This window comes from Haliotis rubra, unplaced genomic scaffold (genome assembly GCF_003918875.1).
Source record: "Haliotis rubra isolate DU_JTF1 unplaced genomic scaffold, ASM391887v1 Scf1177, whole genome shotgun sequence".
Lineage (NCBI taxonomy): Eukaryota > Metazoa > Mollusca > Gastropoda > Lepetellida > Haliotidae > Haliotis > Haliotis rubra.
In genome coordinates, this window is record NW_025765089.1 from 172,033 (window position 1) to 244,121 (window position 72,089).

The following is a 72,089-nucleotide window of genomic DNA, read 5'->3' on the forward strand; positions in this document are numbered from 1 at the left end:
TTAATAACGAGTGTAAACAGGCCAGGAAGAGTAGGAAAAAAGCCGAAAAATATTTTCGACGACATCCTACAGTTCACAATTTAGATAAGGTAAAAATTTTACATGCCAAGGCTCGACGCGCATTTAAACAAAATAAGCGTCAGTCTTGGCGAAACTATGTTTCCAAAATACATTCGCGCACACCGATGTCAAAGGTGTGGAACATGATACAAAGAATAAAGGGAAAAGGTTCCAAATCCACCGTTCATCATTTGAAGGACGGTGATACTTTATTAACTGATAAAGCTGACATTGCCAATAAGCTTGGTGAAACACTCGCCAAACATTCGTCTTCATCCAACTATGTTCCTGAGTTTCAGAAACATCAAAAGCAACAAGAGAAGAAAAGAATTAATTTCAACTCAGACAATGGAGAAGACTACAATGAATTATTTTCTCTACATGAGCTACGTACCGCCCTTGATCAAGCTCATGATACAGCCACAGGGGCTGATAATATACACTATCAGCTCTTGAAGCATTTACCTGAATCATGTTTGGAAACACTTTTGAATATTTTTGATACAATATGGACTACAGGAAATTTCCCAACTTCGTGGCGTAATGCCATTGTAGTCCCCATACCAAAGCCTGGCAAGGATCATACTGATCCGTCTAATTACAGACCAATCTCTTTAACGAGTTGTGTCTGTAAAACCATGGAAAGAATGGTGAATAATAGATTAACTTGGTATCTTGAAACCAATCAACTTATAACCAATATTCAATGTGGTTTCAGGAAAAATCGTAGTACCATTGATCACTTGGTACGTTTAGAATCCTTTGTCAAAAATGCTATAGTAAATAAACAACATGCAGTATCGATATTCTTTGATCTCGAGAAAGCATACGATACCACCTGGAAGCATGGCATTTTGAAGGATTTACATGATTTTGGTTTGAGAGGCCGTTTGCCTCTTTTTATATCACAATTTTTAAAAGACAGGCAATTTCAAGTCCGAGTGGGTTCTACCCTGTCTGACCATTACAATCAGGATCAGGGTGTCCCTCAAGGCAGTATTTTGTCTGTCACTTTATTTAGTATCAAGATAAACAGTTTATCCAAGGTTTTAAATGATTCAATTGATGGATCACTTTTTGTGGATGATTTTAATATTTCTTGTCGTGGTAAAATATGCATACTATTGAACGGCAATTGCAGTTGTGTTTAAATAACATAAATAAATGGTGTCTTGAAAACGGTTTTAAATTTTCCAAATCCAAAACTAATTGTCTACACTTTTGTAGAAAATATAAACCGCATAAAGATCCAGAACTATCTTTAAATGGCACTCCCATCAAAGTTGTTAAGGAGGCCAAATTCTTGGGTCTAATTTTCGACTCCCATTTAACTTTTTTGCCACATATTAAATCCCTTAAAACTAAATGCCTGAAGGCACTTGATTTGTTGAAAGTCGTGTCTAATTCAAGGTGGGGAGGGGATCAAGCTACGCTCCTACACCTTTACAGATCACTTGTCCGCTCGAAGCTTGATTATGGCTCCATCGTATATGGTGGAGCCTGTAAAACAACTTAAAACTCTTAGATTCAGTTCACCATCAAGGTCTGAGACTTTGTCTTGGGTCTTTTAGAACTTCTCCTATTGATAGTCTCTATGTTGAGGCTGATGAGCCATCCCTTACCCAACGTCGTATCAAACTCTCTTTACAGTATATAACAAAACTCTATTCTAACGAGTCTAATCCTGCATTTAACTGTGTTTTCAATCCTTCTTATGAGGAGTTGTACAACAAAAAGCCTTCTCTTGTTCCGCCTCTTGGTTTAAGAATTAAACCATTTCTTTCTGCTGCCGGCATTGAGCTGGAAAATATAGCTCCTTCCCGTCTTCTTTCTTCTCCGCCTTGGCAATTGGTTGGAGCCACAAGTTGACCTAACATTAACAGCATTTAAAAAGCAGAAACTAATGAATTACAATATAAACAAGAATATCATCAATTAAAAAGTCAATATAATACATATAAATCCTTATTTACAGATGGATCCAAGGATGGTGGCGCGGTGGCATGTGCCACTGTCATTGGATCCAGAACAATATCTTCTCGTTTACCGGATAACAGCTCTATTTTTACAGCAGAAGCAAACGCCATCTTAACAGCTCTTAAATATATTAATAAACACCGTAAATATAAACAATATATAATCTTTTCAGATTCTCTTTCTTGTCTTCAGGCTATTAAAAATATTTCTTGCAAACATCCACTTTTATTAGAAATTATTGAATTGAATAATGAGCTTGCTACTGGCCAGTGCGACATCGTCTTTTGTTGGTTACCCAGCCACGTTGGCATTTCTGGGAATACCATGGCTGATCTTGCTGCCAAGGCAGCACTCAACAAATCTGTGACACCACTTCTTATTCCATACTCTGATTATAAAGCTGGCATTAGAACTTACATCCGTGATCTGATGCAGAAGAAGTGGGACGCCCAAGTAGGTATTAATAAATTACATGCAATAAAACCCTATATTGGTTACACCTACTTGGGTTGTCAGTCCAGATTTGAAGAGGTCATTATGCGACGATGTCGCATTGGCCATACCAGATATACTCATGAATATTTATTGAAAGGCGAAGATCCTCCGTTTTGTATCCCTTGTGATGAAAGGATCACAGTCAAGCATGTCCTGCTTGACTGCATTGAATATTCCATCACAAGGGATAAGTATTTTAATGTCAAAACATTGAAGGATCTTTTTAATAATGTTAGTTCTCATTTAGTTATTGCCTTTTTAAAAGAATTAGATTTATTAACTGATTTGTAAATAGATAAATATTTTATTATTGGTAATTTAAATTAGTCACTGAGATTGTTAGTGGCTGTACCCTCAAAGGGGGTTGACGTAGCGTAAAATTATTGTCCTCCTGAGAGGGTACGTAAGTCCCAAAACTTTCAAAGTAAAATCTAAATTATCACATTTTAAACGTAGTATTTTTGTTATTTTAACTGTTGGCTAAATTTCCCTACAATCGCCAGCGGCTGAAGGGATGGTGTAAATCCAGCTAGGATCCATGCAGGTAGCAAAAGTAATGTAAGTCCCCATGGCTCCTAGCATGGTGATCTACCTTCAGTTGGTGGCGATCTATAGCCCATTTTTATATTGTGTTGTCCCCTATAGTTAAAATGTTTTAGATTCAATTACTAGTTTTACATATATATCTGTGATTATCTAGTTATTTTACTGTCCTTCGTCGGCAGAATTTTATAATTTCACTTAAATTGTTGATATATTTATAACTTGCTTTAGTCACGATATGGCTGAAATATTGCCGATGTGACTTTAAATCTTAACTCACTCACTCACTCGTATCCCTTGTGATGAGAGAACCACGGTCAAGCATGTCCTGCTTGACTGTGTTGAATTCTCCATCATAAGGGATAAATCTTTCAAAGTAAAAACTGTTAAGGATCTTTTTAATAATGTCAATTATCATTTTATTATCGAATTGTTAAAAGAAATAGAACTGATGGATGAATTTTGATTCATGTTTTGTGTATACATACATTTTTAGTATTGGTTATTTATATGAGAAACTGAATTCATCAGTAGCTGTACCTTTGAAGGGGGTTGACATAGCCTAAAAATATTGTCCTCCTGAGAGGGTACGTAAGACCCAAAACATTTCAAGTAAATTTAAGACTACCATGTTTTTAATCGTAGTATTTTGTCATTTTAATGTATGGCCAAATCTCAGCATAAACGCCAATGGCTGAAGGATGGTGTAAATCCAGCTAGGGTTCATGCAGGTAGCAAAGGCACTGTAGGTCCACATGGTGCCTAGTATTGTGATCTACTTTCAGTTGTTGGCCATCTATAGCCCATTTTTACATTGTATTGTCAAAAATAGTTTTCTGTTTTTAAAGATATATACTAGCCAGTTTTAACTCATTTTGTGATAAACTAGTAATTTTACTGTCCTTCGTTGACAGGGATTTATATATTATATGTATGTATTATGAATTTAAAACTGGTTTTAGTCATGATATGGCTGAAATATTGCCGATGTGACGATAAATATTAACTCACTCATTTACTAATTCTGACAATCCTGAAACTTATTATCACCAAAGACGACTTTTATATTCTGCTAAACCATTTTTAATAGCTCACAACACGTACATCATGTACTACAAGAGTCTTGCCACCTGGGACAATTACTGCTGCATAAACCCGCTTATGTAACCCGAACTGTAATAACACTGCAAACACTATTTTGTGTGCGTCTGTTACAAGTTAAATCAATAACTGACAATACAAGTAGAGTAACTAGCTTTTACCCATGACGTTCAGGAGTAATTTGATTATACTATATCTGAACACGAAGAATAATTAAGGCCCACATATATATCAAATACATATATCCATTTATAATAAGACTCATGCATATGTACATTAGCTTTTCTGTATGTTAATGTCGACCTGCTCGTTATGTTTGCGTGGAAGTCACGTCACGCCCATTATCATCCTGCACGCTCTGTACGAAGCATGCTTTCAGCGAACAAGTTGGGAAGTTACTCATATATACAAACTGCCATATGATCTGACATATGACAGCTGATTTGAATTGTAAGTATGCCATGCCTTTACTGTTTTATTTTGACAGTCACGAGACATTGACTACAGTTTCATTGTAATCTTCGGGAATGACAACAGGTGTCTCTGTGTCCTACTCTACAACCACTGATAACCAAAGGGATGGCATACATCCTGCTGGGAATTCATGCAGGAAGCAAAAGCACTGTAAGCCCCCTTGATTGTAAGTGGCTGATAGCCTGGTTGTAATCGATAACAATGAATCTATTTACTATCTTTCTATCGTCAGGTTTCTAAAACTAGGATATACCTAACGATTTTGCTGTTTTTGTCGACAGATGTTTTATCATGAATACCCTTTTACATCTCTAAATGGCTGGAATATTGCTGATGCTATGTAAAATTTTAACTCTCTCACTGCCATTCTTAACACCCCACCACCTCCGTCTCCCTCTTCAACAGAATGCGTCTGCCTGATACTCTGTCAAAATGTTGTGATCAAATAGCACCTTGCCACACTTCTATTTCGCAAAGAAATATTCATTTCTTCGTAAAACGCTTTATGGAATGGCAGCACGTATATCAGATCGATGCAGGTTGTTTTTTACAATTACATATTTTATATGTCAAGTTTCGTTACAGGTGTAAACCTATGCTAACCATGGAGAGCAATCAGGAGAGTGATGTAGGAGTTCCCATGACAGAGTTAGATTGTCCAGGAGGAGATAGAAGTGAACCTACACGACAGAGAGTCTCATGGAGCAGACATCTGGACTACATGCTGACAAAGGTTGGCTACTGTGTTTCATTAGGAAACCTGCTGAGATTCCCCTATATCTGTAACAGAAACGGTGGAGGTAAGCCTCCAGTGCTATCTGTATAATATACGATGCCATCTTGTAAACGTGGTATCGGGTCCAATAAATACCTGTGTGATGTTGCATTTACCAGAAACCATTTTCTACACCCAATATATATTGATTCCATTGAGTTAAAAGATGTATCATCTAATGGAGGGTGTTATCGGTGCAATAAAGCTATCTGTAAACTTGGTATCCAAATCTGATAATCTGCAAATTACGTCAATCCACGAACTACATTTTCAAAACTCCATACATGCCGTGCGAATCCTAAAACGTTTAACATTTCATTGATGACGTTGATTTACGTTGCGTCGACGAGTTTGTAAACTGGTGATTCTGTAGAATTGATGACAGAGGTTCTGGAGTCGTTACTGAAGTAATTGCAAAACATGAAACGGAGAACTTCGTTCAACTTGAAGGTACGGATTATGAGGCACGAGCGACAGCCTATCGTCTAAGATAGGTACCAAACAAGGATTTCGATCTATCGATCACAACAACGAATCGATTCCTTCAGGTATCAGAAACTGATTTTGATAAGGTGATTACCCGCAATGAAAAAGAAACACTACCAAGAAAACCCTGCCTGATGTTGTTGTTCTTTTTAGACAGAAAGATTATATTTTAGGCACGAGTTATGTTTGCACTGTATTAGCGCCTAGTCACAACCATATGCGGCCGTCATGAACGACCTTCTCCTTGGTGTACCGCTAAGTATTCTTACGCGAATGCTCGATTCTCTTCATATATAAATTCACGTACGATTTGCTTCTTTGTTAGAGTAATTGTAAGATTGACATATGCTAAAGAGATTATTAACCTCGTGTGTTTCCGTATCATTAATATCACATATTAGGAATAAAAAATATTATGCTCGCCAAAGGAATAAAAAGTGTATACATATACATATACATAATTTTATTCCTAATATATGATATTAATGATACGGAAACACACTCAGTTAATCATCTCTATGTATCCTACACTTGTAATTATGTGATGTACAACTAAGAAATGTGTGTGTACCTGGAAAATATGAACGCAAGGCTGTATAATTGCGAAGCGCTTTTCCATATATTTTGCAAAATACTTTGTTGTATCAAGAAACGCGTTTTCCATGCATTCATTCGATACCAAAGAACGTGAATATAATAAACGTCTTGATACCCGCCCGCTATTTCAGTCGTCACGCTTTAGGCCCGTGACCATTCCCCCTCAGGACGGCATCCACCATGATATTGCTGGAACTGGCCTAATAGTGCAGTATGCGTATTATAAATGTGTGATGTGGAACTGTTGTGTTTATGTGAGATATGTGATCTATGGAACAGGCCTAAAAGTGGGGCAAACTATAACATTCCCATTCACCCACTTTGAACAGAAAAAATACGGGAACCTTAAATCACTTCGTTTGTCGTATCGATTTAAATTCTAATCGAGTTTTCTTATAATTATATTCATATACATGTTTCTTCCAGGAGCTTTCCTGATCCCATTCATCTTGCTACTGCTCATTACCGGATTTCCAAGTTTCTTCTTAGAATCGATAATCTCTCAGTTCTCGGGAAAGGGCGCCAAACAAGTTTGGAGGTTTTGTCCTTTGTTTAAAGGTCAGCGAATCTATTTTATTTATTTTATTAAAATAAATATTAAATGTAGTTCGAAAATGAAGCCCGTCATCTATAGACAGTACAATCACTAGATTATCACGTATACAATTGAAAAACATAAATCACAACTCAACAACACCACCCATAAACGGACGATAGGTAGCCAACAACTGAAAGTGTATCACCATACTATAAACCACAGGGATGTGCTACCTGAATCGCCCCTGGCTGGATTTAAACCATCCCCTCGGTAACTGCTGACAATGGATGCGTCAAGCCAAATTTTGAATAACACAAGCGTCACATTTAAACTCTGGCATGCATATGGACATTTCAAATGGTGAGACGACTAAACTGAATAATTACAATATGTATTATCTGACACATGACTCAATTGTCACCATATTATGGAAATGTCACGGTCAAGTAATGCTAACCCTGGATAAGGATATACAGTGGAAACCCGATTAGTAAGACTCGAACGGACTCGCCAAAGTGTTTACTTATCAGGTATTTTACTTATCAAAACTTATCAAAACCTGCAAATGACAACCATATGCATGTATATGTTTCCAACAGAATAACATACACCATTTGTAAGTAATATGACATGTTTTATTCCATAAAATTACATTGAGTAAAGTAATACATTTATAATACATAGCAATATCAAACATAATCAAACAAAATATTTCAGTCACAGTCTAGCTTAGAACTCCAAAAAAGCTGTCATGAGGAATTGTCTCCTGGCAAACATCATTTCTCTTCCTTTTCTGCCCCATGTTGTATCCTGTCATGACAGTATCTACATCGTCTTGCGAAATCACGTATATGTGTATATTGTTCAATCAGGGATTGGGGTCGGCGCAGTAGTAGTTGCATGTTCTTACATGCCCTACTACAACCTCTTCCTGGCCTGGCCCATCTACTACATGGTGAAGTCCTGCTCCAGCGTCCTGCCCTGGACAACGTGTAGCAACAGCTGGAACACCGACCTGTGTGTGGAAGACGTGAATACAATCTACGACAGCAACATGACAACCGTGGCAGGGAATACATCAGATAAAATGACTACAGCCAAACTGTGGGAAAATGTGACTCTGGCTCATACACCTGCAGAGGAGTTTTGGCAGTAAGATGCATCACGTCATAATTCTTTTTGTGATACAGACCAATCTTCTTTCGTCAAAACAGTTAGTGTTCCCCATATGACCATCAATTGTATTTCCATTATGACAGGTTATGGTATAGAAAATTAGTATATATCAAACCCTATATTATACACGTATATAAGACTGTACAGATGAAACCCAAACATAAGGTGTATCTGCAAGGTAATGAGGTATGTAGTAGTAACAATATCGGTAAACTATCAACACATTATATTGAAATAAACAAAAACGTGTTTTAATGAATGTGCAGAAATTATCACACTAGCCTGTCTGGACTTTGCCACACTGGGAAATTAGATAAATCGCGTTGTTTAAGAAGGGCATCAGCTCGCCAGCGTCTCGCGCTTCAATAGGCATAACCAACCGTCCATAAACTGTCTTTTTTCAAAGCACTTCATCGAGCAGAGTTTTCTTGAAGTTGCTCAAAGGGGATGTTCTACTTACATGTACTTTACTTATCTTATCATTTGAAGAAAGCCAAAAGACACAGTATACCCCATTAAACTGATCACATAACCTTCTTTGATATTTGACTTATGTTACCCGATATCCGTTTGGGGTTTGACAACCAGTCTCACTCACCATGTTTGTTTTTAGGTACAATGTACTGAGTGTCTCAACAGGCTTGGAGGATGTGGGATCTGTACAGTGGCACATAGTTGGATGTCTGTTTGTTTCATATATAATAATATTTCTATGTCTTGTACGTGGAATCAAGTCAGCTGGTAAGGTAATTCCCAAGCGAGTACCACTTGTGATTGCTAACATGCAAAATGCCACGAGTTGCCTTTCACTTTATTATGAACAATATGCCGGCAGGTCATTCTTACCATTTTTTTACCAAAGAGCATGTTTTATCGACAAACGTTTCATAAAGCATCACATTGCTTACAGAAACTCATCCATATTTGGATGATATTTCCGAAAACAACGAAAAGTGTTGTGAGCAGGGTTTTTATCACTGACATGGTGTAATTGCTTACATTTCTACGGTTCCGTGTGTAAATATGTGTAACCATTGCCACAGCTTATTATTTAGTCAGAATCCATCTTACTCCAAGTTTCAAGACCGTCATTACAAGTAATCATGTAACCAGAAGATATTTTCCCTGACCACAGGCTGTTTATGTGACTGCACTTTTGCCGTACATTCTCCTAGTCTCTATCTTCATCCCAACACTGCTGCAACCAGGTGCTGTAGATGGCTTACACTTCTATGTCATACCGGACTTCAGCAAACTGCTTGATATACAGGTGTGTTTTAAACTACAAAATTAAGCGCAGGGAATTCTAACTTCAGAACAATTCTTCAATGAGGTATCGGTAACATAACCACTTCAGAAAAGGCAATAGGAAAGACACTTCTAGAACCGAGACATTAATACTGTGATAATAACGTTTTATCTGATTATTCTTCTTGTCGGCAATATTTGAAGAGAGTAAGAGAGTTAAAGTTTAAAGCATCAGCAGTATTTCAGCAATGTCGTTACTCTGAAAAATATGTATCAATAAAGCTCAACTGTTGACAAAGGACAGTAAAAAAACAAAACCAAAAACCAAAACTACAATGTCACAGATTTACCGATTGTTTGCTAAAACTAAAATGTTATCATAAAAAATAATTTCACAATGCAGAAAGACATAATATATACACTGGCTAGAGATTGCCAGCAGCGCAAGGCAGATCACCATTCCCAATGGCCATGGGAACTTACAGTACCTTTACAATTGAAACAATGCAATACTGCGAGTGACACGGTCTCACGTACAATATCAGGGGACAATACTCTTACTGCACTTCAACCCCCTATCAAGGGCACTGCCACGAACAATCCCAGTTAATGATCATATACTACCTACATAAAGTAACATACTGGTACTTTGTACACCGACAATTATCAAGACAGTTGCCTTAAAACAATAATTTAACGAAAACTGCTGCCATTAAAAATATACTTCTTAGATGATGATTTGATAGATTGATCCCTTGTGATGGCAAACACAATGCAGTCAAGTATGACACAAGGAATGTAAACAGGAGGACCATCACCTTCAATAAATATTCTTGAGTACATCGATCTGCTCTGGCCAATGCGGCATCGGGTTTTTTCAAGCCTGGATTGAGAGTCAAAGTACTGTAACGAATAGTTTTATTGCATGTGGGCATGTATGGCAGTGTTATGTATCAGTAAGTGACGGTGATCAGTAAGTGACGTACATAGACTTCGGCTACAACCCTAAAGCATCTTCAGTGTTGTAACAACGTAGAAAGATGTAGCAAACACTACAAGGCTTGTTCCAGAATTGTCTGTTTCAATCTAGAATTTTCCAGCATGTTTGTCGCAGGTATATAATAGGAGTAAACGTTTACCTCTAATCTCACATTATATCCCAAGCCACACGAAGACCAGCATTTTACGTGATGATCATTGACTATTGTAAACCGCCAGGCTTAGTTGCAAGTTGCTTAAAAGATAATCACTGTAAGGTTATCAGAGGTGGCGTCACAGATATGTTGATTGCTACCTCAGCAGTAGTACCATCGTTTGGGTTACCGGTGATTCCAACACGGCTGTGTAACCAACCAAATACAACGATATCGTAGTGACCATCTTAACCAATCATTTCAGTTAATAGTGAATGCAATGCACAAAAGGGAATCTGAAAATATTTTGAACTCTCTATATTAAGACAGGTTTTTGAGATATTTTAGAGCTTACAGTTTTAGCTTCAACTGTGAAAATGGAACTATCTGGTAATCTCGAAGTTGTATTATTATTATTTTCTTGCCACTTAGCCTCCACATATAACCTATGAATCGGTGAAATTGTGAAGGCGCCAGGCTAAGCCCCACGAACAGAATTTAACATATATAAATTGATGGAGTCGTAATCAGTGGGTGAGCCGGGTTTTACGCTTCTTTCAGCAATACTCCAGCAATAGCATTTCGGAGGACACCAGAAATGGGCTTCACATTAAGTATCCATGTTAGGACTTGAACCTTAGGCGTGATGAGTGATGGAGCCGTACTCATATTTAGAACAGATCAGTTCTCCGTGTAGTTTGATGATGGTTTTCTGATCCCCTCCCAAATTTGAGTTTGAAACAATGAGTGAGTTAAAATTTATCGTCACATCGGCAATATTTCATCCATATCGTGACGAGAGAACCTTATAGAGCAATAAAAAAGCATTAACAATATTTAAAGGTTATGAAATGCTGTCGCCAAAGAACAGTGCAACCACTAGTACATCACATTTTATTAAAAACGAGTTAGCGAGCATATAAAATAGTAAACAGTAAAGTGACAACACGATATAAAATATGGGCTATAGATCGCCAGCAACTGAAGATAGATCACCATACTAGGGACCATGGGGACGAGTTTGAAACAACTGTTAATATATGCAGTGCCTTCGTTTGTTCTTTTTGCACGTTTTATCTGAGGCCGGAGAGAAAAGTGGTGACAAAATACAATAGCAAGGAATTCGCTTCCTTCACAACTTAGTTCCGGATCATATTTCCGGCAAAAGTGGACACATATACAAATCGTCCACAAAACTTGATCCTTACAGGTGTGGCTGGAAGCATGTTTGCAAGTGTTCTATTCACTGGGACCAGGCTTTGGGATGATTGGTGCTGCTGCGAGCTACAAACACTTTCATGAACCATGTCTCAGGGTGGGTAGCTGTCTCTTGCAATTACACTACAAAGTAGAGCTCTGATACGAGCAAAGGTCAATGCCACGTTACTAAAACCAGCTTCACACAGCTTTTGGAAATACTACTTTTCTGGAAATATGATTTATAAGCCTTCTCTAGAATATCTCGGGCTAATAACGGAACTGAGAAATTTTAGAAGCATTTCACTTACCGATTCTATGTATTAACATGCACAGACCCGGACGTTAATTTCATTTTTCATAATTCATTTCCGCCTGAAATGAACATACAGCGACTGAGTGAGTTAATATCTAACGTCACATCGGCAACATCTCAGCCATATCCTGACGAAAATAAACATACAGATATCTCTCAAAGACAAAGCCTTGGACCTGTTAACGAAACTTTTAGCCCCAACAATCTAAGTAGATATGTAATAATGAACTTGAATAAATGGAGATATATATGCTTATATTCACAGAGATTGCCTCATACTGACAATAGTCTCAGAAGGAACCAGTATCTCCTCTGGCCTCGTGACGTTTGCTACCCTCGGGGTCATGTCACAGAAAACGGGTGTTCCAATTGAAACCGTTGTATCAAGTGGTAGGTAGTAGTAAGTGTAGCTGGGAGTAGCGCTGAGATTGATGTTGCCTTGAGACAAGATACAACATTTTAACATGCTGGCCAATGTCATTTCCAATTTGACTTCTACCATATGTTCCCGTGCTCTAGGCGTTTGAAAGTGTATGTGATGGATGTCGCAGCTGGGCAGGTTGCCGTTGCTAGTTGATGGTGATTCACATGCACATCACCTTAATATAGTGGGAATTGCACAATCGACACTGCTTACAGAAGAACTTTCTTTTGGTTATGTAAAGGGCTTTGTGAATTTTACTACACATTATCACCTTTTTATTATTTGGTGGAACCGTGACTCCTCTATTTAAAACGAATTACAGTTATTGCAAACAATTCCAAACGTTACTCCATTCAATGACATCCTTGACTACTATACTTGGGAATCATTGCTTTATATGTGTCAAATACTGAATGATTTTATGCATAAAGTTATACATGAATACATGAATATTAATGTTGACATACGTCTCATCATACCCACTTACTGTCAAAGTGAGCTATTGTTTACTATTCTAAGCAGTATTGGTCAGATGTGTATTCAGTCAAAATCGTCTTTCCATTTAAACGTGATTACATTGTTATCATAGAGATCTGTATGATATTTTCTGGAGTGGGTAATAAATCAACAGTTTTCATTTAAGGTCCAGGTTTAGGATTTGTAACCTATCCAGAAACCCTGGCACAACTTCCTCTTCCTCGGCTGTGGTCATTCCTGTTCTTTCTGATGTTGCTAACAGTTGGTCTGGATTCACAGGTACTGTCTGCATGTATCCATGGAAGTGTTTGATATTGAATAATAAAGACGGCCTCAGGAAACTAACCAACTCCCAACCAACGACAATTTTTAACCAGCACTGAGCATTTCCAAACTAAAATTCAACTGTACAATGATATTTAGACTGATGTAAAACATGTCATTGTAATCCGCAAAGTGTCCAATGAACTGATGTTTCTTTCAGTTCATGGGTGTTGAAGTCGTTATTACCGCTCTGGTTGATCAGTATCCACAGCAGCTGGGCAAAAAGAGGATCCTTGTAACTGGAGGATACTGCCTCATCGCATTTCTTCTTGGAATCATATTCTGCACACAGGTGAATATACAAATTAGAAGATAGAATTTCTCCTCAAATGTAACAGCCATAGTTTCACAGCTGCATGCAAATACAGTGATTGTGTATTTACTAACAAAGGTCACAAAATGCTTCAGACGTCTGTGATATTTGTATTCATTCATGGAATTTGTGACTCGTTTTCTGGGAAGATTTATGGCACATGTCTTTTTGATAATGCGAACATAATTCAACTGACCACTTATGTGATGACCTAAACAGGCTGCATATCTTTTGCTCGGAACTTCACGGATCAGTGGTAGTAGTAGTAACTTCCCAAATAGGCTTTCTTGTCTAGGAATCCTTTGCGAAAAGAGATGTTCACACAACTGCTGGTCTTGACTCAATGTGAGATGTAATGTCAGCGGTTCAAGACAAAAAGGTGACCATTTCATATGTAGAGGCCACAAAATAATACAGACCTGCTTTGTTTGTAGGGAGGGCCGTACATGTTTCAGCTGGTGGACTGGTATATATTCTCCCTTGGACCAATGGTGATATGTACACTGGAGTGTGTCGCCGTGGCATGGATCTACGGTGTGTATGGCAAAACATTATTTGCATGCAAACCATGAAGCATATATCGGCATGGAAAGATAATTCTGATGTTGTTGTTGTTTCTCACACATTCAATACGTGCCACCTAGCTGCAGAAGGTTTTACTGCCATGAGATCGAGTTGGCAGTTGTAAGAATCGACGTTTTACATATAAGGTTCGTGATGGGTCAATATCATACACGTGACCTTAGGCAGCCGATCATATTAGAGCAAAGAACCCAAACATTCAGCTTTATGTAAAATCGTGCTGTTCTGAACGTGTTAAGAAAGTAATTGAACCCCATACGTAAAATATGAAACTTTGTAGACGTATCGTGCAAGGTTGCTACCTGTGACCAATAAAGTCTCATGCATATATTTTCGCATTAAACATCGTGTACCATCGTGAAGATCGAGGTGACGACTTACATTACATGATCGCACGAAAATGTGGAAATTGGAACGTTTGACAACTTTTATGAGTACTTTTGTTGATTTTACTCATTAGTTTATTATTATTTTTATTTCATCGAACCATCGTTATTTTGCTATTTGGCAGTTTAGATGTGACCTGTACGAAGTATATGTACGAGAACTGTTTATTTAATAACATTGTGAAAAATGTCTATGGTCAATTTAAATGTAACATGTGTTACATTGTGAAAAGTGATATATCTAACGAATGAATCATATGTCAGGTAGGTCCTTAAAATTATATGTCTGGTCGGTGATCCGGCTTCCGGTGGCTGGGCACCAATTATCGAGCCTGTGGCGCTGAATAGGTGAAATTTTCTAATTTGGAATGGCAAGGCCGATGGGTATCCCTGGTATCCCAAGGTAAACTAGGCCAGGCGACATACTCGATCGTGTGGTTACCTTGGTGTCCTAGTTTGATGGCGTTGAGCATTCAAGATATCAGTCACTGGATTGTCAGGTCCAGATTTGATTATTTAAAGGGCACCTTAATGTGCTAAATTATTGCTGAGTGCGACTATATACATCGAACAAATGAAACAAATTCTACAATCACATCGCTGAGCAGCTGGATTTTCATCATCAAAGTGAGCATTTGTTTGTGTCAGGTATGAATCGGATCAGTAGCGACGCTAAGATGATGTTTGGGAAGCAACTGGCGATGCCTGTAAAGATCCTCTGGGCATTCGTAACACCAACAATCTTAATAGTAAGTACAATAGTGTTCAATAGTTTCATCGAGGTATGGACACACTGCATACTGTACATGGTGGTCCACAAGACATTCCTCATCTCGTGGCCATATACCTTTAGTGTATGAAGTGTGACAGTAACACCATGCGTCACATAATTACCCAAACTCATCCCCTACCAACCGTAGCTGGGTGGCCAAATTTACAGCAACATCCAATCAGTATATGTCCTGCCAACACCAAGCCTAAAGCAGCGCCATTTGCAATGTGTGTCCCTTTCAAAGGAAATACCCCCCACCACAACAGTTGCCTCCACAAGAAGGAAGCAGCAAACAAACGATATTTCATCAGCTCTACACTTCTGAAACTGTATGAAAGCCAAATGCACGAACTCTTCCAAAGGCCCTGAAAGACCGTAAGTGTACAACATAAGCAACACCAACGGAGGTTAAGTCTCTTCCCGACAGATTAAAACATCTACCTCGAGTGAGTGAGTGAGTTAATATTTAACGTCACATCGGCAATATTTCAGCCATATTGTGACGACAAACATCTGCCTCGAAGTCAGAACGAAAATCAACAATGTCCACATGTGCCAATGACTAAGTAAGATACCAGAACATCCCAGATATCCAGACCTAAACCGGAGGGTTGTATCCAGCGCTTATACCTAAACAATCTTTCATTCCATCCGAGGGTATCAATCATAATATGAATTAATTCCAATGGTTCTCATCAATAATCTTAAAACTCGCAGTTCGGATCTATCATCATAAGAAACATCCTGAAACATGTCGGTGCTATGAGTATTCTAAACCTACAATGTATCACCTCATCTAAATGTATGCAAGTGACAAATCCCTTCTAGTTTCAACAGAAACTAGATGCATGTGTTACAAATTGTACGTTATCGACCATAACATGAGCATACGTCAATTATATAGTGAGTGAGTGAGTTAAGATTTAAAGTCACATCGGCAATATTTCAGCCATATCGTGACTAAAACTAGTTCTAACTTTGTAATACAGACATATAATATATAAAACCCTGTCAACGAAGGACAGTAAAACAACTAGAATATCACAATTAGGTTTAAAACTAGTGTCGAAGGTTAAAACTAATAGCACTATTAGGACAATACAAGATAAAAACAGGCTATAGATCGCCAACAACTGAAGGTCGATCACCATACTAGGGACCATGGGGACTTACAGTACCTTGGTCAATTATATAGAGACCTCTTCTTATCCACGTTGCCTCTTCATTTTACGTTCAGACAGCTTTCATCCTGACACTTCTCCGCTACCAGCCACCAACCTATGGCAAGTACGTGTTTCCTAGCTACGCCTCTACAATCGACTGGATCATTGCAGTGCTGCCCCTTCTACCGATACCAGTCTACATGGTCATGACTGTCAGGAAGCACATGGCGACCAATTCCCTGAAGAAGGTATGTGTGCTTCTTCATATTTGGCTCTTCAGTGTACTTCTTCCAGATATGTTAGGTTGACCTTAAAGGGATAGGGTGTTTTTAGGGATAATGGTCTATGGGATGGTTCCAAAACAATAAGGCGCCAACTCACGAAAAATGACTAAAGTACTGTCGGGAATAGAAAAAAAACTTTTTTTTCGCATTGATATGTACAATTTATGTATGTAGTTAATATGTGTAAGTGTAAACTATCTGTTAAACTAAGTTCGGCCTAACTACAGTCTCACTGGTAGGGAGATAGGAAACGTAGAAACAGGACTTTACTGAGGAGGGATTAGTGCAGAAATGAGAAACGACTTATTTGGAACAGACCATCGCTTTATGCAAATAAGTGTGCGATGATATTATATCACAAAGGACAATGTTTAAATGTCCATTTTGAAATTAAACCCAAGTCTGGGATAGTACAAGTAGCCGCACATACTCACATGCATGCACGTCGTCATATGAGCGAGATATTCTCAAGCTCGACGTTCAACCAAAGTACTTTGTTTCATCGCTATATGGCTGATATATGGACAGTGCAACGACAAAATTTTAACTCAATCAATCAGCTCATATGTGTTGTCCCCAGCCGTGATCGTGCTGGAAAATTGCTAACGGTGTGGTAGAACAATACTCAAACATTCTTTTGCACAGTGGAGTCAGATTTCATGTTCAGCCCAAACATTAATCGGGTACTCAGTCAACATTTCTGGATAAAGAATGTGAAAGTATGTATCGTAGAATATTCTCTCCAGCACCTGTCAAGACATTAATGTTGATAATGCCTTTACTAATTTGTTTCCTTCCACAGAGTATAAAGATTGCCTTGAGGTCCTGATGCTGACTGGCGTCCTGCAAACTCCAGATGAGGAGTCAGAGTGAAGGATCAACAAACAGCACGACCACCTTTTAAACTTCCAGCAAGGCTATCATCACACATTATTTTCTAAAACCATTATATTGTGACAATGATATAACACACCTAACAGTAACCTGTTATATATGTATCAAATTATACAGAAACGCATTAATCGATTCATAAAGCTGTGGTAATAGAAATATATATTTGTCGATTTTGTATGTTCCACTTTGTCGTATTTGTTTTACGCACTGCTTGCTCTTGTACACAGAAGATATAAAGCGCATATAATTATCAAACATTGTTATCATAGTTTCATCACAGTAGTGAATCTGCAATCGCATTACTGGATTTCTGGCCAATCACTTGACTGTTTGACACGTGAAGGTCCGGGTTAGAATGAACCTTCAGTAACCCATGCTTTTCGTAAGAAGTAACTAACGGGGTCGGGTGGTCAGGCTCGCTGGCCTGGTTGACCCATGTCATTGGTTCCCAATTGCGAAGATCGATGCTCATGCTGTTGATCACTGGATTGTCTGGTCAAGACTTGATTATTTACAGACCGCCGCCATATATCTGGAATATTGCTGAGTGCGGCGTAAAACTAAACTCACTCACTAACCTGACTCATTGGTTTGGTTTGCAGGTGATGCTTGTGGTTTTTGGTGTTGTGAATACATGATTTTCATGTGTCCATTTATACAATTGTTACCGATATTTTGTCTTTCACGCTCATCGAAATCTGTTACGTTGAACATCTAAGACTATTCTGCAGCACTGACATTATATAGTTATTGATATATTAGGCTGAAGAAAACAAGTATGCACCGACTCATCTACAATAGTTTTTGCTGTAATTGAGGTCATTACAATTATACCTACGGAAACATGTAACTGTCAACAACATTATATTTGATAAAATTAAAGCTATTTGAAAAGTTGTAAAATAACCCTAAATAAACATGTAGCAAACACTTTGCATGAAAGTATGCTTTTGCCACGAACGCTTTGTGCACAATAAACTTACTTTTTGCATGCTGTTGACACCTGAAGTTCACACACCTAATTTGAAAATTGAAGAACGTCTGATTATTCTCGAGCCTCTGAATGTTGTGGAAAACACGTTAATTTCAACCTAAACTGCACGAACGTCATGCCACGGCTTACAGGAAATCAGCGTCTCCACGCCGTGGGAATGGCCCAAAATAAAGTGGTCATACGTTTTGGTGTCCTTCGAAACAAGATCTCATCTCTATAGAGACGTTTTCAACATAATGGGAACACGATAGATTTGGCTCGGGCCGACCGTCCACGCGTGACATCAAGTCAGCATGACAACCACATCGGCTGACCCATCCAGGGCATCGACTCCAGACTGCCAGTTTGACTGCTCGAACCATTCCTGGCTTACGTTTCTATCAGTTAAAGGACCGCACGGAACCGACTGAGGGAGCACCACATCTGGCCCCGATGGCCAGCAATTCGTCCAATGTTACTCCAGCGTCACCGACGGGCACGTCTTGCCTGATTGTACGGTACAGGAAACAATATGTGATGGTGTTTTGTTCACTGACGAGTGGAGATGTCATCTGGACAGCTCAGATTGCAGGACAAGGGTGTACAGACGGCGAGGTGAACAGTATGCTGACGCTTGCGTTGTTCACAGTGAGGTGACGAAAGTGTTATGGTATGGGTGAACATCACGTCTCATGGTCGGACACAACATTGTCAATGATAATCGGACATGTCTGCGATGCAGGGATGAGATCATTGGACCTCATGTGCAGCCGTTCATTCAAGGACAGAAACGTAACTTCACGCTTCAGCAAGATAATGCCCGTCGCTCGTCTTGTGACAGAGCTGTTTCTCCGGACCTGTCTCCTATCGAGCATGCCTGGGATGAAATAGAGTGACGTCTACGTCAATCCCAGAATCAGCCATTGGCGTCAGGTGAATTGGGACAAGCGTTGATTCAGACATGGAAACACATTCCCCAAGCTTTCTTCAATCGTTTAGTGTTTGTCTATGCGCTGTCATTGTCAAGCCTACATCAACGGCAATTGTGGACACACACGATACTTAGTTTGTGAACTTTTGACACCCATCTCTTCAATGGCGTGTGACGATGCCTAATGTCAAATCATACAGATTTCGATATTATCCTGTCTACAGTTATTCAGGGATTAAGGAAAATACCAGAAATCATGTGATCTTTTTGCATTAAAAATGTCATAAAATCAATTTGCCCAGTTACTTTATTTCAGTAGTATTGGGAACTTTTTCTTTCCTTTGCACTTTGTGCCTGTCATGCCGATACCTGTACATTTAAAGGTCACATGCAACCAAAAAATCAAACAGTATTTAAAACACAATTATCACTTATTCATGACATATAATATACATTGCTGATTATGAAAAAAACATCTACACAAAATTATAAGCGTACAATCGCAAATCAAAAGTGCAATATTTTGTACTTGGGTTTACTTCCCAAGAAATGAAGCAGTCGGGATACCGAACCCCGTCAGAGCGGGTGGGTATGCACTCAAGTGTAACGGCTGGTTCATTTGCAGATGCCCTCACGGCTCATTGTGTGTGTATACATAGAGATGTTGGGTTTTGTAAATACATGCTCATGTTTTGTGCATAACATTATGCAATCAACAGACGTCATGACATGTCATGTGTACAAGTATCACACCTGCCTGTCTGTGTAATTACATAATGTGACAGAGACCAAACTCGGGCCATAAATCAATGCGTTTTGTTAAGTTCAAATTGCATGTGGTCAGTGATTGAAGTTGTGTATTGAATATTGCCATTAGCAGACAGGCATAGGTGTCAATAAAACAGACATTGAGTTTTGTCTGCGCCAACGACATATCTATATCACAGTTAGAAATTCTGTCAACGCCAAATAATGACATTGCTTTTAAGTATCGAACTTAGAAAGTGACTCGGTAAGAAGAACGTGTGGTGAAATAGACAAATGAAATTATATGAACAGTTAAATCGGTAATCTACTGTCATAACATATATGTCAACAAAACATTAGAATAATAGCTCACACCAAAGCCTTCACCGAGTATTCACCGGACAACCCGCTTCCAAGCTGCGCGAACCCATTTTAATGCGCATGTGCTATGAGCACAGCGTAGCCCAGCTGTTGAAACAACATTTTTCCCAATGCACTGGGGGAAAATTAGTGAATCGTTTGAACTCATCGCGGTTTTTTTCATCGCGTTATTTTCGACTTTATAACTTGAATTTGCATGTTTGATGATTTGTTTCGGTTAGTCCAAAGTTGTGTTTTACGTTGCATGTGACCTTTAAAGAAATTGAATTTTGTGTCGAACGCGCAGTATGTGTCATCGTGACGCAGGATATGACGTCATGTCCGGTTAGCAAAAGGGATGACGATCATGTCTGGAGTTCGTACTTTCACCAGAAACCAGAGTTTTGGGGGGCAATTTCTATCCTGCAGTTTTCAACACATGTACTGATATACAGTTTCATCATTGCCGTAACTGTGCATGTGATTATGTGCGATTATTTCAAAATGCTTTGGGTTGTGCTGAAATACATTATTTCCAATAAATATCACGTGGAAGCCACCCTCAAAATAAAATCTTTTCTCACCCAAAATAGCTTCATGAACAATCTGTGAGATATAGAAATGACAAAAAGGCTTATGTCATTTTTTGATAGACTCAGTTCGTCGGCGATTTTCAAGTTCAGAAAGAATTTAACAATGGAGTCGCTTTTAGTGGCAAGTTTATTTTGGGGAGTTCAGGTTATCAGGCATTTTATATCCACACACCGAGGCTCCTGTTCCACCTCTTGAATCCACTTGAATCACTCTGGGGTATCATTGAGTGAGTGAGTAAGTAAATGTTTTTAAGTCGCATCGGCAATATTTCCGCCATATCGGGTATCACTGAATGAAATAATACCCTTTCTGTTTTGTTTTACTTGTTTTTTTGCCAATGTGTTCTAATCAGTTTTGCAAATAAACAAAAATGACAATCATAAAACATCATGCCTGAAGCAGTGTCTCATTGTGTGATTCCGACTGATTTAACTTATTGTTATTTACCATTTGCATTTACAATTTGTTACTATAAGAGTTAAGTTATTAAATAACCTTATTTTTTAAATAGCATACATTCTTCAACTATTATTGTATGATTTTGGAAAAGTAATATGAATGGAAAATCAATAGAAATATTGGTTGACTTAACTATTGATTCTATCAAAGGGAATATTCATCCCACGACCTAAGTGTGTTATATTCAAGTGGTAAGTATTTACATGCTAACGAAATATGAATGGTACGAAAATAGGTCAACTATATTTCATCTGCACAAAATTGGAATGTTTATGAATGGTGTCTTTTCTCTGTATTGTAACCCGAGAAATGGCGTTTGTTGACATGATATATACAAGCAATATATCATATGAAGTTTACTTTATCAATAACTTATCAGAGTTAAATGAATAAATAACATTATTTTAAAATAGCATACATTCTTCAACTATTAGTGTATGATTTTGGAAAAGTAATATGAATGGAAAATCAATAGAAATATTGCTTGACTTAACTATTGATTCTATCAAAGAGAGTATTGTCATCCAACGATCTAAGTGTGTTATATTCAAGTGGTAAGTATTTACATGCTAACGAAATATGAATGGTACGAAAATAGGTCAACTATTTGTCATCTGCACAAAATTGGAATGTTTATGACTGGTGTCTTATCTCTGTATTGTAACCCGAGAAATGGCGTATGTTGACATGACATAAACAAGCAAAAAAGTTGACATTATCAATACTTTATAGAACAAGGAATGTGATATTTCAAATATTCAAATTCATTATATAAGGAAGAATCGGTAAGTGACAGATCCAGAGAAGAATTTGTCCCCGTAGCCGGATGTAAATAGGTTGATGAATCATTGTTAAATATACATAGGTTATTATCTGAAATGAATTCCTCAAGGATTTTACCTTTATTAGTAGTATTTGCATTTCCCCAAATCGGGTTGTGTCCGTAAGGATTGCCCATGATGGGACAGATTTTAAGATGGGTTGAGATGAATTGGGCTTTACGTCACATCGGCATTTTTCCAGCTATATAGTGACGAGAACAAGTCTGCTTTAATAATCATTTCAAATATGAAATCCAAATACATATCAACGTCCCTCAGGTAGTTAACAATCAGATGTCCGCTCACGCAAGAAAATAGTTCTTTCAGATTTATCGCAGTCGAAAAGTCCACACAGTCAAGCAGAATATGCTTGATGGTGAACACCTCATCGCACGAGACACACATGGGAGGTCCATCCCCATCCGTTTTCAGCAGATAGTCATGAGTAAAGCGACTGTGGCCAATACGACATCGTCGTAAAATCATATCATCACGTCTTGACTGACAACCCAAGTAGGTATAACCAATTGTTGGCTTTAATTCATACAGTTTATTTCTTCCTACTTAAGTTTCCCACCTTTCTTGCATGAGATCCGGAGTATAACTTTTGATAGTGGGCTTGAAATCACTGTACGGGATCAGCAGTGGCGATAAGGGTTTGTCAAGAGCTGTTTTAGCTGCAGCATCATGACCCGGCAACCAGCAGAGGACGATTTCACTTTGGCCAGTAGAAAGATCGTTGTAAAGTTTTAAAATGTCTAGGATGATAAGGTGGCTGGAGGTAACATTTTGAAGTGCTTGAAGGCAAGATAATGAGTCTGTAAAAACGATGATTTTTTTTAAATGGTTCTGTTGTTTAATATAGGTCAAAGCTGTCAAGATAGCTTTGGTCTCAGCAGTGAAAATCGAACTATTGTCGGGGATTCTGGAGGAGACAGTCTTGGCTCCAATGACTGTAGCACTGGCAACTTGGCCATCATTCTTGGATCCGTCTGTGAAAATGGATCTTTGGGTGTCATACTTGGAACGTAACTGGTTGTATTTCTGTTTGAATACCATAGGATTTGTTTCGGACTTCTTGAGTTTAGTGAGAGTAAGATCGACCTGCGGTTTCACCATCTGCCAGGCGAAGACAGGAGCTATGATATGGAGATCAATTTTAGCTGCAGATATGTGTAGTTGAATTCTGATTCCAAGTGGTGGAACCAGGCTTGGCAGTTTAGGAAACAGGTTTTCAAAGAGTATGCTGAATACTGGATTGGACTCATCTGAGCGTAATTTAGTGATATACTGTAGTGAAAGTTTAATGCGGCGTTGTTCAAGGGAAGGTTCGTTAGCCTCAGCATAATGAATCTGGTTTTCCTAAATTGCTTTTGCAGGCTCCACCATAAACAATGGAGCCGTACTCTAGTTTAGAGCGAACCAAAGATCTGTATAAGTGACAAAGGGTAGTCTGACACCCTCCACACTCTGTATTTGTAACGACTTTTAGTAAGTCCAGAACCTTCAAGCACTTGGTTTTCAAATATTTTATGTGTGGTAAGAACGTCAAATGACGGTCGAATATGAGTCCCAGGAATTTGGCCTCTTCTACTACCTTGATGGGAGTACCATCTAAAAATAGGTCTGGATCCTTGTGTGGTTTGTATTTACGAAAAAAGTGAATACAATTTGTTTTGGATTTTGAAAACTTAATGCCATTTTCATTGGCCCATTTTTGGATTTTGTTAAGGCAGAGTTGCAGCTGCCTTTCTATTGCATGCATGTTCTTACAACGACATGAAATATTGAAATCGTCCACGAAAACGGACCCATCAACACAACTGTTCAAAACGCTAGTGAGGGTGTTATTTTTTATGCTAAAAAGTGTGACAGACAGGATGCTGCCTTGAGTGAGTGAGTGAGTTATTATTTAACGTCATATCGGCAATATTTCAGCCATATCGTGACGAGAACACTTGACATTAAAAAAGAATATATATAGATAGTATATAAACCTGCCGACAAAGGACAGTAAAGCAACTACCCAGCGGGCACACAACGTTGAATCAACGTTGAATTTTGGTTGTTTGGTTGATCAACCTTTAATAAACGTTGATTCAACGTTTATCATGCGACCAAAGAAAGTTAGTCGAGATTCGTTTAGTTATCAACGTTGTTTCAACGTAAGGAACCAACAAACTGCCAACTAATTGTTTCCTTGGCAAATTTGATACATAATTCATATTGGTAATAGGTATCCAACTTAGCAACTATCATTTCGGAACATTAATTTCATAAAAGATCAAGATCGAGCTAAAGTACTGTCGGAAATGCTAGAAAAATGCTTTTTAGCCTTAATATCTTTATAAAGGTGATAAATGTACTATGTTGTCAATATATCAACTCGTCTATTGCCTACCTAATATTTATTGCAAATGATTTAATATTCCCATGCATTTAGAGGGCAGTTTACAGGAGAGAATTTGGTACCAAAACAGCAACTTAAGATTTTTTCAGAGTTCAACAACAGAAATCTGAAATAGTCTTTACATTTATGCTAATAATACAGGTGGTGTAAAAATATGAATTAACGTGTTTTTAAACAAATAAATGTTGAATGTTTGTGTTACTTTACTTAATTATCGTTTCTTTGTTGAAGAAATATAATATAAATGTTAAGTCTTGATAAATAAGTTTCCCGTCATGCATGCACATCTTTATCACAGCGTCCACTATGGCCAACGGTTTGTAATCGATTGTTGCAAAGGTTTATAGGTTTTTTCTGCTTAAAAAAGACAGAGGGAAACCTTTCATTAAGTTAGAAAGGGTTTATTACAGAACTTGTAGAGCTGTTGGCATGTCTTACCAACATGTTTACAATAATGTAAACAAATCAGACAAGACAGGGACCGTCTCAAATGCAAAACCGGGACGTAAAACCATCCTTGACAACTTTGACAAGGGAGTGCTTAGACGGGCGGTCTACAAACTTTATGAGAAGAAAAATATATATATTCTAAAGAAGCTACACCAGTGACTTCGTTAAATCTTTGGCCAATGTTCACAACTAGATTAAACTGACCGAATTACATCCATATTTTTCAATGAAATATACTGTTGACATGCAAAACATTTATTAAAACGTTGCACATTTCTACAATCAATCGATAAGATAACACAAGTGATAGGATTCTTTCCAATGTACAGTTATTCGTATGTTTATTTCAAAACAAACACACATACACAAATGATCCCTTACATAACCGATACGTATGCTATACGTACACATATTCAACATTTTGCAGAAAGCACCTATTGAGATGACCCCTCGCCCGAGCGTGTGCTCAGGTGTCAATTTCACCTGTCGATACCGTGGATGCTGATGACGTAACACAGGCAGTTAATGTTTGTATCAAATAACGTCCCACTACCCCTTATTTTTCTAAGTTTTTGGTATTTTCATCAGTAAAAACACATTTTAGAGCATGTCTCAAAATTTATTCCCTCGGTCTACATTAGGTAGATGTTTCTTGAAGTGACATTTGTTATTTAAGTAACTGTAATACCTCTGAAATTTAAATATAGGTCAAAAAAACATTTTTCTAGCATTTCCGACAGTACTTTAGTGACAGATATAATCTTATATATTGTTTGATTGTACATCGATCAACGGACGGAAATATTACGTAAATCGCAATGATTTTAGGTATAAAGTCATCAGTTATCCAAATTGCATTACATTTGATATTTTCCCACAAAACTGTCAAAATTGAATAATTCCCGACAATTTGCTTTCAAACACATGCCAGATGTTGACCTTTCGATCGCCTCGTTTGGCCATATCCGGACATGTGCACATTTATCACGCGTGCAAAGGCAGCTGATCGTTTTCAGTTCACTTTGGCGAAGTTCAACGCAATATCGTTCTATTTTCAACATCTTCACGGCATGCTGGTGTTTATTTGGTAAGTATGTCCTTCATGTATAATGAAAACGTAGGAATGTTGTTTAAATCTAGCAGGTCAATGTAGCAAGAAACTCCGAATTAGGGCTCATGTTTTATCTCTTACCGGTATGTCACAGTACATTAGTGGAAGCCCGTGTTTTCCATGAACTTGTTTTGTTATTTTTCAATATATGTGCATGCATATATTTGGCATTTTATTATATAATCGAAAAAGATTTCCTTTCGTACTCATCACCTGATTTGAATTTTGCAAATATGCATTTTCAAATAATCAATGAAGTACATCAATATAAGGGACCGTTCATAATCATATGGCTGCGGGTGGGGGTGATGATTGTAAGGGGTGGGGGGTGTCACCCATTTTGTTCAGGGGAGCTAAGGGGTCAGCATTTTTGTACACACGCACTATGTTTTATATGATGCTTACAAATTATGGGAAGGGGAGAGGGCGTCATATATATTGTACATGACATGCAGGGTGGGGCGTCTCTTATTTTGTACATACACTTTACGGGGGGTGGTGGGGGGTGTGTGTGTGTGGTGTGTAATTCCCATTGTACATGCTTCTCAATTAAAATCATCATCACCCCAAATCCATACATTATGAACGGTCCCTAAGGGCAGCTATACAAAATCGGATAGAGTTAATCTACATTTTATATTGCATCACATTATTATGAACATTAGTTCGTTTGAATAGATCTATCAGTAAATTATGCATTGAGCACGCTCTGAACCCTGTCAAAATATGTATATTATTAGGGGGGAGTGGGTGGTGGAGAATGGCGAAAGAAAATGCAACGAAAATTCACATCAAAATGTCTTGTGAAAGTCTTTGTTAAGGATGAAATTTCATATAATTTATTTGAACTTTTATTTATTTACAAAATGTGTAACTTCACTAATGATTCTTTGATGGGACAATTATCAAAACTGCACCCACAGACTTTCATTCTTACACTTGTTTGGAAGGGATATAATAATTCATGTCTGTTGAAGGTTAAAATCTTACATACAAAAGAAGTAATTTAGTAAGGAACATTTAATTATGAAATAAGATATAATTTTAATGGAATTTGCAGAAATCTCATCTTCGAAGACTGGGTGGCAGCAATTTTGTGGTTCACATAAAATGAGCAATGCTAAGGTAACACGTTTTTAACGTTTCACTTGTTTCCAGTATATCCACCTCAAAGTTTAAGAGAAAGATGATAATGCTCTTTCATTACCACCTGTTTTGAATATTTGTGATAATGTTTGGTCTTTTTTGGTGATAATAGTTGGTCTTTATCTTCATATATATATTAAGGTTGATCATGTAAGAGAATAATTTGACAATGATTTCTCCCGGAGATGTTTAGTTTAATGAGCACTCCCTTGCTTGGCGCCATATTGTTTTTCGCGGTAAAAAGCTGGATGCGACATAGCACGCGAGAGGACAGAAGTCATACATTTATAGAGATATATAGATGTTTATTGCTGGGAGACACACTCTTCAGGTATTTGGTCAGCTGTAGAATTTGAATATGATGTTTTTTATTATTGTCAAAGGGTAGGTTTTTCATTATTTGCGATCTAATATGTGTGCAGTGAAACATACTGAGATTTGGAAGAGTCCATTATTTAAAGTACAGGTATTGTTAGATATCAGCATTTTATGTACGTGTTCCTTTGTCAAGATCATTTATCGAGTATATTAGAGAGAAGATGTATATTTGTAGTGTTTTAAATCAGAGTTATTTTCAGTGTATGACTTACATTTCAATATGTTTTGGCCACCTGTCACCCCTTTGGTCAAATAGAGTAGGACTTCAATTTCTTGGAATTGAGAGTCAGAGATACACTGTTTCCAAGAATTTACGTGTGCCAGCGATGTTTGTTTACGAGGACATTTAAGACTTTTTGAGTGTAGATTGGAGTTGTAAGAGATGTTATTCAATGTCTTATTATTCAGGGTATGATAGATTATTTCTGGCAGTGTAGAGTTTAATCTAATAATTTCATTGTTCATGATTCAGAGAAGCATAGTTATGACGTCGCAGATATTATACGCACACATAATTCATTATATGAGAGATTTTCTAAGCGTTCCTATAAGAGATTAAGTGTAAACAGTTATGAATTATAAAGAAGTTATTGATCTGAGTTTTATGAGTGTACAAATGCCAAAGAGAGAGAGAGAGAGTAGATAATAGAGTATATAGAGAATATATTGTATACTTATGAGAGCTCATTATTGTTTTCAGAACTCCATGATCCATACTTCCTTGTGTTTGGGAACAAATGGTGTTGGAAGACCTCCCACAATAGACTTGTTCTTTGACCTGTGAACTACCACCCATTTTGTTTTCTTATCATTTAATGTAAAATGGCTTTTGTTACAATTTATGACTCCTGATAGCCAAATTGCTACATCAGTACAACTATTTAATTTGAAATAATCGTTTCCGAGAATCTCTAAAGAAAACTAAATCTGACAGAATAACAACAATCTTCCATTGTTTTGCAGGACAATGTCAAACAATTAGATGTCAAGAATGGATGTTGATGGGCAAAACGGCAAGTTTTCTTTTAAGAATACAAGGTTGTATTCAATCATCTCTGGTAAGTTAATTACCATATGCAGCATTTTCATCATGACCATAGCAAATAGTATATGACAGTAAAGCATCGTCTAATTCATCCTAATTCATAGTCTAATTGAATAATCAACTTGCAATTGAGGATTTTCTTTGAAAATATTTAAGAAAACTTCCATTCCTTTAGTTGAAAATATAAATTGTTTACACTTTTCGTCATATTTTGTATTGATGCTGTTCATATGTTCACATGCCAAGTTACAGCAGTGAAATGAACCTTTCAAGTGACTGATTAAACAAATACTTGAATCATTTAAGACAATATATCTTCCATATGAATTATTCATGTATTTAAGTATAAAATTTCAGAATGTGTCCTATCTTATGGGAATGAGATGGGAATGCATCCGAAGCAAATTTCAAGAAACAGTTAGGAACGTTTCTGAAGTATCGACCTGACCGCCAGGCAGGGAGTGGCAGAAAAAAGAGGCTGATAATTGTGTTTTTGGAGTTGTACTTGTGTTGAAAAATCTGAACTGTGGTATTGAAATTGGTGGCGTAAATGTCAGTTTAATGCTATATGCAGATGATATTGTGTTATTAGCACAACAGAGATCACCTACAGACTATGTCATGTGTGATGTTTTACACTATGCATTAAACCACGTTTCTCTGTGTGCGTGTGTGTTCATAAAGATTTCATGAAAAGTGACTTGTTCTATGTGCTGTCTTCAGGTATAGTTCCTGGTCATCTTGGATCCCTTTCATGGTGAAATTAAATGCATTGTGTTTATTCAGGGGTCTGTCTAATAGCTGAAATTCAGACAAAATGTCTTCTCGGGACAATTTCCACCTTTTCAAGATAACAATACAACAGTAAATAGTTTTTCTTAATTTGGAATACTCTTTTCTTCTTACTGGAATTATATTTCCAACTGACATAAAACTTAAATGAACATTATATTGAATGTGGAAATTTAACCAAGTATTTTATCAGGTAAATATTTTTACTGCAATTTTCTGTTTGAACACTGTTTATTGCAGGTAGCTTTTTGGTTATTTTAGCTGGATGCAGGAGTTTGGTGCTACTTTAGTGTAGTTTAAAGATGAAGTCTATTTACAGGAAAGCGTAATACTTCCCAGACACAACCACGGAACAACCCATTTTCAACGTTAATATGTCAAACTTCAACGTTGATTCCACGTCGGATATGTACGTCTAAACAACTTTCATATACAACCACGGAACAACCCATTTTCAACGTTAATAATATGTCACACTTCAACGGTGATTCCACATCGGATATCTACGTCTAAAAAACTTTCATATACAACCTATTTTCAATCTAATTTCAACGTTGGGGACCAACCTATTCTCAACGTTGAAACAACATTGATGTGCCTGCTGGGTAGGGTATCACAGATATACATGTAAAACTAGTAATTGAATCTAAAACATTTTAACTATAGGGAACAACACAATATAAAAATAGGCTATAGATCACCAACAACAGAAGGTAGATCACCATACTAGAGGTGGCCTTTGGTTTTGGGTTATGCAGTTGCTCAAGCTGCTTTAGTCTCTGTAGCTTCTTTTTTTCCCTTTTGTGGCGCACAGTTTCTGTTTCTGGTTTTGGCATTTGTTCTGGTGTTTGTGATTCAGAAGATTTTGCTTTTGGCTTTGGAGAAGGAGTGGCTGAGAAGATGTGACCCATGTCAGATCGGTCTGACACGAGATAGTTGCAGTAGTGATAGAAGGACGGGAGACAGCAGAAGAGTAGGTGATGGTTGAAGTGGCTACAGTTAAACTTGGAACCTTCTTCTTAGCTTCATGAAAGGAGACATTTTCTTTGTGTTTGATCTTTATGATCTCGGATTCGCGTTGCCACACTTGACAAAACTTGGAAGAGGCCATATGGTTCCCACCGCAGTTTGTGCACTTCACTTCTTTAGTACAGTCATTGCCCTCATGCTTGTCACCGCAGCGGTAACAAACAGCAGAGGAACGACAGGACTTGGATCAATGTCCAAACTTTTGGCAGTTGTAGCACCGGAGTGGATTGGGGACATACACCTCCAATGCTACAAGAACCAGCTCTGATCGAGTCAGGAATCTTTGCTCGCGCGAACGTAAAGAGATAGGTGTTTGTTGGTTGAACAACACCATCCTTTTTGAAAGTGAATCGTTTTACGACCGTGACGGACTGCTGAGAGAGTTTCTAGACAATTTGTTCTTCAGTCATGTCAGACAGGCCTCGAGCGCTGTCCCGTACAATGCCTCTACACGAGTTAAGTGTTGTGTGCGCTGAGACAACGACCTTGATGTTGACAAATTCTTGTATATTGAGGAGATTCAAGGATTGTTGTCTCAGAGTACATTCTATCAGGAGAGAACCGGATCGGAGCTTTGTAACATTGGCAACCTCTCCGCAGATACCAGCGATACCTTTGGAGATGGGATGGATTCAATTGCAAAGGTTGCTTGTCACAAGCTTCAATGATCAGGAAGCGTGGACAGTAGTCAGGTCAAAAGGACGTACTCTCGTCAGACGAGGAATTGTCAGAATCCATGTGTCTTAGCTTTGAACCGGGTTGTTGGGAAGCCATGTCGTAAGTAATGTGGTTTGGCAACCCCTCTCCCCACCCTCCATGGAGTGTTTACAAGGACGATCTTATATTGCTGCTGATCTCCAAGCTGCAAAAACCGGGGATAAGGGGGTGTTATACTCCAGCGAATTTGACATGAAATGCTGTAGCTGTCTACCAGATTAAAGGTCATGATGGTTCAGCCCATGACAATCAATTTGAGACGTACAGAAATCGGAGGTCAGCATCACCAGATTGGCCTATGAGCCACCGCCTTCTGTGCATGGGTCTGCAAGGCTAATTTGTTTTGGCAGAATATCAGTTAGCATTTTGAACATGGCCAAAAGTGTTATGAAAGCTGGAAGAAGGAAATCGTTTTTCATCTATGAAAACGGAAATTGCCTTCAAGAATGCTGAAGAAATAAGTAGACTTGACAAAATGGTGAAAGAAAGTATGAACTTTGACTTTCCAGAAAGGAACATTGGTGACAAAAATGAAATGTCACAAGAAGATAAAAAGTCCATCATTGCTGTATCAAAGTCCATTATCAAGCAAGAAGGTCACTTTGAAATAAAGCTGCCATTGAAAGGAGAGAATGTTGTAATGCCTGACAATTCGGCACAGGCATTGCATAGACTAAATGGTCTAAAGAAGGTCCGAACCTCACCAACAACATACTTGGGATGCTCCTAAGATTCTGTCAAGAACACATTGGTGTGATGGGAGATATACAAGCTATGTATTATCAAGTGAGAGTGCCAAGAGAGGACTGTGACTTTTTGAGGTTTTACTGGTGGCCAGATGGTGATTATACACAGGACCCACAAGTGTACAGGGTGCTCGTCCACCTTTTTGGAGCAGTGTCATCCTCAAGCTGTGCTACATTTGCACTGCAACAAGCAGCTAAGGATCATAAAGATGAATATGACCCTGACATTACAAATATGATAAAGGAGAACTTTTACGTGGATGATTATCTTGCTTCTGTTCAAGATGAAACACAGGCTGTACGTGTCAAAGACTTATGTCACAAATGTGGATTTAGACTTACCAAGTGGATAAGTAAAAGTCATGATGTGATGAATTCTATTCCATCAGAAGAAAGAGCCAAAGATGTGAAACAGTTGAACCTTGACTGTGAAGACCTTCCAAGTGAAAGAGCTTTGGGCGTGTTTTGGTTTGTAGAGTCTGACACCCTTGGACTTCAAATTCAAAGTAAACAAAACCTAAACACAAAAAGAGGTATCCTTCCATTGTTAGTAGCATATATGATCCTTTGGGTTTCATAGCTCATAGCTTCATAGTTGTTGCAATGCTTTCAGATGAAACAATATGCATGGGATCAGGAAATAGATGATGCTTTACGAGGAAAGTGGCAACCGGGCAGAGGAAATCCATATTCCAGGCTCTTATCATGCCAGCTACATCATTTCTCTGACGCCAGTGATATTGGATATAGAGTAGTGACTTATCTCCGCCTCTTGAATGAAGTTAATAGGGTTCATTGCGTCTTGGTTATGTCTAGAGTTGCCCCATTGAAGAAGATAACCATTCCTAGAATGTAGCTCACAGTAGCTGCCCTTGCTGTACGGCTGCCTAGCATGATCACTCAGGAGCTTCAGTATCACATAAATGACACCATATGTTGGTGTCTTAAGATACATCTCAAACACAACTTCACATTTAAAAACATTTGTGGCTAACGGCATTGCTGTAATACGTGAAGCTACAGCTGTACATCAGTGGAAATTCGTTGATACAAAGTAAAATCCTGCAGACTATGCTTCAATGGGTATAAATCTTGGCAATCAAAAGCAGATGAACTGTTGGTTTAATGGACCAATTTTTCTTTGGCAGCCTGAAACTGATTGGCCTCAGTCAGAAATCATGCCGAGTACTTCAATGGAAAAGGACCCTGAAGTAAAGCAGTCTGTGAACTATGCTACTTTACATCCAGACAATGGTGTTTTTAACAGACTTGTAGACCACTATTCCAGCTGGAGACAATTGATAAGAGCAGTCGGGTGGTTCATTCTAGTCGTGAGAAAGCTTCAACAGAAGAATTCGCATCATAAAGATGAACACAAGAATGACTTTGACAATTATCAGATGTCTACTGATGTGCTTCAGAGTGCTGAAAAGATACTGATTCAAAACTGTCAGTGTCAACACTTCACAAAGGATCTTGAAATCTTGAGAGAAAAGAATTTCTCTCTCGGATAAGACAGTAAGAAAGACCAGTGCCTTATATAAGCTTGATCCATTTCTTGAAAATGATGTTATCCGAGTGGACGGACGCCTTGAGAAATCCAAGATCAACTGTGAATCAAAGCACCCAATAGTATTGCCAAAGAACTGTCATCTGTCTAACCGTATAGTTAATGATGCTCACAAGGCAGTTGGACATCTTGGAAAGAATGCTATCCTGGCCCATCTCAGGCAGAGGTTCTGGATAATTGGAGCCAGATCTATCATCAAATCACAGCTTGCAAACTGTGTCATTTGTCTTAAGTATCAAGCCCCTGCTGGTCAACAGAAAATGGCAGATCTTCCAGACGACCGGTTAAAGCCAGACATGCCCCCTTTCACCAATGTTGGTATTGACTACTTCGGCCCATTTCAGGTCCAGCGTGGTAGAAGCCGTGTCAAAAGGTATGGTGTGCTTTTCACCTGTATGGCTATTCGGGCTATTCATCTAGAAGTAGCAAGCACTTTGGATACTGATTCATGCATAAATGCCATCAGGAAGTTTATTGCCAGGCGTGGTCCACACAAGAGTATTCGATCTGACAATGGTACCAATCTAGTTGGTAGTGAACGGGAGCTTCGTGAAGCACTCTCTAGTTTCAATCAATCAAAGTTAACTTCAGCATTGGTAAACGAAGGGATTGAATGGCATTTCAACCCTCCAGCAGCTTCACACTATGGTGGCATTTGGTAAAGAATGATAAAGTTTGATGATGAATATCTAAATACACTTTTCTGTAAAGTTGAAGCCATAGTGAATGGAAGGCCAATTACAGATGTGCCATGCAGTCCTAATGATCTGACACCCCTAACGCCGAATCACCTTCTGTATTTGAGGTCTGGTGAGACGATGCCCATTGGCACATTTTCTAAAGATGACGTGTACAGCCAGCGCAGATGGAAACAGGTACAATATCTAGCAGATATTTTCTGGAAAAGATGGAGCAGAGAATACCTTCCCCTATTGCAGGAAAGAGAAAAATGGAACACGTGTAGTATGAAGAGCGGAGAAATACAACAACAGTATTAAAGGGATAAATGAACATTAACTGTAACTGATTGAAAAAATGTTTTATTTTTATTCAATGTGGGACGTTGGTTTGGATGATATTCAAAGTTATTTTACTTTGATGCATAAGAAATGTGTGGGCTGCCCCCAAGATACCCATTTAGTAATTGTTTCACTACTGTCCTACAATTAGAGAAGGCTGGTGTGTTGTGTTGCCATAGTCAACTAATTACTCAATAAGAGAGAATCATTTTTCGTTTCCTTTAAGTTCCAAATTTGTATCATTCCCATTTCACGTAAGTTCCAAATTTAAATTAATATTTCATTTACGATTTTAAGTTTTTGATAAACCAGTCTTAAAGTTACCCTTCCATATCTGTAAAGGGGGGAGGGTGTGGGTGTGTGTGTAAATGCCTTGGGCCCTGCATATCATGCCATGTGCTCTCAGCATGCACATGCTCAAGTCACCAAGTCCACAAGCTATAGAGGTCGAAAACAATGGTAAGCCACATAAAGTGGTTACCTTAAATGCAATAATGCTTTATGTATATATATATTTAGTATGTTAAAGTTACAGTAGTTCTGTGATATCTATTCTGAGCACAGACACATGTTTTCCCCATGTGTTGAGTATGTCACCATGTTAGCTCACCTTACCATACTTCACCTTTATGTTCAGATGCTGTGGAGTTCCATTTAAGTGAAACTGGTTAACATTGAATGTTCATATGGTTAAATAGTAAGAGAGATTTTCATCTCTTTCTGACAATCTGCATTTAACTGAACTTTAAAGGAAATGTATCAAGAAATAAGAAGACAAGAATAAAGAATTAAGAAACAAGCCACTTGGTTATTACAGCACATCTACGTGATATGGAGGGTCAGAATACAAAATTTGGTGAAGATTGTTCAAGCAGTTTTAGAGTTAAATTCCGGAAACAATGGGATCGCCGACGCTGACGCCGACGCAAACTGAACCAAAAACAATATGCCTCCTGACCCTTTGGGGGTAGACATAATTCAACATTATACTATCCCAAAAAGAAACGCATAGGTGTTTTGTATTATTAAAAATCTGTTAATTATCCTATTGTGTTCAAACAATCGTCAAAATATGTACCAAAAGTGTTCATAATATGACCTTACACAATTTCACAAGTGAAAAATCGACTTTACCTGAAAATGTTCATCTTGAAGAGATTTCTAACAAAGATTAGCAAGAAGACAAAGTCATCAATATCCCCCGCAATGGCAAAATACTCTTCATGATTATGTCTACGAGTTATGATTATGTCAAATATTTCGGTGTGTATATATAAAAGTGGAAGGAGAGTATTGAAAGGTTTTTAAAGTTCTGCTCCAGAAAGGAGCACTATCACTAATTTCAGGCTAAGTCAAACTTGTTGCCATGGAAACGCCAAAAATACATTTTTCAGAATTCCAAAACTACCAAAAGGCACCAGTACACCACCAGACCAATCTATGTGCCAAGTTTGGTGAAGAAATAGTGAACGGTTTTGAGTTCTGCTCCGGAAAAGACAAATGTGCACAGACGGACGCACGGACGGAGTCCATTTTAATACCCCCCACAAAACGCGTTGCAGGGGATAAAAAGGCATCGCAACAACGGAACTGAAATCACCTTCCAGTTTAAATTGTGCAGCAAAGAGCATGCACTGTCTGGCTATAAAAATCCAGATTACTTTCGGAAATCGTCATTCGTTTTGAAGGAGTTTCAAGGTAAAATCACCACGCCACGTCTTGATGCTGCGACACGGAACAACGCCATTGCAAGAATGCACCATGGCGATTATCAATCTTCTGTTGCCAGGCGTCTGAGTGTTAGTCTGAGCACGATATCACGGCTTGCAGTTCGTTACAACCAAACTGGTATAACAAATGACCGTCCCCGTACAGGCAGATCTCGAGTCACCACTGCAGTCCAAGATCGATACATCCAGGTACTACATTTGCGTGATCATACTGCCACGGGTGAAGGCAGAGCAGCCAGGTTGCCTGGACTGCAGAGGATATCCGGTCAAACGGAACGGAACAGGTTGAGAGAGATTGAACTGAGAGCCAGGAGACCTGACGTCGGACCGTGCTAAGTCCTGACCATCGCGCTCAACGTCTCCGTTTACTAAAATTATCCACTTGGTCGTATAGACATTACCTTTTTGTAACAATTGATGAACACCTATTTGTGGATGAGTTATACATGTTTGAAAATTAGCATTTCTGGGTTTTGCCTTCTTTTTTTTTGGGAATAGCATACAATGGAATTGCAGAGGACTGAAACAAACGTTTAATAAAGTACTCTTATCAGTTCAAGACTATAAACCAGATAAACGGCCCTAAAGATTTGTTTGTCTGTAGTTTGAATAATGTTATACATTATTGTTTGAAACCCTGCATAGAGATGCAGTATGTCAAATAGACACTACAAAAAAACATCACATATCACTGACATTGTTGACAAACGCCTTAAAATACCAAAATATTGATTGGAGATAGAACAATTGTCTAAATTCAACAGAACTTATTTTCAGTTCCAGAGTGTTCTATGCGCCCCTAAAGCCATTAAACACCAAGAGAAACGCACACAAAAGTAAACAAACCAATTAATGAGATGTTTTGTGTGAAAGACCAAATTTGGCAAAAATAGCTTTAATGACCAACATTTGAAAACATGAACATTTCAAAAGGCACAACCAATATTAGCTTCTAATAATTTGATAAGCAAATTTATTAACTAGATACTAACACGCAACATCTTTTCCTTTAGATCAGATATTTTGAGGTGTCATTCGTTTTGTCATTCACGTAATATTCCTGAATAAAACATTTGTCCATAATGGACTTGACATGTATCTAGTCATGAACTGTCAATAACAAATTAAAAGGTATGAATGTGAAGTAACATCAAACTGTATCTTAACATAACTTGGAACAAAAAACTTAATCTGTTTAGCTCACTGACCGGGGAAAACATCAATTTTTAACTCTCTTGTTATAACTGTATTGGATCTCATTAAAAGCACAAAACTGTATCGTTAACTAGAAAATTCATCAGTAACATCTCATTATCTTACCAAACAGACATTCTCTGCCATAGTGTCAGCGTGTCACTGAGATTATGAGATTAAATTGCTCATGAACACTCTGTCTGTAGGAGTCATGAACTTTAACATTGACCTTATGTCTGCTGCTTTCTCTTTTGATAATTCACTTTTTGCATTTTGCAGTACATGGTTTGACTGCAGGCCAATCTGAACAAGATGATTCTCTGGGAGGAGAAGACATCCGTCGCACTCCCTTAAAAGATGTCCGCTACTTCACGCCAAACAGATCTTTAGTGTCATACACTATATGCTTCACTTTAGAAAAAAGGGATCCGTTTACAGTTGTGATTTCTTGATGCCTCGACAAACCTTTTGAAGTGATTTTGTGCATTTGAATGATTACGACTGGCTTTTTCATAGCTCGTTTGAAGCTTTTCATGACTCCAATTGGACTGAAGACGTCTGTTTTGCTCAGCTGCTTTTCTAAGTGTCTGTGAATATTATCGACCTCTTCAATGCTGGAATGTCCAGGCTCACAAAACGTTTAATGTACTGAAGTTTTTGATGAGATGTTTAAGGGCAAACAATATTCCAGAATTACGATTCTGAACAACACAAGAGTCGGACCATAATGTAAGATGCTCTGGAGCATGGTCAAGAATAATCCTCTTCCGAATAGCAATGAGTGCACTTGCTATTTCGTTTGCTCCCCTACCTGCCAGTTTTTCATGCCAAACTGCACAGTATGCAGTAGGTCCACGTGTGCAGTGTGCTGTGAGGTTGTACACTGCCAGTTTCCTATGGTAAAAAAAGCTAGAGATGTTAGCTCGTGGGCAGGTGATGACATTTTGAAGATCAAAGCAAATCACAACAACTTTACTTTGACGATCTTTATCCTGTTCAGATTTTGTTGCCGTGTTTTACCTAAAGTGTTGGTTGTGATCTTCTTTGAGAGTATTCTCCAACGGATCATATTTTCCCTTCCCTTTGTACCCCTCGCACTTGTCACAGCTATCTTTCCTTGGGGTGTGGAAACCAATATTGAACTCTGTGGTAAATATGGTTCTGTACATATGTTCTTTCACTGGATGCTGGTTTTCATTTTCACATTTTTTCAGATAGAGCCTGTACATTTGGGTTATGGAAAGGTCTTGATCAAGATACTGTTTTTTTGCTTGCCTGTCTACAGTAATGTGATTCAATGGTTGGAAGAGACTTTATGTGATTTCGTACAAAATCCTTTGCATCTGAGTCTATTCGATCCTTTGTCATTTTCCCTCTCATGGATTTACTGCTGCTAAGTTGTGCTTCTTCTCGAAGTAATAGGAAATCCGCCTTTGCGATATCTGTAAGGCAGTAAGGTAGCATTCCTTACAAACTCGATTCTTACCTTCGTTGATATAGAAGTAGTAAGCATAAGAATACGATCTACTTCTTTCTTCATTAGCAGTTCTTATTTTTTTTTTAAGACGTTCAACGGTTTTGTTGTAAAAATGACTTATTGTCATCTGAAAGTGACCAGAATGAATAAAAAAGTGCTTTTCTTTCTGTTGTCCCAATTTTCTGTGCACATTTAAACTTGCAGTGCCCATGGCAATCTTTCGTAATCTTTGGACAGCGCTTTTGCACTGCCTGCCCATGTGATCCAAGGTATGCTTCACTTGCTTGTCTTTGTTTCTTCTGCTGGTTCTTTTTCCAACTAGCTGGATCCCTTTTACGTTTTCTTCCTCTACTAGTGTCATTGAATCCACCAGCTGCGTCACCAAGGATAGAATTAGTTTCATTGATGTTTTCAGCAAGTACGTAGGAAGTTGCAACTTCCACAGTCTCGGAAACTTGGACTTCAGATGTTTAAAAAACAGGGTTATCTAACTGATGGGCTTCAGATAAAACAGGTAATGGACTGTTTTCCGTATTTCCGATTTCGATGACTGGTTCGACTTCATATACCTGAGCTCTATCATCTGAATCATTTTGTAGATCTTCAGCAGCAGTTACCAAAGCTAAAACTTGATCAACGTCAAATATTTCAGACATGACTTAGCCTGTACCTACAATCAACAAATTCGTCCTGGATAAAGTATGCAAGCTCAGCTTCAGTGAATGAGTCTTCCAGGCTTAGATAAAAAAAACTGTAGAGAAGAGAAGTATGCAATACTTAGAAATATAATGCAATCGTCTAGAGTGAACTTTACTCCAAAAGCCTCCAGGTTATAGCATTTTCTTGTTGAACTGAATATTCCCATCAAGCTCCTGGGGGTGACCTGTGTATAGTTCACATTGAGGTGTTCAAGTTTTTTGCATGATTTTATAATGACGAAATCGGCATCACATAAATGGACACAGTGTGCACTACTTAACAGTTCCAGATTTGGTACACTCACAAGAAAGCCAAGAGTTGAAATCTTCATATGATTTATGTTCAACCATCGTAATGCTTCAGCTTGCAGAAGATCAATTACAATATGTAATCTGTAACTGATAATGGGCAGTCAGCTTCAGTGAATGGAATTTGTAAAAAACTGAAGAAACGTGACTTTGAAAGGAGAACTTGCAACTGAATATATGTCAGTTTGAAACCATGAAATTCAGTATCTTTCCAAATCCGTGAGGAGTTCTGGATTAGTTCATTATGGTATTTGCACGCTCTACACACATTCAAAAGTAAATCTTGTATTTGAAAAAAATTGAAATTTGAATGATGATCTCTTCCGGTAGTTTTGTCAGCATTATTTCAGGACTACTGCAAAAAGATATATACGTCTTTTTAAGACAAAAACAAAAACAACGTTCTATGTCCCTGGTACACAGTAAGAAAAACATTTCATTTACTAAGAACCAGAGTGTTCTATCTCCATTTCATAATTTCACTGGATATTTCTAAAAGTCTTATATTGATAATAATAATTAGGAAAAGTAAAAAAGCATCCTGAATATTAATTATCGCTTATGTAGCATTTTATTAAGTTAATATTTAAAGGCTTTAAGAAAAAAAAGTCAAAATAATACTCACCATTTCCATGTGACATCTAGATAAGGTCTTGGGTGCAGAGTGTCCTATCTCCATGTCACGTGACAAAATCGAGCCATTCAATTAGTTAGTGACAAAGAACACTCTAGAACTGAATAGCTGTTTTATTTCTGGAGATAGAACCTATGTTATTTGTCTAAAAAACACTTTCTGGGGCACATACGGCCATGAAATTATATTTGGAGATAGAATACACCCCAATAATTACCCTGGAAACCCTAACTCAATTTTCACCAAAGGTGGAGATAGAACACTCTGGTTCTCAGGCGACGAATTATGTGTGTCCAAGAGACATATCTTAAAAATACAGACACATTTGAACTGAGGCAGCACAAATGTCATCAATTCTTTTTTCCCTCCAGGTGATAAGCAGCTGGAGGTGCTACTATCTTAGTTAGTCATTCATAGTAGTATACCTCTGAAAACCAATATTCAAGCCGTTGCTATTCGCCTTACCTTGCATATTGCAATAACTTTATGCTCCTTATATATTCCCCCATCGTATGCCCTCCGTCAATCTGAACTTCAACATCTGTATGATCAGTTACCAAAGCCTCGCATTATCATGGGCGATTTAAAGGGGCATAACCCTTTATGGGGAAGCACAAGCACATATAATAACGGAAAAGTTCTATATTTTGTATTTTGAATAATGACTCAAAGACGTATTTACACCCAGCCACTGGGACATATTCTGCCCTCGATTTGTCCGTTGCAGACTCGAACCTGTACAACGAATACGAATGGGTGGCCCATGATGACCTATGTGGGAATGGTGACTTCCCAACCATACTCAAAGCTCTTAGCCCTGGTAATGATCCTTTTCTATCAAAGAGAAACTTCACCAAGGCTGACTGGTCATCATTTGAGACATTATGCGCTGAACACTTAAAGCACGACATTTTCAGGAACAGTGAATATCCTATATTTTTCGGATTTCTAAAGGACACTGCTGACAGAACGATTCCACAGTCCTCTGCAACTCCTAACATTCGTAAACCATGGTTTAACAATGAATGTAAACAGGCCAGAAAGTGAAGGAAGAAAGCTGAAACATATGTTCGACCACATCCTATAGTTCACAATTTAGATAAAGTTAACATTTTTAAATGCCAAGGCTCGACGTGCGTTCAAACAAAATAAGCGTACGCGTCAGTCTTGGAGAGACTGTGTTTCCAAGATAAATTCCCGGACACCGATTTCAAACGTGTGGAACATGGTTCAAAGAATAAAGGACAAAGGTTCCAAATCTGCTTTTCACCATCTGAAGGATGATGAGAACATGACTGGTAAAGCTGAAATTGCGAATAAACTTGGTGAAACCCCCGCCAAGCATTCGTCACCATCCCGTCATGTCCCTGAGTTTCAGAAATACCACAAAAAAACAGGAGAAGAAAAGAATTAATTTCAACTCGCACAATGGTGAGGACTGTAACGAAATATTTTCTCATAAAGTTTGTAAACCGCCCGTCTAAGCACTCCCTTGTCAAAGTTGTCAAGGATGGTTTTACGTCCCGGTTTTGCATTTGAGACGGTCCCTGTCTTGTCTGATTTGTTTACAATATTGTAAACTTGTTGGTAAGACATGCCAACAGCTCTACAAGTTCTGTAATAAACCTTTTCTAAAGTAATGAAATGTTTACCTCTGTCTTTTTTAAGCAGAAAAAAACTATAAACCTTTGCAACAATCGACTGCAAATCGTTGGCCATAGTGGACGCTGTGATAAAGATGTGCATGCATGACGGGAAACTTATTTATCAAGACTTAACATTTGTAATAATATTTCTTCAATAAAGAAACGATAATTAAGTAAAGTAACACAAACATTCAACATTTATTTGTTTAGGAAAAACGTTAATTCATATTTTTACACCACCTGTATTATTAGCATAAATGTAAAGACTATTTCAGATTTCTGTTGTTGAAATCTGAACAAATATTAAGTTGCTGTTTTGGTACCAAATTCTCTCCTGTAAACTGCCCTTTAAATGCATGGGAATGTTAAATCGAGTGAAATAAAAATTAGGTAGACAATAGGCGAGTTGATATATTGACAACATAGTACATTTATCACCTTTATAAGATATGAAGGCTAAAAAGCATTTTTCTAGCATTTCCGACAGTACTTTCGTATGGTGATCTACCTTCAGATGTGGGCAATCTATAGGCTGTTTTTTATATTGTATTGTTTTTTATATTGTATTTTTGAGTTCATTACTAGTTCTAAATTAAAAAGTAGTTATTTTACTGTCTTTGGTTGACAGTGTTTTAGAATTTACCTTTATTTATTATGAAATTATAACTTGTTTTTAGTCAAGATATGGCTGAAATATCAAAATCGTAACCCATTCACTCTTTTTGAAAAGTTCCTTTACCGGAGCATAATTCTGAAGATATTTGACCAAATTTGGTATACTGCCCCTCCATATCATGTAGATCTATATGTGCCTTTTGGGGGTGTTCAGTTACAATTCTTTTTATTTTTTCTGTTTCAATGGCAACAAATTTGGACTTGGCCTTTTTGAAAGGTAGTGTTTGTGTTCGGACCATAACTCTAAAACCACTTCACCCATCTTCACCAAATTGTGTATACTTAAGACAAACATAATTACATACTATCAATAATTTGTATATTCATACTTAGAGATTTTGAAATTGAAGGAATCAAATTAATTGTTTAAGGTCCCCAACTTTGAATTTTGGGGAAGGGGGAGACATCTGTTTTTACGAGTAAAATCACTTTCTAGTTAACGTTCAGATACACTCATGTTTGTTATTGTATAAGATGGCTGAAATATTACCGAGGTGACGTTAAATTTTAACTCACTCACTCACTATTGTATAAGAGAAACCTGGATATCACCTCTTTAACGTGAATAAAACGTTAGTAATGCTGAACAAAGTTTTATAGTATGTAATTCAAGAACATTTTAGAAAGTATATGAATATACTTGTGTTGTAGTCACTCCGCTGCTGCTAGGTGGGGTCACACAGGTGATTGCAAGGACCACACGTGCAGTAGAGGTCTCCGGTCGGATGGACTGAGATGACGGTGGTGGTCAATTGGATGAACTGAGTGGTCAAAGGGGGAAATGATGGACAGTCGCTTTACTGTAGTGTTGTGCTATCACGACGATTATTGCACTAGGCTGGTGAATTGGAGACCGCTGGAGACAGTGAACTGAAATTGCGTCTTAATGATTAACTGAAATTGTGTTATATAAATTATTAAATAAGGAAGCATCAAAATATATTTGTCATGAAATAGGTGTGTGTGTTTGTGTTTGCGCGTGCGGTGCGATTGTTGTGACAACTATGAGGCTATATGCATAGAGGGGGTTAAATAAATTGTTCTTGTAATCCTTGTTCTGTTGTTCTGGCTTGTGACAGGAACATTCAATGACCAGCACCAGCTCACGAACGGCATTTACAGTTAGCGTTCAAACGAATGGCATTTACAGTTAGCGTTTTACCCGGATATAAATCAATACATAAATTGTATTTTCTTTGCGTCTCTATTTCGTTTACTTTATCAAAAATCACATTTAAATTACTAATACTGTCAGCAAGCGTTTGCAAAACATGTAATATCAGTGTCATTCTCCCCAATCTTTCAATTACAATTTATGAGTTTATTTTTGTCATATATGCAGTGACAATGTAAAAAGTGCAATCTATCTATGCGTGGTAAACATTCAGATGTTTTCAGCATCCCCTCTGAGATCTTAGAGGACATGTGGGCGTTTCGTAAACATACCTACACAATAAATATCTTGTTTTTAAACCCTTTACAGCAGCCTTGGCCTACATCTCATTTTGTAATTTAAAATGTGAGCGAGTTGTAACTCGTAAACATCAGACGTTAGAGACATACAATTTGGGTAGTGTTTGTGTCGCTTTTCTTGTTGCTCGTGAAGCTGAACCGTAATAAAAAAGGAACGCTGTCCCTGTCAGGATATGCAGTCCTATTATTCTTTAACATTCAGCAGTTAACAAAACCAACAAAATCATTTGCATAAAATTTAGTAATAACTATCAACCTGACTGCTCGCTTTCAAAGGCTCGGGGATGAAACGCAAACAGTGATGACACGGAGGCTCAGGGAAAGTCAAAGGTCACAAAGCCCCACTAGTGAGACACGCACACACAAACAAATCCGAGGCCAAATGAAAGAAGAAGAAGAATTTATTTCGGTATATAGGCCATTGGCCCGTGTACAATAAATGGAAAGAGGGATATGATATATTGACAATATGGTTTAAACATATACATATATATATATATATATATATATATATATATATACATGTCTCTTCTAACATCGGATAGAATTCCTTTTAGATAGTGCATGTTTTATAAACAATGAAATTTTTATAAGTAAATTCTTATCTTTGCATGTTAACAACTTATGATATTTGCTTAAAACAGATGGACAATTAAATTCTGGTAGGTATTTACTTCTTAAATTTGGATATGCATCACAGACAAGTACAAAATGTAATTCATCTTCAAAATTATAGCGGTTACACATTTTACATATTTTGCTTAACCCACTGTCATCTTGACATCTTACGTTACATAGGAGAGGCAATTGTTGAATACGTAATAAGCATAAATAACAGCGATATTCCTTTAGATGTACATTAGAAATGTATAGTATTCAACATCCAGTAATGACTTTAATGATTTGAAATAAGATAAATGTGCTGATTCATTTATTTTGCTAAACATATTTTGCTTTGCAGAATCTACAAGTCTTTGTTTAAACATAAATACAAAATCATTTACACTACCAACGTCTTGGCTTACCCACACAAAACCAAATCCATACGTGTTTAACAATATTCTTATATAAGATGCCCAAGTAATTCTGCTACAATCATCAAGCTTTTTCAAAAGAATATAAGATTGCTTGGGGTACCTATCGGTAGCCATACATAATAGTTTACACCAGTACCGGATACATTTAATTTGATAGTCAATACTAATACAATATCTACCGCATTCTGCTAATACTGCGTTACTGGACACATGCTTACCTACACCTAGTACAAATTTACAAAAATTAGAGTGGAATTTGTTAATAGCTTGTCTATCTTGGTGACCCCATACGTCTGCACCGTAAAGTAATATTGGCTTTATTTCACTGTCAAAGAGCTTGAAAAGAACACTTGCAGACATATTTAGATAGTTATAAGATACCCGTTTGATAGCAAATAGGGCTTTAGTGGCTTTAGTAGTAAGTGTCCCAGTACATTTAGTCCATGACAGTCGAGTGGAGAACATTATTCCGAGATAGTTATAATATGTTGAGCATTTTATCTGTGATCCGTGTAGATACCATTTTTTATAATTTCGTAAGAAGCCTCCGTTCCAAAAGACAAGGATTTCCGTTTTGTTCATGTTAACTTTCACTCCCCATGTCAGACAGTAGATGTGTAGAATATCAATTTTTCTTTGAAGTCCAATTACAAAATCGTCGTATATACATAGGTCATCAGCAAAAAGTAACAGGAACAGCTCCATTAATTCAGGGTCGACGAATATTCCTCTAAGATTTGCATTTTCCAACGTGACTTGAAATTCTGAAATGAATATTGTAAAAAGGAAAGGGCTGAGAGCGCACCCTTGTCGCACACCGCTCAAACATTGGAAATAGACGGAGATTGAGTTGGTGCCTGTTCTCACGGCTGACTGTATTTTAGAGTACACATTCCTTAGCACATTTGATATTCTGCCATGGATATCGTTTCTGATTAGTGTGTACCAAAGAAGCTGTCTATTAATTGAATCGAAGGCCTTTCTAAAGTCTACAAATATGCAATAAAAGCGACCGCCTCGTTTTTAGAGATATTTCTGAATCAAACTTTGAAGAGTGAATATATTGTCAGTTGTACTGAGGCACCCATGAAAGGCCACCTCCTCGTGGTGGGTGCTGGGTCACGCTAAGCGCCTTTCAACCCCCGTTGTGGACCCGGGGGCATATTTTTAGTCCACCAACCCGTTTGCCGTGGGTTGCGCCCTGTGTCGGTGGAGGAAGGGATTCTGGTGGTTGAGGGCACTGGTTCCAGGAACAGTGTTCCTTTGCCCAACACACCACTTCGGCCCTGACTTCACCTAGACGGGTGGTTGGATGGGCCCAGTTCAACCAATCGGCTGGTCATGCCAAGCCCTGTGTATGTATATTGTGATGCACAAATTTCGGAAACTGTTCAAAATTTATCAGATGTCTTGGCTGCATGATTATATATTTAAATTCAAAATGAGTCACTTCAATTTTGTAATTTGCCTAGAGTCTTATGCGCAGAAGGCGGTGGCTCATGGGCCAATCCGGTGGAAAAATTATTATTTTAGTTTTTCTGCTTGAGTATATCATCCGAGTATCCTTGGTGCTGCAAGTTGGAGACCCACTTGCTTTTAGCATTGTCCTTTGTGATACTCCGTGGTGGGTGGGGAGCTCGGATGATGAACCCTTAAACACTAACCATGGCTACCGAAACCCTATTACCAAAAGAAACGTCCTCTTGACACAGATCCTGAGGTTAATGACCAACGACCGTCCACTTCTATTGAATACTGGCCACGTTTTCTAGTGCTTGAGACTGTTGACAAGACTCCTTTAAAACTGAACCCTTTTGCTGTTTCAAAAGGCATACAAGGAATTGCAGGTGATGTAAAACAGGTCAAACGTTTACGGACAGGTTCTCTACTTGTTGAATGCAGTAAGAGACATCAGGCAAACAACCTTCTGTCAACTAAATCTTTTGTCGGCATTCCCGTATCAGTCTCGGCTCACCGAACGCTTAACACCAGCAAGGGTATTGTGAGAGACCGAGACCGACTGTTTGCTGATATGCTAGAAATTGACATTGCATCAGAGATGAAGGAACAAGGTGTGCTCTACGTGAAACGTTTCACTGTCCGAAAAAAACAATGAGATCCAACAAACGAACACCTATTTGTTTTCATTCTCCACTCCAACTGCTCCTACTTCCATAAAGGCTGGTTACTGTCAAATCAAAGTGGATACGTACATTCCGAATCCACTGAGATGTTTCAAGTGCCAGAAATACGGCCATGGTGTAAATTCTTGCACATTGTCTGTTGTGTGTGCTCACTGTGGTGAGAAGACACACACGACAGAAGATTGTGCAAGTAATTATAAGAAATGCACAAATTGTTCTGGAGACCATTCCTCTTTCTCTAAAGACTGCCCAATTTGGAAGCTACAGATGGAGATCAATAAGATCAAATTCACTCAAAATATTAGTTTTGCCGAAGCCAAACAGCTTGTCCAAAGATCTGAATTAAAAGAAACGTATGCCTCCAAAACCAGGACTCCATCTGAGGCAACACTTAAAGTAACTACATCATCTTCAAGCTGCCAAACAAATTTGACTTGGGTGAACACCACTTCTCCACAGATTTTCTCCACTGCAGTATCAATTCAAACAGTAGAATCACTTCCTGACAGGTCCGACAGTCAACCAGAGCCAGATCATGATCATGGTACATCATCTCAGTCTACCACAAGGTCTCCATCGCAAGCTCATGTACATCACATTAATAAAGGGAAGAATAAACCTAAGCCTGATTATTCGAAAAAAACAAAGTGGCAGAACCCCAAAAGGGTCTGAAAATAAAATTAACCTTTACAACAAATATGGATCACTTGAGGACATGGACGTGTCCGAAAATGTCCATTCTAGGGCACAAAGCTTGTCGCCCTCCAAAACAGTGCGGGGTAGATCCCCAATAAATCCCCCCGAAAAGATAGTTGATTCGAACAACATCGTACAGTGGAATTGCAGAGGACTACGGCATAATTATAATGAATTACTGTTATTAGTCCAGGATTGTATGCCGTCAGCATTCTGTTTGCAGGAGACTTATTTAAAGCAGACAGATCCTTTTGACCTACGTTATTTCAATGCTTATCATTCTTTCTCACCTCCGGGTGACAGGGCCACTGGAGGTTCTTCAATCCTAGTCAAACAGAATGTTATCCATAGCCCTATTACACTTACTTCTAATCTTCAAGCAGTTGCAGTGCGACTCACTTTACACGTTGCAATCACATTATGTTCTTTGTATATCTCACCATCTTCAGTCATTCAGAAGACTGATCTTCAAAATTTATATGACCAACTCCCAAAACCTTGTATCATTATGGGAGATTTAAATGGCCACAACCCGCTCTGGGGTGGTACAACAACTAATGCTAAAGGTAAACTATTAGAAGACTTTTGTTCAGACAATGATTTATGCATATATAATGACGGTTCTAGCACATATTTACATCCTGGCACAGGAACTTATTCAGCTCTTGATTTATCGATTACTACCTCAGACTTATTGAGTGAATTCGAGTGGTCAGTCCACGACGACCTGTGTGGAAGTGACCATTTCCCAACAATTCTCAAACCAGTGAATCCATCTGATGTTCCTCCATCATCAAGATGGAACTTTAAGAAGGCTAACTGGCCTTTATATGAAACTTTCTGTGCTGACATACTCAAACCTGAACTTTTTCATGATCTTCCTGATGCCATCAAATGTTTTTCAGATGAGCTCAGACACATAGCTGACAAGTGTATCCCCAAATCCTCTGCAGTTCCTCATGTACGTAAACCATGGTTTAACGCTGAATGCAAACAAGCTCGCAAGGCACGGAAGAAAGCTGAACATTATTTCCGTCGCCATCCTATGGTCCACAATTTAAACAAATTTAGAATTTTAAACGCCAAAGCACGGCGTACTTATAAACAAAATAAACGCCAATCTTGGCGAAACTATGTCTCAAACATCAATTCGCGCACGCCAATATCAAAGGTTTGGAACATGATTCAGAAAATAAAAGGTAAGGGCTCTAAATCTAGCATTAAGCATCTAAAAAATGGAGATGAATTATTAACTGATAAATCTGACATAGCAAATAAACTTGGAGAAACTTTGGCCAAACATTCTTCTTCATCAAACTATGTACCTGAATTCCAGAAATATCAAAGACAGCAGGAAAAGAAATCTATTAATTTCAATTCAGACAATGGGGAAGACTACAATGAAACCTTTTCGATACATGAGCTTCATACTGCTCTTGACCAAGCTCACGATACTGCTTCAGGAGCCGATGGTATACATTATCAACTCCTGAAACACTTACCTGAATCATGTTTAGAGACGCTCTTATCTATTTTTGATGTCATTTGGACATCTGGACAATTTCCTTCGTCGTGGCGCGATGCTATAATTGTGCCCATCCCTAAACCTGGACGTGATCATACTGATCCTTCCAATTATAGGCCAATTTCATTAACTAGCTGTGTTTGCAAGACCATGGAACGCATGATAAATAATCGACTTGTTTGGTACTTGGAAACCAATAACCTTATAACTAATATACAATGTGGTTTCCGTAAAACCGTAGTACCATCGATCATTTGTGTGCTTAGAATCTTTTGTGAAAAATGCCATAATTAATAAACAACATGCAGTGTCGATCTTTTTCGATTTAGAAAAAGCATACGACACAACATGGAAACATGGGATTTTAAAAGATTTACATGACTTTGGATTACGAGGCCGTTTGCCTCACTTTATATCCAACTTTTTAAATAACAGGCAATTCCAAGTCCGAGTGGGTTCAACCCTGTCTGACCATTATAATCAGGATCAGGGAGTCCCGCAAGGCAGTATTTTGTCTGTAACACTGTTTAGCATCAAGATTAACAGTTTATCAAAGGTTTTAAACGATTCAATTGATGGATCACACTTTTGTGGATGATTTTAATATTTCTTGTCGCGGTAAGAATATGCATACTATTGAACGGCAAATGCAGCTGTGTTTAAATAAAATACATAAATGGTGTCTTGAAAACGGTTTTAAATTTTCTAAATCCAAAACTAATTGTATACATTTTTGTAGAAAATATAAACCGCATAAAGACCGGAACTGTTTCTCAATGGCACTCCCATCAAAGTTGTAAAGGAGGCCAAGTTCTTGGGTTTAATTTTTGACTCGCATCTAACTTTTCTTCCCCATATCAAGTCACTAAAACTAAATGCTTGAAGGCACTTGACTTGTTGAAAGTCGTTTCCAATTCTAAGTGGGGAGGGGATCAAGCTACCCTCCTACAATTATATCGATCATTGATCCGTTCTAAACTTGATTATGGCTCCATCGTTTATGGTGGAGCCTGCACCAGTAATCTAAAACTTTTAGATTCTGTCCACCACCAAGGTCTAAGACTATGTCTTGGTTCCTTTAGAACATCACCTGTTGACAGCCTTTACGTCGAGGCTGATGAGCCATCTCTTACACAACGCCGTATCAAATTAACTTTACAGTATATTACAAAACTTTATTCCAATGAGTCAAACCCTGCATATAACTGTGTCTTTAATCCACTATATGAAGATCTGTATAACAAGAAGCCTTCTCTTGTTCCGCCTCTTGGTATAAGAGTGAAACCTTTTCTTTCTGCTGCTGGCATTGAGCTAGAACATATAGCTCCTTCCCGTTTTCTTTCTTCTCCGCCTTGGCAATTGGTTCGACCACAAGTTGACCTAACATTAACTACATTTAAAAATCAGAAACAAATGAATTACAGTATAAACAAGAATTTAGTCAATTAAGAAATAAATATACTACATACAAATCCTTATTTACAGATGGGTCCAAGGATGGTGGCGCAGTGGCATGTGCCACTGTCGTTGGATCCAGAACAATATCTTCTAGAATACCAGATAACAGCTCTATATTTACAGCAGAAGCAAACGCCATCTTAACAGCTCTTAAATATATTAATAAACACCGTAAATATAAACAATATATCATATTTTCCGATTCTCTTTCGTGTCTTCAGGCTATTAAAAATCTTTCTTGCAAACATCCACTTTTGTTAGAAATTATTGAGTTGTACAATGAACTTGCTACTGGCCAATGCGACATCGTCTTTTGTTGGTTACCCAGCCACGTTGGCATTTCTGGGAACACGATGGCTGATATTGCTGCTAAGGCAGCACTCAACAAATCTGTGACACCACTTCTTATCCCATACTCTGATTATAAAGCCAACATTAGAACATACATCCGCGATCTAATGCAAAGAAGTGGGACCCAAGTAGGTATTAATAAATTACATGCAATAAAACCCTACATTGGTTACACCTACTTGGGTTGTCAGTCCAGATTTGAGGAGGTCATTATGCGACGATGTCGCATTGGCCATACCAGATATACTCATGAATATTTATTGAAAGGCGAAGATCCTCCGTTTTGTATCCCTTGTGATGAAAGGATCACGGTCAAGCATGTCTTGCTTGACTGCATTGAATATTCCATCACAAGGGATATCTATTTCACATCCAAAACACTGAAGGATCTTTTTAATAATGTCAGTTCTCATTTAATTCTTGCATTTTTAAAAAAATTAGATTTGTTGACTGATTTGTAAATAGTTAAATATTTTATTATTGGTAGTTTATATTAGTAACTGAGATTGTTAGTGGCTGTACCCTCAAAGGGGGTTGACGTAGCGTAAAATTATTGTCCTCCTGAGGGGTACGTAAGTCCCAAAACTTTCAATGTCAATTTAAGTGTACCAGGTTTTAATCGTAGAATAAGTGTGTTTTTAATTTATGGCTAGATTTCTCTTCTGTCGCCAATGGCTGAAGGGATGGTGTAAATCCAACTAGGGTCCATGCAGGTAGCAAAAGTAATGTAAGTCCCCATGGTTCCTAGTATGGTGATCTACCTTCAGTTGTTGGCGATCTATAGCCCGTTTTTAGATTGTATTGTCTTCATAAATAAAATAGTTTTACATGTTCATGCTAGTTTTAGACTCCATCTGTGATACTCTAGTTATTTTACAGTCCTTCGCTGACTGATTCTTTAGCAACTTTAATTTATTATTTATATAAAACATCTCTCGTCACTATATGGCTGAAATATTGCCGATGTGACGTTAAATATTAACTCACTCACTCACTCATTAAGTATTTAATGCTGTCATTTGTATCACTTATGCTAATGCGTGTACAGATATGTTCGAGTAGGTGACAGTTGGTGCGGACCTGGGAGGGTTTATGTGTTCAGCTTCCTGTGTGTGGCTTCCTGTGCTCTCAAAGTAAGCCGGTTCAAGTTGACCAGTAAAGCTCAGACTGTTTGTTGATAATGTTCAATGTGATGCTGAATTTATAGTCACAAATGGTCAGCTTCTGTTATGTAGGGAGAGAAGTGTCTGACCGGAATTAAAGACAGGAAATAGTAAGCAGTTGAGGGCTGAGAGTCACTGAATATCTCAAGTAGGATGTGTCAAGTGGTTTTACAGTGATGAAATGATTTAGCATTTGCCATATATATATTACTAAATAAGAAAAAAACCTACATGTGTTCTCACCATCTTATGTCCATGAATACTATATATGACACTTATTTGACATCATGTGACACATAGGTTACTCACATGCCGTTAGCCGCTCTTATTCCACAGACAGTACAATGGAATACTGGTGTAAACTTCTTGTGACTGTATTCTGTGGGGTATGAAGAGGTTAGGACCTCCTGGTGTTAAGAATTGTATTGTAGGTTAAATGTATTCAGTGACATAGAGAGGATTATTTATCAGTTGTAAAACAAAGATTTGACTATGCACTATGTCAAGAATTCAGATAACTGATAATTAAAACTGTACTTCTCACACTTTGCTAAGGATCAAATTCCCAAATTTACTTAAACATAGATTTATAATTTGAAATAGTATCCCTTTAAACTAGATAAATAATGATATGGTAACCTCTCTTTAGCCAAACAGCGACTTTAATCTAACCTCATGCACCTGATACGTGAGTAACCATAAACATGGGTTTCATGGCGCCAATCAACCATTATGTAAATCATGGAAGGGGTCATTGACAAGTACACAACACCTGTCAACAGCAAGTACACTCAAGGCCAAAAGAAAGTGGCCCATTTTATTTTTGATATATGAAATGTATTCAACATTGATGAAATTTATTTTCTATTGTTTAACAATCGCCAAAACACACCAATAATGTTGTCATTAGGAAAGATTGCTTTCGAGATAAAAAATCGTGAAATTTGTGAAAATGGTGAAATACACGTTTTTGAAGGTAAAAAGCCACACTACGTCAGAAAAAGAGGCATTTAACGACCGTTGGTATGACACGGACGTTGTGAAACAGGAAAACACTTTAGATATGCCTAGACTTTATTCAGAACAGCGTGAAAGAGTCATAGGAATGATAAACATGGGAGCTTCTCATGCCCATGTCGCAAGAACGTTTGGTTGTCACAGACATACCATCTATAGACTTATTAATCGTTTCAATGAGACTGGCAGGACTGTTGACCGACCAAGGGCAGTTAGAACAAAAGTCACTCTCCCCAGGAAGATCGATATCTACGAATTCTACATTTGAGGAATTGGTTCCTGAGCGGTTCGGAATCGGCATCAACGGCACTCGGTCGAGTTGTCAACAGACACACAGTTAGACGACGACTACAGCATGCCGGAATTCGAACCCACAGACCATTCCGTGGAGCAATGCTGACACGTCAACATCACCAGAACAGGTTGATCTGGGCACGTCGTGTTCGACGATGGCAGCTTCGTGATTGGCGTAGGGTTCTATTCAGTGATGAGAGTAGATTTTGTGTATACCATAACGACGGTAGAACACGTGTGTATCGCCGTCGTGGTGAACGTCATGCCCCGTCATGCGCTGTGGAGGTACAGGCTCATGGCGTTGGAAGTGTTATGGTTTGGGGAGGTATCTGTGGCGAAATGAAGACGCAGTTGGTTACAGTTCAAGGCAACCTGACAGCACACCAATACACTGACAAGGTGTTTCGTCCAGATGTGTTTCCTTTCGGTAATCAACACCAAGGGACATTATTTTAACAGTGCTCCTGCACACACAGCTAGGATTGTGACAGACTTCATGGGAACCAATAACATCAACGTTTTGCCTTGGCCGTCTCGTTCCCCTGACCTCTCACCCATAGAGCACCTCTGAGACTTTCTGGGCAGGAAAATCAGAATGACACTTAACCCTCCAGCAAACCTGAGACAACTGGAACAGGCCATTCATGAGGAATGGAGGAATATCCAAAATGCCTTCATCAGACGTCTCACAACGTCAATTAGACGTCGAGTACTTGCATGTATCAATGCAGAAGGAGGACACACAAGATACTAAGTAATGCACACCTAAACGTTGACAAATGTGTTTTAATCTGGAGTTCACAGATAGTGTTCAACACAAATGTAACTTTGCCTTTTGATACCAGTGTCATTTAATTCAATTTTGCTTGAACATTACTTCGTGTTTGACGTTGTAATAACCTCTAGATGTTTAGCAAGTGGCCTTGCTATCAACATTAACAGATATGAAATCAATTTTTTGTCTGTGTTGATTTTTATTGATATTTCTAGCACAGGCCACCTTCTTTTGGCCTTGAGTGTATGTGATCCACAAGATGCAATGACACACTGAAACCTAGGATCCATGCTTACAATAAGCTTAGATATTTAAACTAAATTAGAACCCATATCATGGTTTTCTGTTGAATCAATGACTTGATCCTTAGGATAGTATGAATATAAATTTGTTAGATGGACCTCACCATGTTACATTACACATAAATGTGTAACAAACGTTTTACTTCCTATAATAGAAACCATGATGTTTTTTACATCACTATTAAAGTTAAATACCATTCATTTCCCGTGTAGGGTTGGGTATTTTTTAGTGTGTGGTGGGGGACTTCTCTTGTTGACAGTCTCTACGTCGAGACCATCTTAACCAACTGTTAAAAATCTTTCAAGAATGGCATAAATTGTGTTTTGGTGTGGTTTTACAAATCGAAAGAATCACAAGGTAAGTTGAGTTGAGTTGGGCCATATAGTGACATCAGTAAAGAGTCAAAATGAGTGTTATTGCAGAAACATATATTCATTGCATTGTCATTTAAAGACTGAAACAGGCATAGCACTAAATTTAAAGGCAGGCAATTTGTTAGTCACATTACACAGTTACAATTTATGATACAGATCAACTTCCCTCAGGTAGTTCACTGTCAGATGAGCGCTCACGCGGGAGAACAGATCTTTCAGATTTGTTGCATCATAGCGTGAGGCCCTTGCAGACCATAAGGGCAGACCTTCAAGTTGGCAATCACAGTCAATTGTCATTTAGGATTTAATAATTAAATTAATTACTGTAATAATTTAGTTATTTTGCTGCCTTTGTTACAGGTGTTCCATAATGTAACATTATTGTTAGGGGCATAAGTCACGATATGGCTGGAATATTGCCGATGTGACTATAAAACAAATACATATGCTTGATGGTGAAAACCTCATCGCAAGAGACACACACAAGGTAAGAAGGACTTCCTGTTGAATATGACCAGTGGTCAAAGGATTTTTAGCTGATAAGGTCAGGTATCGGGGGGAAAGATAGAATTGTGAGACCATAATCTCACGACAAACAGGATTGAAAGGGACTACATCCAATTGCCAGCAATTTGTTTATCATACGCTTGGAAATAAGGCGTAAATCAGCATGACATGTATTGGCGGTATTATCGATCATGAGGGTCTTTCATGAGTTGGTAGTATGCAGGAGGTATGGAATAGCCTTTGTTACGGTCGTTTGATGACTTGAGTCTTTTGATGTAGATAGCTTCTTGGAGTGTCCTGACTTGAAGACTTTGAGGTTGCCTGTTAGGGTTTAGGCTCTGTCCACTGGATCCTGTGGTTGGGGTTGTCTTGGATGTGATCTGATAGGGCTGGTTTGGAATCAAGTTTTAATATTGAGGTCTGATGTCCTTTACTCGGGTTTTGAGGGGTCATGATGCTTCTGCTCCGCCAAGCAACATCTTACCTTCGAACTCCAGAACCTGAAACACGTCTTCACGCAGTACAACAAATTGTATGCTTGACAGACAACTTAAGGTCCATTGTCAGTGACCACTTACAAGCATGACTTTATGGTAATCAAAGTTTGCATCTGTTTAGAGGATAGATTTTTGGTCTGATGCTCTGCTTTAGTTTCAAGAAACAGTCAATGACGAGGTTAATAGTCAAGGAGCACATCAGAATAAATCACGGTCAAGCATGTCCTGCTTGACTGTGTTGAGTTTTCCATCGTATTAAATAAATGTTTCAGTGTAAAATCCATTAAAGGATCTCTTTATTATTATTATGCCGATATCCAGCTCGGCTGATCAAAGGCGCTTTTTCCCTTCGATCATTGAATGTCAATCTAAAACGGCACATCGTATTGCCAATCTCAAATCCCTGAGGATCATACATCTCTTGCAGCCACTAGGCGCACCGAGTTAATGTAGCTTTCCCATCCTTACGAAGTACCCATTCACAGCTGGGTGGACTGGGACACATTGTCAAAGTACCTTGTCCATGTTTACTGCACGTTGCTATACCCGCAACTAGGTGTTTGTACGTATTCATGTGGCCACCATCTGGTCATTTACCAACGGATTCGTGGGTTCTTTTAAGTGCACAGGCTTGTGTACTGTACAACACCGAAAGAGTCTGCGGGAAAGTTGACTCCAAGGTTTTAACACCCAGTCACAGGTGAGCTCGATCCCGCACCTCAAGTTCGCTGGATCACTATCCTGACACCTCAGACAGCTGCCCACCACGCCCGTTAACATGAGTTCGTTTGTAATTCTTGTTTTAAAAAAAAAATGGTATTGGTGCACAAATTTGATTAATATGTTCTGTATATAGGTAGTTATATTTTATTTACGGTAGATTAAATTAGCAACCGAGATGCTAGTGGCTGTATACGGGGTTGAACGTACTTTTAAAATATTGTACACTTGAGAGGGCACATAAGTAACAATACGTGCACAAAGAAAGTATTATCCCAAATATACATTTGACCACTTTGTAAATAGTATTTTGTATTCATAGTTTTTGGTCGTGGTCTAGACTATCAACTGCCCAACTTCCATTTTTGTGGAACCTGCCGTGGCAAAGTGGGTTAGATGGTTGACTTGGTGTGCTGGCGATTAGATGCCTGACTCTAGGAGTGTGGGTTCGCATCGCAGATGGGACTCAAACCAACATAAGTACAAGATCTGTAGTTTACTGAGAAAGCGTAATCCCAGATACAGCGTGCTACAGGGGTAGTGCTGGGACAAACATACATATGTTACGAATAATGTTTTATAACTACAACTTCTTGGCACAGTGCAATCAAGTAAAATATATTATATTTAAAACATGACGCCACGATGATTCATTTTAACAGCACAAATAAATCACCCAACTGTATACACGGCGACGCCGTACATGCGCCATAAATTACGATTTGGCTGAATAAACACACCATCCAGCATAAAGAGGTTTCTATCAAATTCTCGTTCAGTTGTGCCTGTGAATTTAGTTATATAACATCCACACGAAAACATTTGCATGCACCAGTGCACAATGCACAGGGTAACGGGCCATATCATCAACCTGACATGTGTTCATGCCACATTTCATTCAACTGATGAAGTGTTTTCTCGGAGGAGGGTATACCCCAACGTTCTTGTTAAACGGCAGTTTATTGATCCATACGGAAGACATTCATTGTAATCAGGGCATATTGTGAAACAGGTAATTGTCTGAGTTTTGGAGTTGGATATATTGGTAAGTAAACCATACTTACCATTGTCAGTGCACGCATTGATTGGGGAATGTATGACACTGTTCTTTGGTTAATCATTTACAAAATCTAACAAAATAGACAAATCTAGCCGTATATTAAAATCACACATATTCTACGATAAAAAAAGGAAAACTTTTAATTTACCTTGAACGTTTGGGGACTTACGTACCAGACATATACTGAAACAGACTAGAAGATACAATGCTATAATCTATTAGACTTGTACCGTAATGAGTAATATATGGGAATGCTCCAGTTAAATCCCTGAAATACGGCCGTTAACAATGTGAATACCTCACACTCACACGTCCAACAGACAGCAAATCGACTTGTCTCACGGTCTTGCGATTCACGAAAGTTGTCAGTCGCATACATGCCACCGAGCTGGACAACGTGATTCACGTGTAAGTTTATTTTTCATTATGTTAGCTAGATTGTATTGGGGGTCTTCTGTTGGTCTCTTGTGTGTGTGTTTTCCCATTCACTTTCATGAAGAGTGCATTGATGACGTTGGGTTGAATTTACTTCATTCAACGTTGCAATCCTGTCATATTTCTTAAAATCCTGTTGTAGATATCTTCCTAATATTCTTTTAAACTATGCAAACCGAATTACATCACAATACTATGTAATTATCTCGGTATTACGAATCAGCCATAACACTTATAAACTTGTAGAACGAGTTAATCCTGCCTGATGCCCGCTTTAATCATGCTCGACATGATATGAAATGGCATGAAAACAGATATGCACGAGAAAAGCATGCGATATTGACATGGCGCGACGTGATTCACGTGTAAGTTTCTTTTTTCATTATGTTAGCTTGATTGTATTGTTGTTTTTCTAACCGGCAGCTCATGGTTATAATCTGCCTTTTTACTTTTAACCTTCTTTGTTCTTTACAACAATTACTGTTCGTGACTTTCCCCTTCATGACAAATGATCTGAATTCATAGTGCATGTATGTTTCTAAATGTTATATTTTGTATTCAGAATGTAATTGATTGTTACCACTTTTGCAAACGTGACTTAATTCATATTTCGTGGTCAGGTTATACCAGTTCTAGTTTGTATCCCCGCCATTGTCGCCATTCATCTGATCTCATAACGATCGATAATGCCAGTTAACATTTCTCAATACAGGCAACCGGTTGGTTTGTTCTTTCTAAAAACTTTTCTGAAAAAAACACATCTATTAAACCTTCGAAAGTTTGTAGTAATGATGACGTGCCTTTACGATGCTAGAATATCTCTACTCCTAACCTTATTACTGTTACTTTGTGGTGATATCCATCCCAACCCAGGACAACGTGTTATACTGATCTTAAAATTAACCAGTTAAATGCGTGTAGTGTTAAAGATAAAATTGATCTCATAGGTCTAGAACTGAACGAATATCACGTTATCTGCTTTACAGAAACCTGGCTCCATGAAGGTATTTTAGATAGTAATACTCTTATTCCAGGCTTTCAGTGTCCCTTTAGAATAGATAGACCTACACGGGGTGGTGGGGTCGCTGTCTACGTCAAGAGCACATTCATCGCCAAACGAGTAGAAACCTTAGATAAGATTGTTCTGGGAGCATTATGGATACAGCTCCGATACAAAAGCAGGAAGTATGTAGTGGGTGTATTTTATAGAGCAGAAAAAAGTGAGCAGTATTGAAACCTGTTAGATCAATTGATTGGAGATGCAATGGATATGGATTTAGAATAAATCATTGTCGGAGATTTTAACATTGATATTTACAGCAAATTACACGCAAAAATAAACAACCTTATGGTTGCTTACGGTTTGCATCAACTTATAAACTCACCACCAAGAGTCACCCAAAACAGTAGAACCCTTATTGATTTGATATTTGTTTCTCGTCTCGATATGGTGAAAGAGTCAAATGATTTTGAACCTTTTTGTAGCGATCATTGTCCAGTATCCGTAACAATAAAACAATGTATGAAGTCAACGAAACAATATCTGTGAAAAGTTTATGATTACACATTTGTAAACAAAGACAATGTCTGCTTCCACGTTGATAATACTGATTGGGAAAACGTACTGTCATCACCTGACATTAATGTGAGCACAGGTGCATTTGTGAAAACCTTTTCTCATACCTGCAATTCCAATATACATGTACCAAACAAAATTGTTACAATAAGATGTAAAGATACTCCCTTGATGAATAATAACATTCGCAAACTCATGCGGAAACGAAATCGACAACATAAAATAGCGAAACCAAAAAATGGTGAAAATGACTGGGCTACTGTTAGATCACTAAGAAGTCAAGTGACTTTTGCAGTTAGAAAAGCCAAGAAAGATTATACAACAAAATTAGACACTCAAATAAACAATAATCATAGCACTAAACTATGGTGGCGTTTAGTTAAAAACTATATGAACAAAAAATCTGAAAGTACCTCCTTTCCTCCTATTATCCACAATAACGAAGTCCATCAAGAACCAGAAGCAAGGGCAAACATTATAAATAATTACTTTATTGACCAGGCAATAATCGCTGACCCTAATAAGGATCTTCCAAATATGACCTTAAACTATAGTATAGTAAATCTATGAGGAATTTATATCTTACAAAGCAGGATGTTGAAGATGTTCTATCATCGTTAAACATTACCTAAGCGAGTGGACCAGATGGTATTGGAAACCGCTTCCTTCGTTTGGTATCCCCCCCCCCCCCCTTGTCACTAGCATTAACTAACCTTTTTAACAAGTCACTTCCAACATCAGTTTTCCCAGACATATGGAAAGAATCATCAGTCATACCAATCCACAAGAAAGGTAATATTAACGACTGTTCGAACTATAGACCCGTTGCCTTAACATTTTGTTTATCCATGGCCTGTGAAAAATGTATATTTAAATATGTCTTTAACTTCATGAGAGATAACAATTGCCTGTCAAATTTAAAATCTGGATTCATGCCAGGAGATTCAACAGCTTACTAACTCACGCATTTGTATGATTTTATAGCTAAAGCTATAGACAACGGAAAAGAAGTAAGAGCTGTATTCTGCGATATCAGCAAGGCATTTGATAAAGTTTGGCACAAAGGGATTATCCATAAACTAAAATCATGTGGGATAGATGGGAAGTTATTGAATTGGTTTGGAAGTTATTTGCAAAATAGAATGCAAAGAGTAGTTATTCAAGGTTACAAATCAGAATTAAAACCGATAATAGCCTGAGTGCCCAAAGGATCAGTCCTTGGACCTCTTTTATTCTTAATATACATAAATGACATAGTTGGTGGAATCGAGAGCAATATACATCTTTTCGCAGACGACACACCACTCTCTATGTAATAATCGACGATCCCCATACGAGTGCATTTATTCTTAAGTCAGATTTAGACAGAATATCTGGCAAATAATATTTAATCCAAACTAAACTAAAAACCATCCAATTTTCACACAAAACCAAACCTTCTATAAAACCTCCCCTCTCGATGAATGGTACCCCTATAAATGAAGTGCAGATCCATAAACACTTAGGCATTATTTTTCAGGAAAACCTCCATTGACATTCCCACATTAATGAAATGATAAGGAAAATTAGCCCTATGATTAATTGCCTTCGTAGTTTTAAATATAGACTATCACGCAAAACTCTCAAAACAATGTATAAATCCTTTATCTTACCTCTATTTGACTATTGCTGTCATCTCTGGGACAATTGTACAAACGAACAGTCCTTGTCACGAGAAAACCTTCACTTAGATGCTTTACGCACAATATACGTTGTAGTTAGAGGTACGAGCCGTGCGAAACTATATCATGAGACAAACCTGACTTCCTTAGCGAAACGGAGAGAAACTTCTAAATTAACATTATTTTACAAAATGGTAAACCATATGGTTCCTGACTATCTTTGTGATCTTGCTCCAGGGAATGATTCTGATAACAGTAACTACAATCTTAGGAATAATGAAAATTATCAGACTATGAGACGCAAATCTACTAATTATGCCAAATCGTTTTTGCCCGATACAATTAAACTGTGGAATGGCCTACCTACAAATGTTACAAACGCTTCCTCTGTTGGACGGTTTAAGAATCTAATCACACCATAAGTTAATACCAACACAATGTTCGATCTAAATTTTGGTAGTTGATTTCGTCAAATAATACACTGCCGCCTTAGATTGGGATGCAGTGACTTAAACAGTGATAAGTATAATCGTTTCATTTCTGATAATGCTTCTTGTTGCTGCTCACAAGATTATGAGATGTATTCCACTATTTTTTCATGTGTCCTAAATATAATACCATTCGATACGAATCATATTTCTATGTGAAACGTTTCTCCCTGCGGGACGTGCTAAATGGCAATAACTCAGTATCTCATCAGACAAATATGGATATTCTACGGTCAGTCCATCAATTCATTATTACATCAAACGATTTGATTCATAAAAGTGTTGTAGCTTATCTTATTTTTCTATTTGTATCAACTGGCCACGAAACAAAACCAAGATAAATTGTTGATATCCACGATTGTTATTATTCAAAGATAACTTGTTATAACCATTATAAATATGTAGAACATTATGCACAAATGTGAACCTTCACATGTATTATGGAGCGGCATTATTATTATGCCATTTAGGCTTGTTTGCCAATTCTTTTCTTTCTTCTTGAATTGAATAAAATATGTTTAAACCACATCTGACTCGTCGCTGAAACCAGTTAACAATGTGAATACCCTACACTGTACATAAAGCCATGTGCGTTGATGCAATGTAATAGGGGATGTTCCGGTAAAATATACACAAATCCCATATTGATATTTGTGCTACGTCTAGATAGTGAAACATTGGAAAGTACACGGTTCACCCACGCGTTATAATTCCTTGTGAAACGGTCAGAAATTCAGTGATGAATATATACAGCAATCTCCCTACGTTTTTAATCGCCTTCAGAAGCAAAGCATGAGAACGAGCGAACTATCATTATGCATTGTTTCATAAGTTCTATTTTGTCAAAACTATGTAAGTACTGATTACTAGTTTTCAATTTCTATCTGTGATAATCTAGTTGTTTTACTGTCCTTCGTTGACAGTTTTTTTTATAACTTTCCTTTAATTTTTATTAATATTTTCCATTCATTTTTATTAATCTATAACTTGATTTAGTCACGATATGGCTGAAATATTGCCAAAGTGACATTAAATTTTAACTCACTCACTCACTCAGTATATATCTGACTTAGTCGTAGAATCCCGAAATGAATCAGATCACCTCCCTGTCGCGTGCAGGCTTCAGTTTTATTTTGTGAACAATATTGATGAGGCAAAGCGTGCATGTGAGTTAATGACAGTATCTGGTTTGAAATTCCGATGGAATGAAGAGCAGGTGTATAAAATCCAGGAAGAACAATCTATATTTGACGATACTGCCAAATTCACTACAAATCATGGTACTGAAGATGCAACAATTCAGTTGTTTTATCTCACGTAATTAATTACTGAAGGAGAGATTTTCGCACATTAAATGGTGTTAAGTCCTTTGGTTCAGATGGTATACCTCCTGGATTTATTCAAAAGGCATCTATTCTGGTTCAATATTTTGAAATCATAGGATAATTACTTTGTTTAAGAAAGGAGGATCATCTGATCCCGATACCCATTAAGGCATAGCTCTGTTCAATATCCTGGGTAAGGTCCTCCCATCTATTTTGGAAGTCAGAATTAGAACTTGATTAGAAGTTAATTTTATAATCCATGAATGTCATGCTTGTTTCATAAGTAATAACTCGGCAGTGGATAATATACATAGTTACCCTCCAATCACTCTGCCAAAAAAATATTACAGAGAACATAAACTTCGTTTTCATGTGGCATCTATATATTATCGAAAAACCACCAGGACTTCAACCAAAAGAAAACTTGCAGAAGCAGTTCAAATCCGGAAACACAAGCCCTCAATCAACAGAGACCAGGGTTATCTCATCCCTGCATACAATGAAAAGATAAAAACAACAGTTTAGAGCACTCCAGCTATCATTGCTAATTATTCTCATTAGCCATGTATATTTTGTTTCTGCCTCTAGAACCATTGGCTTCCTCCTATTGTCACTACATTATTACCACCGTGCCTTGTTGATGTTGTTAATCCCCTTGATTCATACCTACATGTTGTTATTAGTGAATCCCTGTTGATGCTATATTGTACAACTGAATGATAAGTCTCTTCTAAGAGCAGTTTGTAAATTTAGAATATTCATACATAATTTTAGAATTGTTACTTACAGGAAAAATAAAGACAATGGTAGAACTAGTTGTATCTGTATAAATTGTAATTTTGAGCGATTGAAGATGAATACCATGTTTTTACGCAATGTACAAAATATAATGAAATTCGGCAAAAGTACTTGCCACAGGTGAATGCCATGCCTCAATGTGAATTGCACTCTAAAGATACTAATGTTATTAAAGCAGTTGCTCTGTTTTGGAAACATCTCATTAAATACCATACATGAAATTATCACGTGGCATTGTATCTTTCAATTGTATTAAAGGACGTTAGGCCCACATTACTGAATAAATATGTCTGTCTGTCTGCCTGTCTGTCTGTATCACACTACAACATGATTCTACGGACACTGAGTACCTTGAGTACAGTGAGCGTCAGTCCAAGACCCGCACAGGTGTCACTCCCGCAGGTGTTCATCTTGTCACAGGCAGAGCTTGGGCTCAGCCGAATGATCGGTGTTAAAAAATATGCTTCCTTCGATCAAACAACTTTTGCAATCCTGATGATCTATTCTGTTTGGCCACAATCACTAGGGGAACCCCCACGCAATGTGAGGCATGGTTCAAGAGGCAGCCAGTAGGTAAAAATAAGCTAGGTTTCCTCATGTCAAACATGGCTATAAAGGCAAATTTGTCTTTTGACAAAGAATTAAAAACCATACTGCCAGAAAGCATATGATCCAGTACTTGACAAGCAGAGGAATCCTAGCCCACCATATTATGCAAATTTCTGGTCATAAAAACATTCAATCCATAAACGCGTACTCGAGAATCACTGAGGAACGACACGGTGGCATTTCACATTTCACACATTCTGTCATCTAACACCACTTCAAACGTACCCACTCCAGTAATCCTGAATGTCGGTTTTCCCGTCCTTCAAATAAAAGTATGCGTCCTTATACGACATAAATCACCATGTCTTCCAAAAAGTACGCTTGACACAAGTATGATTCAGACACTTTTCGCTGGGCCAATATATGTCTTCAATATCACTGTGGGCGGCGAAATACCTGACAAATCACATGTAGCAGGTGTCGATCCAAAGCGTCGACGTATTCTCCCAGGTCACGATTCAAGCTCTGATTCTGACTGAAAAACTTTCTTGATAATATTTTTGATGCAAACTAGTTTGGCTTGGTTAACTTCTCATTGTTTCCGCTTCCTGTTTACACAATTCATGAATTCAAGGACAGAAAACACATAGGTATTACTATTAAACAAACTATACAGTTAAGTTAGTTGCGAAAAACATATTTTTCTAAGGGAAAATTTAGACTCGCGTAATATACCAGTTTCAGATAACGGTAGTGAGATGACATTCTTGCAAATGAAGCCGCATCACATGCGTAAGGACATGGGGATTCCCCACATCGCGGGTTTCCATAATGTGAAACTGTTGTTTTCATTTTACCTTTCTTAGATCGTGTGAGTGCGTTAATATTTAGTGGCACATCGCTGATATTTATTTATCAATATTAAAATCAATAAATTTGGAACGTAAACTCCTGTCATCGAAGGACAGTAAACTACTATAGGTTATGACATCTCTTAATTTATAACTAGTACGCTATCACAAAAATGTATCACTATAGACAACAGTACAATATATAAACGGGCTATAGATCACCAGCAACTGAAATCTGATCAGAATAATAGGGACGTTTTAGATTGAAAACTGATGTGGGGAATAAAAAGAATAACCAACTCGTTATATTAATTATATAATTGTGACTCGTTAGTTATTTTTTGTAAATTATAAACCCCAAGTAGGTATCAATAAATTACGTCGAATGAAGTCAACTATCGGTTATAAATACTTGGGTTGTAAGTCCAGGTTTGAAGAGGTCATTATGCGTCGATGTCGCATTGGCCACACAAGATAATATTATACTCATGAGTGTTTATTGAAAGGTGAAGATCCTCCATTTTGCATCTCTTGTGATTAAAGAATCAGCCTTGGTCAAGCATGATTTTTCCATCACAAGGGATAAATATGTCGGTGTCAAAACAATCAAGGATCTTTTTTCAATATAAATTATCATTTAATAATTATTGTTTTCAAGAAATAGAGTTATTAGATTCATTTTGAACAATATGTTTTGTAAATAGATAAATATTGCTTTATCGTAAATGATAGAATACATTAGCAACTGCGATTATTAGTGGCTGTAACCTCAAAGGGGGTTGAAGTACTGTAAAATATTGTCCAGCTGAGGGGATATGTAAGGCCCAAAAACATTCAGTAAACATTCACTTGCCAAATTGTTAATACGTAGCATCTTTTAAATTTAAATTATGGCTACATCTGACTACAATCGAAAACGGCTGAAGGGATGATGTAAATCCAGCCAGGGTCCATGCAGGTAGCAAAGGTACTGAAAATCCCCATATGGTCCCTAGTATGGTGATGAACCTTCAGTTGTTGGTGATATATAGTCTGTTTTTATATTGTATCGTTTTCTTTAGTTGAACTCTTTTAGGTTTAATTACTAGTTTTAAATTTATACCTGTGATAATCTAGCTGTTTTCATTTTATCATTTACCTATAATTGTAAATATATAACTTGATATAGTCATGATATAGAGCTTTGGTTTCCAATAAAGGGTTCTTAAAACAGAGTCATAACAGGATTGGAACATACTTTTGTTGTGTACTGGAGGAACAATCTAATGCAGCATTCAGGCTATCAAAAGGGGCTGTTCGAAATGCACCCAAGCTTAATCTGAGTCCTTGATGGTGGAATGTGTCTGGTTTATTTTAAATTACTCTTCTAGGCCCCAGAGAGAGAGAGAGAGGGGGGGGGGAGCGAGAGAGAGAGAGAAAGAGATGTATATACACTTACTTTAGTCAAGATGATTACCAAAAGCTATAATTTACATAAGAACATACATGTACATGTATATACAAATGATTTATACAAGAAACTTCCGAAAATGGACAAACATCATTATACACAAGTTAATACATCAGCAAAAATCAATCTGTGTAACATTGGAAAGAGAATCTTTTATGGAGGCCAACTTCTTTATTTTGAGGAACACAACGTTTCGGAGTAATCCCTACTCCTTCATCAGGTGAATGAATGATATGAGACAAATAGCATATATATGTACATGAAAGAACAACAAAAGTAATAAGATAACAAAGATGCAGGCAAAACAATGGAACAAATAGGAGCCAGCACTTAAGCCTTAATTAGCACTGAATGAACGCCAAATCTAGTTAATTAGTGCTGTTAGAAGCCAACATTTAACAGTTAAGTAGTGTTGATAGGTGATGAACAGTGGACATCTAGAAGCCAATATCTTGAGAATGGACAAAGGGGAGGTAGGCTGTAATAACACTAATGGATAAACGCAATAGAGTGAGTGAGTGAGTTATATTTAACGTCACATCGGCAATATCTCAGCCATATCGTGACGAAAACAATTTATACAATACAAAAATGAAAACATTGTGAAGAGTTACAGTTGTCGAAAATGGACAGTAAAAATACTAGAGTATCACACATGTGAACATAAAACTAGCACGTAAAACGAAATAGTGTAATTAAAGAAGACAATACAATATATAACACGGGCTATAGATCGCCAACAACTAAAGGTAGATCACCATACTAGGAACCATGGGGACTTACATTACTTATGCTTCTGAACGAAGCCTAGCGGGATTTACACCATCCCTTCAGCCGCTGGCGATTGTAATATAATTTAGCCGAAAATTAAAATAACAAAAATACCACGTTTAAAAACTTGGTACGTGAAAATTTTACTTTGAAAGATTTTGGGACTTACGTACCCTCTCAGGAGGGCAATAATGTTATGCTACTTCAACCCCCTCTGAGGATACAACCACTAACAATCTAAGTTGATAATCTGAACTACCAATTATAAAACTTTCTTTATTCACAAAACAGATATAAAAATTCATTGAACAAATCTATCTCTTTTAAAAAATCAATAATTACATGATTATTAACTTTATTTAAAGGGCAGTTTTGATATTGAAATATCTATCCCTTATGATGGAGAATTCAACACAGTCAAGCAGGACATGCTTGACCGTGGTTCTTTCATCACAAGGGATAAAAAACGGAGGATCCTCACCTTTCAATGCATGAGTATAATATACTCATGCAAGATATTATCTTGTGTGGCCAATACGACATCGTCGTTTTGATGACCTCTTCAAATCTGGACTGACAGCCCAAGTAAGTGTAGCCGATATTGGGTTTTATTTCATGTAATTTATTGATACCTACTTGGGTGTCCCACTTCTTCTGCATCAGATCGTCCCCATGGTTCCTAGTATGGTGATCTACCTTCAGTTGTTGGCGATCTATAGCCCGTTTTTATATTGTATTGTCTTCGTAAATAAAATAGTTTTACATGTTCATGCTAGTTTTAGACTCCATCTGTGATACTCTAGTTATTTTACAGTCCTTCGATGACTGATTATTTAGCAACTTTAATTTATTGTTTATGTAAAACATTTCTCGTCACTATATGGCTTAAATATTGCCGAGGTGACGTTACAATCTAACTCACTCACTCACTCACTCTGCATCAGATCATGGATGTAGGTTCTAATGTTAGTGTTGTAATCAGAATATGGGATAAGAAGTGGTGTCACAGATTTGTTAAGTGCTGCCTTGGCAGCAAGATCGGCCATTGTGCTCCAAGAAATGCCAACGTGGCTGGGTAACTAACAAAGGACAATGCCGTACTGGCCAGTAGCAAGATCATTACACAATTCAATAATTTCTAATAAAAGTGGATGTTTGCAAGAAAGATTTTTAATAGCCTGGAGGCAAGAAAGAGAGTCGGAAAAGCTTATGTATTGTTTAAGGTTGTTAATATATTTAAGAGCTGTTAGTATTGCGTTTGCTTCTGCCATAAACATAGAGCTATTATCCGGTAATCGACAGTGGCACAAGCCACTGCGCCACCATCCTTGGATCCATCTGTAAATAAGGACTTGCATGTATTATATTTACTTTTTAACTGATTATATTCTTGTTTATATTTTAATTCGTTAGTTTTTGATTTTTTAAACTTTGTCAGTGTTAGGTCAACATGTGGCCTCACTAATTGCCAAGGAGGAAAAGAAAGAAGACGGGAAGGAGATATATTCTCCAACTCAATGCCAGCAGCAGAAATATATCGTTGGATTCTTATCCCAAGAGGTGGAACAAGTGAGGTTTTGTTATACAAATCCTCATAAAGAGGATTAAAAACGCAGTTGTGAGCAGGATTGGGTTCATTAGAATATAACTTTGTGATATATTGAAAAGACAATTGTGATATGGCGAAGTTTTAAAGATGGCTCATCGGCCTCAAAGTAGAGAGTCTCAATGGGGGAGGTTCTAAAGGACCCAAGACAAAGTCTTAGACCTTGGTGGTGGACAGAATCAAATAGTTTTAAGTTCTTTTGCAGGCTCCACCATAGACGATCAACCATAATCAAGTTTAGAACGAATTATTGCTCTATACAAGTGCAGGAGCGTCGGCTGATCACCTCCCCACTTAGCATTGGAGACGACTTTTAATAGATCTAATGCCTTCATGCAATTTGCCTCAATAATATTTAATATGAGGTAGATGCGTAAGATGATGGTCAAATATGATACCCAAAAAGTTAGCTTCCTTAACTACTTTGATGGGAGTACCCGAAAGATGTAAGTCTGGGTCCTTGTGTAGTTTATGTTAACGACAGAAATGGATGCAGTTAGATTTAGATTAAGAAAATTTAATCCATTTCGTTCGGACCAATCATTAATTTTATTGAGACAGATCTGCAACTGTCTTTCAACCGTGTGCATATTTTTATATCCTATTTGTAATACATTAAAATCATCAACAAATAATGACCCATCAGCAGAGTCATTTACCACTTTCGATAAACTGCTTATGTTGATAGTGAACAACGTTACAGATAATATGCTACCTTGAGGAACACCTTGATCTTGTTCATAAAATTCAGGCAAGGTGGAACCCACACGTACCTGGAAATGTCGATCTGTTAAAAACTGTGATATGGAAATAGGACAAACGGCCTCTCAGACCTATTTCATGAAGATCAGGTTGTATCACATGCTTTTTCGAGATAAAAAAATATAGATACAGCATGTTGTTTACTGACGATAGCATTCTTAACAAACGTTTCTAATCGACACAATTGGTCAATGGTACTTCTGTTTTTCCTAAACCCACACTGGATATTCGTAATAAGATTATTGGTTTCTAAGTACCATATTGGTCTATTATTGACCATTCTTCCCATGGTCTTACAAACACAACTAGTAAGTTATATTGGCCTATTGTTTGAAGGATCAGTATGATCACGACCTTGTTTTGGAAGTGGAATAATGACAGCATTCCGCCACGATGAAGGTTCATTACCGGTTGTCCATATTTGATCAAAAATATTTAACAGGGTCTCTGAACAGGAATCGGGGTAAATGTTTAAGTAACTGATAATGAATACTATCAGGACCCGTGATAGTATCATGAGCTTGCCCTAAGGCAATATGTAGCTCATGAATGGAGAAAACTTCATTGTAATCCTCACCATTATCAGACGCAAAATTGATTTTAATTTTTTCAGCATAAACGCAAAAGAGAAAGAGATAGACAACTAGAGGACAGTACAAACAGATGGACCCAGAGTAAGATGATTAGCACAGAAATTGATAACAATAATGTTTCGCCATTCGTACTTTGGAGGGAATACACTTATTTAATATATTTTTCTATGTGTACATGTAAATTATATTTATAGAGTACTGATAGCAGATCAACACAGATTGGAGGGGATTTTGTAGATGTAGTTATTGCTGCACAAAATGTGTTTTTGGCAAAGTTTTTACAGGAGATTTTGCATAGACGTCTAAGAAAGATGAGTTAACATTTGTCGATGTAACCAATAAGTGTCCACAATCCCAAAGTTGCAATAGTAAGGAAAGACCAAGATGAAATAACACTTCCCTTGACAAACACCTTGCTGGACATAATATGTGTC

General features: G+C 37.8%; 1 protein-coding gene and 2 long non-coding RNA genes across 4 annotated transcripts; all 3 read left to right on the plus strand.

The window, feature by feature from the left end:
* Positions 1 to 6,935: 6,935 nt before the first annotated feature.
* On the plus strand, positions 6,936 to 8,962 carry LOC124258821. Its single transcript, XR_006893692.1, has 3 exons — positions 6,936 to 7,066; positions 7,919 to 8,198; positions 8,836 to 8,962. It is a non-coding gene; the product is annotated as an uncharacterized LOC124258821 (long non-coding RNA).
* Positions 8,963 to 13,535: 4,573 nt separating this feature from the next.
* On the plus strand, positions 13,536 to 29,116 carry LOC124258790. 2 transcript variants are annotated; one of them, XR_006893683.1, is made up of 3 exons: positions 13,536 to 13,633; positions 14,089 to 14,190; positions 29,106 to 29,116. It is a non-coding gene; the product is annotated as an uncharacterized LOC124258790 (long non-coding RNA). The 2 variants fall into 2 exon arrangements; XR_006893687.1 differs by lacking the exon at positions 29,106 to 29,116 and adding an exon at positions 18,253 to 18,283 and having other exon boundaries at positions 14,089 to 14,188.
* On the plus strand, positions 15,285 to 17,850 carry LOC124258777 (sodium-dependent dopamine transporter-like). The gene is made up of 3 exons (XM_046692869.1): positions 15,285 to 15,371; positions 16,632 to 16,805; positions 17,644 to 17,850. The coding sequence occupies exons 1-3, from the start codon at positions 15,300 to 15,302 to the stop codon at positions 17,668 to 17,670; spliced, it is 273 nt and encodes a 90-aa protein (XP_046548825.1). The 5' UTR covers positions 15,285 to 15,299; the 3' UTR covers positions 17,671 to 17,850.
* Positions 29,117 to 72,089: the final 42,973 nt, after the last annotated feature.

What these genes read in the sequence shown, in the direction of transcription:
- LOC124258777 (XM_046692869.1), top strand. Translation starts at nt 15,300, where the DNA reads ATGATGTTTGGGAAGCAACTGGCGATGCCTGTAAAGATCCTCTGGGCA. An exon ending in TAACACCAACAATCTTAATA is followed by an intron (nt 15,372 to 16,631) that starts GTAAGTACAATA and finishes TTTTACGTTCAG; the next exon opens with ACAGCTTTCATCCTGACACT. An exon ending in CGACCAATTCCCTGAAGAAG is followed by an intron (nt 16,806 to 17,643) that starts GTATGTGTGCTT and finishes TTCCTTCCACAG; the next exon opens with AGTATAAAGATTGCCTTGAG.